Source organism: Spermophilus citellus (genome assembly GCF_964194105.1).
Source record: "Spermophilus citellus genome assembly, contig: SCAFFOLD_223, whole genome shotgun sequence".
Taxonomy (NCBI): Eukaryota; Metazoa; Chordata; class Mammalia; order Rodentia; family Sciuridae; genus Spermophilus; species Spermophilus citellus.
The window spans coordinates 252,785-324,873 of NW_027672867.1; the positions used below are offsets into that span (position 1 = coordinate 252,785).

The window sequence follows — 72,089 nt, forward strand, 5'->3', positions numbered from 1 at the left end:
CCATCCCCACCTTTTCATTTTATTTCAACAGAGGGTGTCACTGTTTGCAGGTGCTGACCTGACCTTGGGCTCCTCCAGCCTCAGCCTCCAGGAGAAGCTGTGCTTTGTTTTTGTGTTGAGGTTAAACCCAGGGCCTCGCCATGTTCGGAAAGTACTCTATGGCTGAAGCCTAGCTCAGCGGCCTGTGTCACCTCTGTCCCAGAGGCTAAGCCTGGATTAGTTCCCAGCACAGCCTGGAAGCTCCTCCTGAAATGGGCTGGGGCCAAGAATCTGTCACTCTACCCAATTTCAGCCTGTGATTGGATGATGTTAGCTGTCAGTCATGATCCAGAGGCGGGCCTGGAGGCCATCCATCCGGGTCGCTGGGGGGAACTGTCCAATCAGTGCGCAGAGGGAGGGGAAGGGCGGGCTTCCGCAAGCTTGCGGGCTTTTCTTCCTCACCAACAGGGCTACTCCTGCTCCAGGCCCCCGTGTTCTCTGCTCCAGGGACCCAGGTGACTGCGCTGCCAGTGTTCTCGGGGATCTCGGGTGCCCAGAGGTTCCTCCAGTGGACGCCAAGTCACCAGAGAAGCCAAAAATGGTGAGTTCGCTGAAGGTACGCGGTCAGCACCTGCCTTGGGGCCTGGCGGGCGGGTGAGCAGCTGAGTGGCGCGCGGAGTCGCTGCTGTCGGGTGGCTCTGGGCCCTGTCCCCTGGTTCCCAGGGTTAGGAAGGGAGGCTCAGGTCCCAGGTGTCCCCTTTGATCCCTACCTGTGGCCCACACTCACTTTTCCCAAAGTGTAGGAAGCAGGACCATAAATGCACCTTCCTTCTTTCAGTGGAGCTCCACCCAGTGGAGGTCCTCCATATTGCAGGCGCCTCCTGTCTTCTAAAAGGCCACCTGGCAGCTCAGCCAGACATTCCTTCTTCCCACTCGTTTCAAATAGACACAGTCTGCTAATTGTCATTATCGCTTAGTGAAATATTGGAAAGAATAAATCAATCTTCCTTCCCCCCTCCCTTCTCCCCTCCCTTCCTCCCTTCCCCTTGTGTTGGAATCTGGGCTGGCCTCCAATTTGTGATCCTCCCGCTTCAGCCTCCCACTTAACTGGGGTTACAGGCCTGTGCCAATGTCCCTGGCAAGAACAACACTTTTGAAAGCATTTGTTTTCTATTTGTGAATATTATCCTTGAGGAGAAAGAATAATCACTTAACACTTACTTGTGTTTGGTCAGAATAACTGCTTTAAAGGGAATAAGGGGGTTGTTTATAGATCCCAGGGATACGGAATCCTGGGCTACATCAATACAGTATAACTGCTCCCTTTTCTGAGAGTCCATGATGTAGAGTCACACCAGTCCTGTAGTTAGGTAAGCACACAGGGTAATAATGATGTAGGGACAAAGGAGGCAAGGCACTGAAGGTAGCTGTAAACAGTTTTATCTGGCTGCAGCCAGTCTCAGAGGGCACTGTTTTTGCTGTAATCAATCCATCCATCCCCTGAACCCCGAGTTCAGGTGGTTTCAGAATTTTATACCCAGCATGTATGGGGAGGGGCTCAGATTTCACATTGTAATTCCAGGACCCCCAAATAACTCTCAGACCACACAGTCTCATTCCAGTTAAGCCTTTATTGCTGGCCAGTGGCAGACACTCTGCTCTCGAAAGAATGAGATGGTCAGAGTGGTGCCCCTGCCTTCAGTTGGCTCCATATTTAAGCACAAAAACCACAAAAGGGAACTTTGGGGGTTCAGGCAACAGAAGCAAGCCTGAAAGTTGTGGTCAGTTAGTCTCCAGTTGGCCCCATAGGTCATTCTGTGTTCTTGGGGAATTTTCATGAACAAAAGATTACAAACTGCCCCAGTCATGAGCTTTTTGAGTGTCATGGCTGAGTTCACAAAGTGGAGTCACCATAGTCAAGTTGTCACATCACACACATAAAAGCAGCTTTTTCTTTCTCTGTTCTGGCCAAGTTGACCCTTCAAGGACAGCACCTGAGGAGGGGAGACCTTCTCCCCTTTCTTTCCTCCCCCACCAGCTGTTACAATGGAGCCCAGTTGGTGACTTCTCTGAAACCCAGCTCAAGGCCAGAGGCCTTGTTTGCACATTTCTACAAACTACTATACTGGATACAAGTGTGTAAAAAACTAGTAAGGGGGAGTCCAGCACCTGGAGTGCTGATTTCTTTCAGACTAACAGCCCAGTAAAATAGGGCAACACAAAAATAGGAAGTTTATCTACACTGAACTTTTTTGTGGACACTCTTTTGTTGACAGTCCTAAAATTAGCCATGGTGAAGATTTCTGGAGAAACCCAGTTGAAATTTTCTGTGAAAAAAGGGGATGCCACTATAATAATATCTGATTCCTTTACTCTCCTTCATCCCCAGCTCTTTTCAGTATGATTTTCAGAAAGGATCTGGCTATGGTGCCCAGCCTGGCCTGAAAGTTGTGATCCTCCTGCCTCAGCTTCCCAATATATTGGGTTTAAAGGCATCAACAACCCCAGCTACAGAAAATAGTTCATTTTAACCCAAATATTAATTATCATACTAAGGAACATGGATTCAAGTTACCCTGAATGATGTGTGTGTCCCTTTCTGGAAGAGATTACATCACTTTTTTTCTTTCTTTTTCTTCTTTATGTTCTTTCTTTCCTTCCTTCCTTCCTTCCTTCCTTCCTCCCTCCCTCCCTCCCTCCCTCCCTCCCTCCCTCCCTTCCTTCCTTCCTTCCTTCCTTCTTTCCTTCCTCACACCAGGGATTGAACACAGGGGCACTTAAACACTGAGCCACATCCCCAGCCCTTTTTATATTATATTTTCAGACATGATCTCACTCAGTTGTTGAGTCTGGCTTTGAATTTAGCAATCCTCCTATCTTAGCCATTCAAGCTGCTGGGATTACAGTTGTGTGCCAATGTGCCTGGCCTCCATGAACTTTTATAAAAGAAACTGTGTATCAGTGCATTAACCAATTGCATTTGTAGGAACATCAGATTGGTGGGGTACAGAAAAAACAAAGAAAATTTCTTCTGTATGTCTGTTACTGCATTGTGAGCTTTGGTAGATTTTGGAGACGTCTGGTAAGGTCAGTGATATATTCTGAGAAGTTTTGAGATTGTGGTCTGATACAGAAATTAAGATGATTGGCTATTAAAGATAATGTTTGCTCTCCATACAGAACCCTGCCTTTCCACCCTCATGGTGGTCTAGTTAGCCAAAGTCAAGTACTCTGAAGGTTCTTTGATGTAGATGCAACTGTATAGAGAACTTGAGTTCACAGCTGTAAAAATCTTGTGCTTTTTCTTTGATCTTCCTTAGGTGTAGACACCATGTCAGATTTCTTGGGCAGAGGTTTCCTTTGGACACCTCCCAAAGTCCCATGTCCTCAGCCACTGTCCTCTCCTGGAGCTGCCACAGAGTGCCCACAACTGCCCTGTGCCTTGCAGGGTGAACAGAATTTCAGGCCCTGGGTCAGCTCCCCCTAGAGGGCAGCCTGATGTGTGGGGGGCAGGCTCTCAGGGAAGCTGCTGGGGCCCCTGGGCTAAGGAATCTCCTGGAAAAGGCCTCATCTAAACAGCTACTTCCTTGGGACCTTGTTTTCCCCAAGCTCTGTTCCCATTATTTGGAGACAGGTGGACAGTCGGCCTGTGGATGCTGGTGCTGAGGGTCAAGGTGAGCAGTGACTCCTGCCCTTTTAGTCTCTCATGGTGTGAAGGAGCAAAACCTCTCCTGGAGCATAATGACCACCCACCCCAGTGCAGAGCTGTGCAAACCTGAAAAGCCTCATAGACTGGAGTCATGGTCCAGGTGCCTGGGAGGGTGATCCTGGATGCTTTCCATGAGCAAGACCAGGATGAAGCATGTCCCAGCTGTCAGAGACCTTCCCTGCCCCTTGAGCCTGACACATCTGTGCTCCCTCAGCACCAAAGCTTTCTGTGTATCACTTTGAAATGATATGCTCACTTATCTGAGGCCCTGGTTTATTTATTCAGAGACAAATGGGATGGACTATTATTAAAGAAGCAAGAGAGAGTTGGGTTAAAATCCACCTTTTTTTTTTTGTTAAAAATCCCAGCTTACAGCCAGATACAGTGGTGCACACCTGTGATCCTTCCTGATCCAGAGGCTGAGACAGGAGTGTTGCAAATTTGAGGACAGCCTTAGCAACTTATCGAGGCCTTATGCAACCTGGTGAGACTGCGTCTCAAAATAAAATATTAAAATGACTGGGGATGTGGCTCAGTAGTAATATCTCTGGGTTTAATCTCGGGGGCATCAAACAAAAAAGAAAAATAGAAAAAGAAAACATCTAATTGACTAATTTACCTTTTGCTACCCCTGAGCATGTGTAGAAAGTTTGTAAGATTCAGATTTGTCTTTTTATGGTTTCAAACTGAAATCCAACCCTCGATTCCAAAATACCACGTAAGATACAGAGAAACTCTGTCTTGCATTATTGCTGCAGAATTTGAGTCCAATTCTACAAAAATAGTGGTGGATAAATTTATGAATGTGATTTCATGGAAACTTGTATCTGTCCTTCACAAGGTGATGAATTTGACAAAGGATGACAGTTTTTCACTGTTGTTGTCTGAACTTGGCAGGTTCATGTTAACTGTGTGGTTTTTTTGTTATCAGGAATGGAACCCAGAGGTGCTTAACCACAAGCCCCTTTTAGATTCTTTGTTTTGAGACAGAGTCTTGCTACATCTTCTAGGGCCTCAGACTCCTGAACCGCTGGGGTTACAGGTATGCACCATCACACCCGTCTTCATTGTAAATTTTAAGAACAATTTTGGCAATAGCTTGAATACCCAACTGTAATCATTTAATCACTTAATATCAGTGAAAGAGTAAATGACACCTGTTTCCTGCAAAGGAGAGATCCATGTGTCTAAATAAGGGTGCTGATCCCCTCACCATGTCACCTAATTCCTGTTCCCTCCCAACTGCCTCCTCGTAGGGCCACCCCTTTGGGAGCTAGCCTTTTAGCTTACGAAATTTGGGAGTAACATAAATGCTGTCTCTGTTCTCTCTGTCTTGTACAACATTTTGGCTGGTCTTAGATACAGTTTACTATTTCCAATTTTTTGAAGAGTATTTTTTGTTGTGGCTGTAGTTGGACACCATACCTATTTATTTATTTTTATGTGGTGCTGAGGATCAAACCTAGGGCCTCTCATGTGCTAGGCAAGCAGTCTACTGCTGAGCCAGAATCCCAACCCAACTATTTAAATTTTTAGATGTAGTTTTTCTTAAGTTTACCTCCAAAATACAGTAAACCGTGCCCTAAATTTCACAGAATTTACTGAAACACTCAGTGTTTTTTCAGAGAGTTTAGATCATGGGAACATTCAGTCTTCTTTATGAGAAAGTGTGGTGTCTTTCCACTGATTTTGTTGTGTTTTTATGCCTCTAGTTGTGTGCCTTTTGTATTATAATCATTTTTATCTCTCATTACATGTATTTTACCAAGCACTACTCTCCAGCCCAAGAGAATTAGTATTGTAGACTGTTGTTTATTTATTTGCTTACTTATTGAGTGCTGGGAATTGATGCCATGGACTTGCTAATGCTTAGTTATCTCCCAGAAATGAATTTCAATTTCTGAGCAACGTTCTGGAGGTGGGCAGGTGTTTTACTGGGGAATAAACCTACAGGCACTTGACCACTGAGCACATCCTCTGCCCTTCTTATTTATTTATTTATTTATTTATTTATTTATTTATTTATTTTTATTTTGTATAGATGTAGATGGATAGAATACCTTTATTTTATTTATTTTTCTGTGGTGCTGAGGATCATACCCAGTGCCTCACACATGTTAGCAAGTGGTGTGCCACTCAGCTACAGTCCCAGATCCCCTTGTTATTTTTGATGAAGACCAGTCTCACTAAATTTCTGAGTGTCTTGCTATGTTGCTGAGACAGGCCTCAAACTTTTGCCATTTCCCTGCCTTGACCTCCCTAGAGGCTGAAATTACAGGTGCACACCACTACACCAGCAGTTGGAATGAGTTTTGAAGACTTATCATTCAATTTCTTTCCAGATGAAAATAGTATTGAAAATCAGTTTTCTTGCTTTTGTTCATACTTTTGAAATTTGTAACTATGACTCTTCATAAACTTTGTTTTTATGAGCAATTTTAGGCTTACATAGTTTTAGTCAGTGTTCTCTAGAGGAAAAGTATCAAGAGGAAGTATGATTATCAAAGGGGATTCATTAGATTGGCCTACTTGACCCGAAGGTGGATGTCCACAGTGGCCATCTGCAGGCTGGAGAGCATGAGAAATAGTAGCTGCAGAGTCCCAGAGGCTGAAGCCTCAGAACAAGGGGGATCAATGGTGCTGCCCTAGTCCAGACCAAAGATTCTGGAAACTCAGTAGAGAATCACTGCCAGAATCCACTTTGGGAGAGTGAAAAATTTTGTTCCACCCAAGACAGCGTCCTATTGGATGGTGCTGCCTAGCTTAAGGAGGTTCTCCAGTTTGGCTCACTATCCCATATGCCCATCATTTGTAGACACACCCTCATGGACACACCCAGAAGCTCATTAATCATCAGCATCCTTTAATCCAATCAAGGTGACAATTAAATGTGCCATTACACATAGTATCAAATACCCCTTCTCTCCAGCTGATAGTCTCCACTGTTTTCAACATATTGCATTGGTGTAGGGTGTTTGTTAGTTACTAAACCAGTGTTGAACATTTGATAAAGAGAATGGATGAAGCAACATCTCATGTTAAGCCAAAGTTCATCCTTTACTTTAGGGTTCCTCTTCCTTGTGATGTGATTGTGTGTGTCACGTCGTATACAAGATAATGCCATACAGAAGATTTTCACTGCTCTGGGAATCCTGTGTTCCACCTGTTCATCACTCCTCCTCATTCCTTCCTCCCTCTCTGCTCCCTAAGTCCCTGGCACCCATCAGTTCTGCTAGTGCATCTATAATGTTGTCTTTTGCAGAACGTTCTTGACTTGGACTCTTACTGCACTTGGCCATTTCAAACTGGCTTCTCTCACTTACCAGTCTGCCTTTAAGGGTGCTGTATCATTCCAGGCTGCAGAGCTCATTTTCTGGGTGATGCTCTTTGGTGTGGTTAAACTTCAGCTTGTCCATTCAGTATTGAAATGTGCATCTTCCTTGCATCTAGTTTTGGGCCGTTCTGGATATGGCTGCTGTAGTCACTGCAGTGAGGGTTCCTGTGCCCATAATTTTCACATCATTTGCATAGACATTTGGAGTGTGATGACTTAATTGTACAGTTTTTTTTTGCATTTATGATTAAATTTTGCATTTATGATTATGAGCATCATTCATAGTTTTCTTTTCTATTTAGTAATTTTCTTCATCCCTTTAATTTGGATAATATGGTAACTTATGCCTCAGGAAGACTTAGGAGGTGTTAACTCAGCTTCTATGTTCTGGAAACAAAGTAGAAAATTGGTAGCAGTTCTTATGTGTCTCATGGAAGCCTGTTTGAGATGTCAGAGCCTGGCCTTGCCTTTTTGGGAAGTAATTAGTTACTGAGTCTGTTTTTTTCAGCAGCCATGGGCTCATCTGTTTTGTGTATTTCCCCTTGTGTGTAAGTTGTAGGAGATTGTCTCGCTCAAAGAAGTGGTCCAGTTTCTGCAAGTTGTTTAGTTTGTGTCAAGCACGTTTATAATAATCTTGAAGTCCCAATGCATTGTTGACGATGACAGTTTTAAATCTGTTAGTAGGTTTTCAGTCCTCGTTGTTTTTTTTCTTTAATATTATTGTATATTTTACACTTTTAATTTCTTTCTTTTTATGTGGCAGTGAGGACTGAACCCAGTTTCTCCTAAGCACTAGGCAAGCTGTCTTCCACTGAGCCACAACCCCAGTCCCTGTCCTCTGTATTCTTAGCCTTTCGCTAGTTAATCAGTGATGCTGATGGTCATGAAGAACTTGATTTGCAGACTGTGGATTTCCTGAGTGTTGTTTCATCAGCACTTTCTCTGTTACCTACTGTTGAGAGCCACAGCCGAAGGGGCCCCAGCAAACTTTCAGACTGCTAGCTGATGATTGGCTCACAGCGGCCCCAGCAACTTCTAGCTGATTGGTTCCTCTGCGTTGATGCTCATTGGGCTGTTTGCCCGCCCTTTCAGCCTACGGAGCTGCTCATTCAGGGACTTTTTGGCTCCGCCAATGTGACCCAGCCAATCAGCCTCAAGAGCAGGAGGAGTGGGGGAGGTTGAGAGGCTTGTGGGAAGCCGGTGGAGGCAGTTGGACTGTGAAGGTTTTTCCTGAGGAGCTTTTTTGTTTGTCCTTTGTGGTTCTAAAAATAAAGTTTGTTTCTTTAGACAAGTGTCTCCTGAATTGTGCCCAGCCAGACTGCGGCATTTGGTGGGCTGCACGGGGAATGACTGAGGGTAAGTGATAAGGTAAACTGCTTGCCCCTGAGGGCAGGGTGAGAGGATGGGTAGCCATTTTAAGATTCTTCTTTTGTTTTGCTTCACTTTTGTTTTAAGTTGCCTGTCCCTGGAGATGAGTGAGACGAAAGAAAAACTGCTCACATATGAGGAAAAACTATTTACGTCTGAGAAAGGGAGAAAGGACGGATGCACATGTCATGAGGATAGAAAGGCTATAATGATTTGTTGTTGTTCCATTTTTATTTCATTCTATCTCGGTTTTGTTTGGCGTCATCTTGTTGGGTTGTATTATAGTAGAAATATGGGATCAGACATTAGTAAAAAACAAACCAAAAGAGTGTTAAGTAAATTGTTAGAGGAAGGAGGCATCCCAGTAAAATCAAGAGCAGTCAGGGCATACATTGATACAATACAAAAATGTAGCCCATGGCTTTTTAAGGAGGAGTTGTTGAATATATCACAATGGAACCATCATGGTAAAGATTTAAAAAAGAATAGAAAAAAAAAGCCCAGGGACTCTGCCAGTTGGCACATTGCCATTGTGGATGTTCGTATCTTGTTTGCTTAGTCCAAAGGCCTCTTAAGCTAGTCAGAGAAAGAAAGTGTAAAGCAGAAAAAGCCATCAGGGGAAAGTTACAACAGGAGACTGCTACTAACACCTTTCTATCACCAGAGGGTGTAAGTGTCCAACCAACAGCACCACCTCTACAGGAGACTGCTACTAACACCTTTCTATCACCAGAGGACATAAGTGACCAACCAACAAGGCCACCTCCATATGCTGGGAGGCCCCCAACCCCCACAGTAGATAGTTGGGATCCTGAGACAGGATCTCAAATATTAACATGCTCTGTATTTGAGGCAGGAGGGCAGCGAATTCACCATGCTTTAAATTTCAAAAAAGTGAATCAGCTAAAAGAGGCTGTAACAACCTGTGGTCCTCAAGCACCCTTCACTGTAAGCATGGTCGAATCTATTACCAACTTGAACATGACGCCAGCAGATTGGGCCAATATTTGTAAAGCTGTGCTAAATGGAGGACAATACCTGTTATGGAAGGTTGCCAATGAGGAATTTTGCAAGGAGACAGCTAGGCAAAATGCAACAGCTGGTTATCCTCAGAGAAATCTAGGTATGTTGTTAGGAAAGGGACCTTATGAGGATCAGCAGCAACAAATTGCATATGATCCTGGTGTATATGCACAAATTGCTGCAGATGTGGTTAGGGCATGGAAGACATTACCAGGGCATGGAGGTTTACAAGGTCAATTATCTAAGGTAATACAAGGAGCTAATAACCTTATGCTGAATTTGTAGATAGGCTTATTCAAACAGCTACCAGAGTTTTTGGGAATACAGAACAAGCAATGCCATTAATAAAACAACTGGCTTATGAGCAAGCAAATCATTGGTGCAGAGAAGTCATTAGACCATGGAAACATGAAGATTTAAACACATATATTAAATTATGTAGAGACATTAATGAACAAGAGCAAGTCGTGGCAGCTGCAGTAAAACAGGCTTTAGATGCCAGAGACATTAATGAACAAGGGCAAGTTATGGCAGCTGCAGTAAAACAGGCTTTAGATGCCAGAGACATTAATGAACAAGGGCAAATCGTGGCAGCTGCAGTAAAACAGGCTTTAGATGTCAGGCCAAGAACATGCTACAATTGTGAACAAACAGGACATTTTAAAAGGAATTGCCCCATAGGAGGAGGGTTTAACAAAACTTGGTATCAAAGGAGTAGAATACCGGGTATTTGCCCATGATGCTGTAGAGGGAAACATTGAGCTAATAAATGCCATTCTCAAACCACCATAGAGGGTACTCCATTATCAAAAAATGAACAAGGACCAGGTGTTTATCCACGATATCATGGAGAAAGGCATCGGGCTCCATTGCCAAAAAATGGACAGGGCTTCCCTAATGTTCCGGGGCTCCAAACCACAAATATATGGAGCACTGGAGGAACCCAGCAACCCCATCAGGGTAGTGCCCAGGACACATTGTCCATCAGATCCCTCATCAGACAAACCAGAGGGAGTGCAGGGTTGGACATCTGCGCCTCCTCCAGATCAGTACTAACTCCAGAGATGGGAGTTCAAATCATTCCCACAGGGGTAAAAGGACCTCTTCCCAAAGGAACAATAGGCTTATTATTGGGACGCAGCTCTTCTACTCTAAAAGGACTTAGGATAAGTCCTGGGGTAATTGATCCCAGTTATGAAGGTGCAATAAAAATTATAGCCAGTTCTCCAAAAGGTATATCAGTAATTTCACCAGGAGATGGAATAGCACAGTTACTAATAATACCCATCCTACATGATAAATTTTCCAGTTGTACTATAGAAAGAGGTTCCAAGGGATTAGGCTCCACAGGTGTAGACTGGGCTATGCTTTCTTTAAATTTAGATTCTCGCCCCATGCTAAAACTAAATATTCAAGGACATGAATTTAATGGGCTACTGGATACAGGTGCAGACCTTAGCATCATGTCTCGTCCAGAATGGCGAAAACATTGGCCATTACAACAAGCCACTCAAACGCTTCGAGGCCTAGGAGTGGCGACTAATCCCCATAGAAGTGCAATGGTATTAGATTGGAAGGATCCTGAAGGATGTGAAGGAACTATACAGCCATATGTATTGGATCATCTTCATGTAAATTTATGGGGACGAGATGTCCTAGATCAATTAGGTTTGACATTAACAAATAACATCAACCAAAATGCACCCATTATTATGACTAGACAAGGTTTTAGGAAAGGAAAAAGATTAGAAAAACAAGAACAAGGTATAGCAGCACCAATACAAATAGATCAAGGAATGGACATACATGGGTTGGATTTTCAGAAAGGGCCACTAAGACAATAAAAATTACTTGGAAATCAGAAAGACCAGTATGGGTTCTTCAGTGGCCCCTGACTAAAGAAAAGATACAAGCAGCCCATGACCTGGTCAAACAACAATTAGCGGAAGGACATATACAACCTTCTGTATCTCTGCATAATACTCCCATTTTTGTCATCAGAAAGAAATCTGGTAAATGGAGATTATTGCAAGATTTAAGAGCCATTAATAATGAGATGGTTATTATGGAACCTGCTCAATCGGAGATTCCTGAATTGTCTGCTTTGCCAAAAACTTGGTATGTTTTAGTTATAGATATTAAAGATTGTTTTTTTTTAATTCCAATTCATCTTGAGGATAGTCCAAGTTTTGCATTTACTATCCCTGCACTGAATCATGAAGGTCCTGATCAGAGATATAAGTGGAAAGTACTCCCTCAAGGGATGGCTAACAGCCCAAGTATGTTTCAAATTTATGTTAACAAAGTAATCTAGGCACTTAGAAATCAAAATCCTGAACTAGAAATATTTCACTATATGGATGATGTATTATCGGCACACAAAAATAAAAACACATTGCTAGAATGTTATGCCACACTCACAAACTTATTAAAAAATTATAATCTAGAGGTAGCAATAGATAAAGTACAATTAAATTTCCAATTAATTATTTAGGAGTTCTATTATCCTCAACCATGGTCCGTCCACCAAAAATTCAAATACGAGTAGATCAACTGAAATCACTTAACGGCTTTCAAAAGTTATTAGGAGACATAAATTGGATAAGGCCTTATCTAGGTATACCAACAGGAGAGTTGGGACCTTTATTTGATATCCTAAAAGTTCCATCAGATCCAAATTCACCCCGAATGCTAATGCCTGAAGCAAGAAAGGCATTAAAAGTCATTGAAACATATATGGAAAATATGCATTTGGATAGAATTGATATAAGCTTGCCTTTATTATTTATTGTAGTACCAACAAAATATATTCCTACAGGAGTATTTTGGTAAGAAGGTCCATTATTATGGGTACATTTATCTTATTCTCCTAACACTATTCTTACTAGGTATCCTGAGGCTGTAGGACAATTAATACTCAAAGGAATAAAAGCAGCAAAGGGAGTGTTTGGAATTTCTCCCAATAAAATTATTACTCCATATACTATGGGTCAAATTGATGAGTTAGCTAATGAGTTAAATACTTGGGCAATAATCATGTGCAAATCTAATGTTTCATTTGATAACCACTTACCATCGAATCCTTTATTGACTTTTTGGTCATTGCATCCTGTAATTTTTCCAAAAATGACAAGAAAAACCCCTATCATGAATGCTCCAAATATATTCACTGATGGGTCAAATAATGGTACAACAGCAATAGTTACCCCTGATCAAACTTTTACATTTTTAGTACCCAAACAATCAGCTCAAAAGGTAGAGCTTGTTTTCCTTAAAACAATGATAGGGCTGGGGATGTGGCTCAAGCGGTAGCGTGCTCGCCTGGCATGCGTGCGGCCCGGGTCCGATCCTCAGCACCACATACAAATAAAGTTGTTGTGTCCACCGAAAACTAAAAAATAAATATTAAAAAATAATGATTAAAAAAAAGGTAGAGCTCAATGCAGTATTACAAGCTTTTGTGATATTTAAAGATTCTGTATTTAATTTATTTTTTGATAGTCAATATGTAGTTAATGCTATAGTATCCCTTGAAGCTGCTGGTAGGATTTCCCCTTCCTCTACTGTTTTCTCTTTTCTTTCCACTATACAAAGTCTAATCTGGGACAGAAAAGATCCATTCTTTATAAGACATATCAGGGCACATACACGATTGCCTGGAGCCCTTAGTTTGGGCAATTATTTAGCAGATAAAACTACACATGACATACATATTTTCTCTACACTAGAAGAAGCTATAAATTTTCATAAAAGGTTCCATGTCAATGCTAATACTTTACAAAAGCGTCTTAAAATAACTAAGGAACAAGCTAGACAAATAATAAAACAATGTCAAAATTGTGTGACCTTTTTACCACAAGTTAATCTTGGAGTCAATCCTAGAGGAATGATACCTAACCATATTTGGCAGATGGATGTCACACACTTGCCAGAATTTGAAAAATTAAAATATTTGCATGTTACAGTTGATACTTCTTCTGGATTTTTGATGGGCTCCCTTCATGCCGGAGAAAAAAACTAAAGATATTATAGCTCATTGCTTACAAAATGTTGCCACTGTGGGCATTCCAAAACAGATTATGCCCCTGGTTACACTTCTACCTCTTTTAAACAATTTTGCTCAACATTTGGCATTACTCATATAACAAGAATCCCATACAATCCACAGGGACAAGGCATAGTTGAAAGAGCTCATCAAACTATTAAAATGTACTTATTAAAGCAAAAAGAAGGAATTGGGAAGGGGTATATATTCCCCAAAGTTAAACTTGAAATAACCCTTTTTACTCTAAACTTTTAAAATTTGGATTCATCAGGGCTTAGTGCTGCAGAAAGGCATATGTGTCCAAAAAATGTACATAAGCCCAAGGTACTTTGGAAGGATATTCTAACAGGATAATGGAAAGGTCCTGACCCAGTAATTGTCTGGAGTCAGGGAGTCTGTTTATGTGTTTCCACAGGGAGAACAGCAGCCGATTTGGATTCCAGAGAGATTAACTAAAGCAATTTCTTTTTTTTTTTTTTGAGAGAGAGGGAGAGAATTTTTTAATATTTATTTTTTAGTTCTTGGCAGACATAACATCTTTTGTTTTTGTATGTGGTGCTGAGGATCGAACCCGGGCCGCACGCATGCCAGGCGATCGCGCTACCGCTTGAGCCACATCCCCAGCCCTAACTAAAGCGATTTCTACAGACCAAAAAGAAGATGATTTGGCTCAAATCCATAACAGCTGATATCCAGAACTCCAGTTTGGCTACCCTTACATCATCGACAGAACCAGGATGCTTTTTTCAATATCTATTATTGCCCTTCCACATCATGAAGTTCTATTTTGTTTTTTGAGCTCATACAGACCTAGGTTAATGTTTTGCTGATCAGTTATATTTTTTGACTATAGAGTTTTTAAACATTGCAATCGAGATTTCACCTGTAAAAAGTTATCAGGCCTTTACTATTATGTTATGTGTTGTGTGCACACTTGTCTTTTATGTTGTATGTTTGTATGTACATATGTCCATATATCATATATGATGAGCGCTCATGAAAAAATGGATCCAAATATTTTTTTTTCATGTGATTTAAATGGTTTCTTTTCTTTTCTTTTTTTTTATTGGTTGTTCACAACATTACAAAGCTCTTGACATATCATATTTCATACATTAGATTGAAGTGGGTTATGAACCCCCAATTTTACGCCAAATGCAGATTGCAGAATCACGTCGGTTACACATCCACAATTTTACATAATGCCCTATTAGTAATTGTTGTATTCTGCTACCTTTCCTATCCCCTACTATCCCCCCTCCCCTCCCCTCCCATCTTCTCTCTCTACCCCATCTACTGTAATTCATTTCTCTCCTTGTTTATTTTCCCATTCCCCTAACAACCTCTTTTATGTAATTTAAAAGAAGAAGTTAAGCATCTTTATCAGGAGATAGAGATTATAAAAAATAATCAAACAATAATTCTAGAAATGAAGGAAACGGTAAACCAAATTAAAAACTCAATCGAGAGTATCACTAACAGAGTGGAGCAAGTAGAAGCCAGAACGTCAGATAATGAAGACAAAATATATCATCTTGAAAAGAGTCTAGCCAACTCAGAAAGGCTGGTAAAAAATCATGAGAAAAACATCCAAGAGTTATGGGATAACATAAAAAAACCAAACTTTTGAATCATCGGGATAGAAGAAGGTACAGAGATTCAAACCAAGGGAATGAGTAACCTGCTGAATGAAATAATTACAGAAAACTTTCCAGAAATAAAAAAGGAAACAGATATACAAATTGAAGATGCATACAGGACACCGAGCACACAAAATCACAGTAGACCAACGCCAAGACACATTGTTATGAAGATATCCAATATACAGAACAAAGAGAAAATATTAAAAGCTACAAGAGAAAGGAGACAGATTACATTCAGGGGTAAACCAATAAAGTTAACCATGGATTTTTCATCACAGACACTGAAAGCAAGAAGGTCATGGAACAATGTATTTCAAACACTGAAAGACAATGGATGCCAACCAAGAATTCTGTATCCAGCAAAATTAAGCTTCAGATATGACAATGAAATAAAAATCTTTCATGATAAGCAAAAGTTAAAAGAATTTGAGCCAGAAAACCAGCATTGCAAAACATTTTGAGCAAAACACTACACAAGGAAGAAATGAAAAACAATAACCAAAACCATCAGTGGGAAGTGCCTCAGTAAAGGTAGAAGTCGAGGGGAAAGATAATCATGGAGAAACAAACTAAATTTTTTTAAAAAAAGGATAAACAATCAAACATGGATGGAAGTACAAACCATATATCAATAGTAACTCTGAATGTTAATGGCTTAAACTCTCCAATAAAGCGACATAGGCTGGTATCATGCATTAAAAAAACAAATCCAACAATATGCTGCCTCCAGGAGAAACATCTATTGGAAAAGACATACACAGGCTGAAGGTGAAAGGATGGGAAAAAATGTACCACGCGCACGGTCCTCGTAAGCAAGCAGGGGTGGCCATCCTCATATCGAATAAAATCGACTTCAAGACTAAGTTAATCAAAAGGGATAAAGAAGGTCATTATATACTGTTAAAAGGAACCATTCACCAACAAGACATAACAATTATCAATATTTATGCACCAAATAATGGTGCTGTGACATTCATAAAACAAATTCTCGTCAAGTTCAAGAATCAAATAGACCACAACACAGTAATTATGGGTGACTTCAACACACCTTTCTCACCATTGGACAGATCTTCCAAACAAAAGTTGAATAAAGAAATTATAGAACTCAATATCACAATCAATAACCTAGACTTAACTGACATATATAGAATATATCAACCATCATCAAATGGATATACTTTTTTCTCAGCAGCACATGGATCCTTCTCAAAAATAGACCATATATTATGCCATAGGGCAACCCTCAGTAAATATAAAGGGGTGGAGATAATACCATGCATTTTATCTGATCATAATGGAATGAAACTGGAAATCAATGATAAAAGAAGGAAGGAAAAATCCTACATCACATGGAAAATGAACAATATGTTACTGAATGATCAATGGGTTACAGAAGACATAAAGGAGGAAATCAAAAAATTCTTAGAGATAAATGAAAATACAGACACAACATATCGGAATCTATGGGATACAATGAAAGCAGTTTTAAGAGGAAAATTCATCACCTGGTGGTCATTCCTCAAAAAAAGAAAAAACCAACAAATAAATGAGCTCACACTTCATCTCAAAGCCCTAGAAAAGGAAGAGCAAAACAACAGCAAATGTAGCAGAAGGCAAGAGATAATTAAAATCAGAGCGGAAATCAATGAAATTGAAACAAAAGAAACTATTGAAAAAATTAACAAAACTAAAAGTTGGTTCTTCGAAAAAATAAATAAATGGTTTATTTTAAATTGGGTAAACAACTGTTGAGGATTGTTTTAATATGTGAACAATAAAAGGAGCTTAACAGATTTGTTTGTTTACTTTCACCTTTCCTTTTCATTATATTTAATAATTCTCTTCAAGATAATGTAAATTGTTAAGAACATTGTTTTCTTTTAGTGCCTTCTGGAATGTTACATAATTTTTTCTTTAGCCATTATTGCCAGAATTCCTATCTTCATCCCAGTGCTGGTGAAGACAAAGATAAAACCAATCTACAGCTTCTGCAATAGCCATCACTGAGCTGGTTGCAGAAGTTGCCTGGACTATGTATCACTTGTATGCATTGTGAACTCACCTGTATGCATTGTGAACTATCTGTTGGTGCAGTGACTTGTGGTAGCCTTGGGGTATTTTTGCTGATGATGTGTTCGGTGGTACAATTTTTCCAAAAGGAGCCGTCAATTGGCTTGGTGTATCTTCCTCCCTTCTGCTTGTCATGATCATTCAGCTAAAATTTGGGGGCCAACAGAGGTGAGGCAAAGAACCTCACCCCCCCCCGCTGGTACAAAGACCTATCCACAGGTGTGGCTGTATATTGGACCGGTAGACAGTGACAGGTAAGATCCAATTGCAATGGTACCACCCTAAGATAACGGGTAAGGACCATATGTACTATTGGACAACCTAAGGCAGGCACGGTCCCTAAGCCACATGCTTGTTGTTTAAACAGAGAGGGGGAGATGTTGAGAGCCACAGCTGAAGGGGCCCCAGCAAACTTTCAGACTGCCAACTGATGATTGGCTCACAGCTGATTGGCTCCTCTGCGGTGATGCTCATTGGGCTGTTTCCCTGCCCTTTCAGAATATGGAGCTGCTCATTGGGGGACTTTCTTGGCTCTGCCCACATGACCCCGCCAATCGGCCTCAAGAGCAGGAGGAGTGGGGGAGGTTGAGAGGCTTGTGGGAAGCCGGTGGTGGCAGTTGGGCTCTGAAGGTTTTTATTGAGGAGCTTTTTTTTTGTCGTGTGTGGTTCTAAAAATGAGGTTTGTTTTCTTTGACAAGTGGCTCCTGAATAGTGCCCAGCCAGACTGTGGCAACCTACCTGTGGTTAATTAGGTTTACCTTGCTCTTCTTTCTCTGGTTTTCTGAAGCGGCAGTTTCATTGGTTGCTTTTAGCTCTTCTTTTCTGAAATGTGTGTTGGATGACTTAGATACCAATACAGCGCCACCTCTGGTGTTCTCTATGAATTTCCTATGATGGACTTTTATATTTTTTTTTCTTTCAAAATGGTCACCTTTTCTCTTGAGTCACCTCTTTGTCCTGTGTCTGTTCAGAGCCCTGTGTTTCATGTCCCCTTCCCTGGAGGCCTTTCAGCTTTTTCTGATCTGATTTCTGCTTTAGCTCTCATGTTCTTTGAGGATACATGGGATTTCACTGGTGGTGCACTTGTAGGGGTGTGGTTTATGTCCTGTGGAGTGTTGCTGTGACCCTGAGACCTCAGTGTGCTTCCCGTTTGGTTGAAGGTCCATGAAGCCCTCCTGTCTGCATCATTGCCCTGACAGAGTTGGGCTGATGTCTCTGAGGGTAATTGTGGATTCTTCATTGTTTGGGGTGGTTCTGTATGGTTTCAGTCCTTGAGTATGCTTCTGTGTAAGTGGCAGGGACATTTTCTTTTTGTCTGTTCCTTCACTGTGCAGACATCATAGCATGCGTACAGATGTGAATGGTGGCCTCTTTCACACGCAGACTGTGTGGGATAGTTCAGAATTCTGGGCTACAAACTTGTTGCTTTACCACACTCTGGAAGAACTTCTGCCTTAGGTTTGTTTGCACCACCATTGCTACAGGCACGATGAATCTCTTTCACCACAGACAACCGTTGCAAATGTGGCCCACACTTGATCAAAATGTCCTTGAGCACAACATTGGTATGTGTCTCATGAATGTATATTATGGTAGTGAACCGGCTGCTGTTAAGAAGAGTTTGACAATCATTGGACATTCATCGTTGCTGTGAGACTTAGAAAAGTAGTGCCTGCTGTTTATTAAGAAGATTGTTTTGAGAGTTATAAAACTTTGTAAGGCTGTTGCTTGGACAAGGTGATATTTTTGGGTTTTTTTTTTTAAGAGAGAGAGAAGAGAATTTTTTTTAATATTTATTTTTTAGTATTCGGCAGACACAACATCTTTGTTTGTATGTGGTGCTGAGGATTGAATCCGGGCCGCACGCATGCCAGTCGAGCGTGCTACCGCTTGAGCCACATCTCCAGCCCATGGTGACATTTTTAGGTCATTGAGTTCTTTCTTTCTTTTTTTTTCTCATTTTTTTAATTGGTTGTTCAAAACATTACAAAGCTCTTGATATATCGTATTTTATACATTAGATTCCAGTGGGTTATGAACTCCCATTTTTATCCCAATTATAGATTGCAGAATCACATCGGTTACACATCCACGTTTTTACATGGTGCCATATTAGTGACTGCTGTATTCTGCTACCTTTCCTATCCTCTACTATCCCCCCTCCCATGCCCTCCCGTCTTCTCTCTCTACCCCATCTACTACAATTCATTTCTCTCCTTGTTTTTTTCCCCATTCCCGTCACAACCTTTTTTTAAAATATTTTTTTAAAGAGAGAGAGAGAGAGACAATTTTATTTACTTTTTAGTTTTTTCGGTGGACACAACATCTTTGTTTGTATGTGGTGCTGAGGATCGAACCCGGGCCGCACGCATGCCAGGCGAGCACACTACCACTTGAGCCACATCTCCAGCCCCAACCGTCACAACCTCTTATATATAATTTTGTGTAACAATGATGGTCTCCTTCCATTTCCATGCAATTTCCCTTTTCTCTCCCTTTCCCTCCCATCTCATGTCTCTGATTAATGTTAGTCTTCTCCTCCTGCTCTTCCTCCCTGCTCTGTTCTTAGTTGCTCTCTTTATATCTCTTTATATCAAAGAAGACATTTGGCATTTGTTTTTTAGGGATTGGCTAGCTTCACTTAGCATAATCTGCTCTAATGCCATCCATTTCCCTGCAAATTCCATGCTTTTGTCATTTTTTAGTGCTGCTTAATACTCCATTGTCTATAAATGCCACATTTTTTTAATCCATTCATCTATTGAAGGTCATCTGGGTTGATTCCAAAGTCTAGCTATTGTGAATTGTGCTGCTATGAACATCGATGTGGGAGTATCCCTGTAGTACGCACTTTTAAGGTCTTCAGGGAATAGTCGGAGACGGGCAATATCTGGGTCAATTGGTGGTTCCATTCCCAGCTTACCCAGGAATCTCCATATAGCTTTCCATATTGGCCACACCAATTTGCAGTCCCACCTGCAATGTATAAGAGTAGCCCTTTCCCCACATCTTCGCCAGCACTTGTTGTTGTTTGACTTCCTAATGGCTGCCAATCTTACTGGAGAGATGGTATCTTAGGGCGATTTTGATTTGCATTTCTCTGACTGCTAGAGATGGTGAGCATTTTTTCATGTACTTGTTGATTGATTGTATGTCCTCCTCCGAGAAGTGTCTGTTCAAGTCTTTGGCCCATTTGTTGATTGGGTTATTATTTTTTTTGAGAGAGAGAAAGAGAAGAGTTTTGAGAGAGAGAGAGAGAGAGAGAGAGGAGAAAGAGAGAGAGAGAGAGAGAGAGAGAGAGAGAATGAGAATTTTATTTTAATATTTTACTTTTTTTAGTTTTTGGCGGACACAACATCTTTCTTTGTATGTGGAGCTGAGGATCGAACCCAGACCGCACCCACGCCAAGTGAGCGTGCTACCACTTGAGCCACATCCCCAGCCCTTGTTTGTTTTCTTATTGTTATTTTTTTTGAGTTTCCCAGCACCATTTGTTGAAGATGCTATCCTTCCTCCATTGCATGCTTTTAGCCCCTTTATCAAATATAAGATAGTTGTAATTTTCTGGATTGGTCTCTGTGTTCTCTATTGTGTACCATTCGTCCACTCGCCTGTTTTGGTACCAGTACCATCCTGTTTTTGTTACTATTGCTCTGGAGTATAGTTCGAACTCTGGTATTGCTATACCACGTGACTCACACTGCCTGCTTAGAATTGCTTTTGCTATTCTGGGTCTTTTGTTTTTCCATATGAATTTCATAATTGCTTTATCTATTTCTACAAGAAATGCCCTTGGGATTTTGATTGGCATTGCATTGAACCTATAGAGAAATTTGGGTAATATTTCCATTTTGATGATGTTAGTTCTTCATATCCATGAACGGGGTACATTTTTTCCATCTTCTAAGGTCTTCTTCTACTTCTCTCTTTAGGGTTCTGTAGTTCTCATTGTATAACTCTTTCACCTCTTTTCTTAGGTTGATTCCCAAGTATTTTATTTTTTTTTGAGGATATTGTGAATGGGGTGGTTGTCCTCATTTCCATTTCAGAAGGTTTGGCGCTGATATACAGGAATGGTTGTATTTATGCGTGTTGATTTTATATTTGCTGAATTCATTTATTAACTCTAGTAGTTTCTTTGTAGATCCTTTTGGGTCTGTTAGATATATTATCATATCATCCACAAATAGTGATAATATAAGTTCTTCTTTTCCTATTTTTATGGCTTTAATTTCTTTCGTCTGTCTAATTGCTCTGGCCAGTCTAGGTTATTAATTGTGTTATTGAGTTCTACAGTTTCTTTATTCAGCTGTTGTCTGGTGGATCTGTCCAAAGGAGAGAGCGGTGTGTTGAAGTCACTGATAATTATTGTGTTGTGGTCCATTTGACTCTTGAACTTGAGGAGAGGTTGTTTTATGAACGTTGCAGCACCATTGTTTGGTGCATACTTATTTATAATTGTTATGTCTTGTTGGTGGATGGTTCCTTTTAACAGTATATAGTGGCCTTCTTTATCCCATTTGATTAACTTAGGTTTGAAGTTGATTTTATTTGATATGAGTATGGCCAGTCCTGCTTGCTTCCGAGGACCATGTGAGTGGTATGATTTTTCCCAGCCTTTCACTTTCAACCTGTGTATGTCTTTTCCTATCATATGAGTCTCCTGAAGGCAGCATATTGTTGGATTCGTTTTTTTTAATCCAGGTTACTAGCCTTTGTCTCTTGATTGGTGAATTTAAGCCATTAACGTTTAAGGTTACTATTGATATATTGTTTGTACTTCCAGACATGCTTATTTATGTATTTATTTTAATATGGCTCGTATTTCCTTTTTGGTTATATTTTTTGTACTTCCCTTTACTGGTTTACCTCCCAATGTTAGTTTTGGGTGCTGTTTTTCAATTCCTCTTCTTGTAGTGTTTTGCTCAGAATGACTTGCAGTGCTGGTTTTCTGGCTGCAAATTCTTTTAACTTTTGTTTATTGTGAAATATTTTAATTTCATTGTCAAATCTGAAGCTTAATTTTGCTGGATACAGTATTGTTGGTTGGAATTGATTATTTTTCAGCTTTTGAAATACGTTGTTCCAGGATCTTCTTGCATTCAACGTCTGTGATGAAAAATCAGCCGTTAACCTAATTGGTTTAACCCTGAATGTAATCTGCCTTCTTTCTCTCGTAGCTTTTAATATTCTCTCCTTGTTCTGTATGTTGGATATCTTCATGATTATGTGTCTTGGATTTGTATATACATTTGTGGTATATTTCAGATCTCAGTGACCTTTGAGGATGTGGCTGTGAACTTCACCAAGGAGGAGTGGGCTTTTCTGGATGCCTCTCAGAAGAACCTTTACAGAGATGTGATGTGGGAAGTCCTCAGAAACTTGGCTTCTATAGGTAACAATGATGGTTTTAAAATTAATCAAATCGAGAACTCATGTTTATTTTGGTCATTTATGTAGAAGGTGCAAAGGAAATCAGTTGATGAATTATTGAAGCATAAATGGCACCTAAAATTTGGCAAAGCATTTCTAGCTCCTAAATATTCATCAAGATTGTTATGTTGTCTCATTTTAGGAAACAATTGGGAAGACAAGACCACTGAAGATCAGATTGAAAACTGTGGAAGCAACCTAAGGTAACTCTACTCACAAGAGGAATTCGTGAGGGAATCTGAGAACTGTCATATAATTTTTAAAGCAAACCAACCGAAGAAGTATGCATAATTGGAAATGTATTTATTCTTATAATATTTTTTACCAGAAATACATACTTATCTGTAACAGGTATTCAGTCTTTTCAAAGTATTTGACATGCAAAAAGTAGTTTGAAATTGCATATGTGTATATGACTATGTGAATAATAGCCATAGAGAAGCTGTGTTGCAAAGGATTGTTTCCTTTCAATCTCTTTATTTTCAGGGAACTTTAACAAGTCAGAAAATCTTTACCTGATGTTGGTAGAAATGTAAAGACCTATAAATAAATAGAAAACTGTGAATGAGTTAGGTATCAATTATGTGCTGGTCACTTCTTCAAAGAAGTCCTATGGTAAACTTGAAACTTTGCCCACAGAATAGTGTGGGGAAACCTTCAAATTGATTCCAATTCTTAATCAAACAAAGACAAATTTTAATAGATTAAATCCATGTGACTTCATTATGTGTACAAAAGATTTCATATGCCCTTCATTCCTTCATAGGCACATCACATCTCACTCTGGACACAAATACTATAAGCATGAAGAATGTGAAGAGAAGCCATGTGCATTTAAACAATATAGGAAATCTCTGGTTTCTTTCAAAAGTGTTCACACACAAATGTTGTTACAAACTGGAGATAGACCATGTGAAAGTACAGTATGTGGGAAAGTCATCAGTTGTTCCAATGACATTCAAACACATGAAGAAACTCATACTGGGGGGCAACCCTATGAATGTCAACAATGTGGTGAAGCCTCTTCTTCTCACCCAGGTGTTCAAAGACACATGATAACACACAGTGGAGGTAAACCTTTGCAATGTGAGGTACGAGGGAAAGCCTTTCATTTCTCCTCTTTATTTAGAAGACATGAAAGAACTCATTCTGGAGAGAAACTCTATGAATGTAAACAAGATGGTCAAACCGTTATTTCACACACAAGTCTTCAAAAGCACAGGATCACACACACAGGGAATGCACATTTCAAATGTAAGGTATGTGGGAAAGACTTTGCTTATCCCAGATTACTTAGAATACATCAGAAAACTCACACTGGAGAGAAGCCCTATGAATGTAAGCAGTGTGGCAAAGCCTTTGCTACATCCCATCAGCTTCATAAACATGGAAGAATACATACTGGAGAGAAGCCCTATGAATGCAAACAATGTGGAAAAGCCTTTGCTAGATCCAGTGAACTTCAAATACATGGAAGAGTGCATACTGGAGAGAAGCCCTATGAATGTAAGCAGTGTGGCAAAGCCTTTGCTAGATCTGGTGACCTTCACATACATGAAATAACTCACACTGGAGAGAAGCCCTATGAATGTAAGCAGTGTAGCAAAGCCTTTGCTACATCCCGTCAGCTTCATAAACATGGAAGAATACATACTGGAGAGAAGCCCTATGAATGCAAACAATGTGGAAAAGCCTTTGCTGCATCCTATAAGCTTAAGAGCCATGAAAGAACACACACTGGAGAGAAGCCCTATGAATGTCAACAATGTGGAAAAGCCTTTGCTAGATCTGGTGACCTTCACACACATGGAAGAACTCATACGGGAGAAAAGCCCTATGTATGTAAGCAGTGTGGAAAAGCCTTTCCTACATTCCGTCAGCTTCATGCACATGGAAGGACACATACTGGAGAGAAGCCTTATGAATGCAAACAATGTGGAAAAGCCTTTGTGACATCCTCTCAGCTTCGTGCACATGGAAGAACACATACTGGAGAGAAGCCTTATGAATGCAAACAATGTGGTAAAGCCTTTGCTATGTCCCATCAGCTTAACAGACATGGAAGAACACACACTGGAGAGAAGCCCTATGAATGTAAGTAGTGTGGAAAAGCCTTTGCTAGATCTAGTTACCTTCAGACTCATGGAAGAACACATACTAGAAAGAAACCCTTTGGATGTCAACAATGTGGAAAATCATTTGCTTCATCCCGTCATCTTCACATACATGGAAGAATGCATACCGTAGAAAAGCCCAATGAATGTGAACAATGTGGAAAAGCCTTTACTGCTTCCTCTTACCTTCAGATACGTGAACGAACTCATACTGGAGAGAAGCCCTATGATTGTAAGCAGTGTGGCAAAGCCTTTGCTATATCTAGTAAACTTCAAATACATGGAAGAGTGCATACTGGAGAGAAGCCCTATGAATGTAAGCAGTGTGGCAAAGCCTTTGCTAGATCTGGTGACCTTCACATACATGAAAGAACTCATACTGGAGAGAAGCCCTATGAATGTAAGCGGTGTGGGAAAGCCTTCACTCAGTCCTCTCACCTTCACTCACATGAACAAACTCATACTGGAGAGAAGCCCTATGAATGTAAGCAGTGTGGCAAAGCCTTTGCTAGATCCAGTCAACTTCAAATACATGGAAGAGTGCATACTGGAGAGAAGCCCTATGAATGTAAGCAGTGTGGCAAAGCCTTTGCTAGATCTTGTGACCTTCACATACATGAAATAACTCATAGTGGAGAGAAGCCCTATTTATGTAAGCTGTGTGGCAAAGCTTTTGCTACATCCCGTCAGCTTCATAAACATGGAGGAACACATACTGGAGAGAAGCCTTATGAATGTAAGCAGTGTGCAAAAGCCTTTGCTGCATCCTATAAGCTTAAGAGCCATGAAAGAACACACACTGGAGAGAAGCCCTATGAATGTAAGCAGTGTGGAAAAGCCTTTGCTAGATCTAGTTACCTTCAGATTCATGGAAGAACACACATTGGAGAGAAGCCCTATGAATGTAAGCAGTGTGGAAAAGCCTTTGATAGAACTAGTCACCTTCAGATTCATGGAAGAACACACACTGGAGAGAAGCCCTATGAATGTAAGCAGTGTGGAAAAGCCTTTGCTACATCTAATTGCCTTCAGATTCATGGAAGAACACATACTAGAAAGAAACCCTTTGGATGTCAACAATGGGGAAAAACATTTGCTTCATCCCGTCATCTTCGCATACATGGAAGAATGCATACCGGAGAAAAGCCCTATGAATGTGAACAATGTGGAAAAGCCTTTATTGCTGCCTATAACCTTCAGATACATAAACGAACTCATACTGGAGAGAGGCCCTATGAATGTAAGCAGTGTGGGAAAGCCTTCATTCAGTCCTCTCACCTTCACTCACATGAACAAACTCATACTGGAGAGAATCCCTAAGAATGTAAGCAGTGACATTCACAGACCCGGAAGAATGTATACTGGAGAAAAGCCCAATGAATGTCAACAATGTGGAGAAGCCTTTGCCACATCTTGTGTGCTTCACACATGTGAAAGAACACATACTGCATAGAAATCATAAGCATGAAAACAATTGGTAAACTCTTCTGTTATTACTGTTTCAGTCATATACATGTAGGAAGTTTACTGGAGAAAAATCCTTTGAATGTGAAATATGGTAAATCAATATTTCATGTCATCCTCAAAGACAAGAGAGGCTCACACTGCTGAAAATGTGTGTGTGTGTGTGTGTGTGTGTGTGTGTGTGTGTGTGTGTGTATTTGTGTATGTGTGTGTGAGAGAGAGATCGATCAATCAATCGATCCACTGGGGATTTAGTCTGGTGGTGCTCTACCACTGAGCTACATTCCAGTTCCTTTTTACTTTTTATTTTGAGACAGGGACTTGCTGAGTTTCTTAGGGTCTTCCTAAGGTGCTGAGGCTAGCCTCCAACATTGATTCTTCAGAATCAGCCTCTCGAGTCTCAGGAATTAAAGGCATACACCACCACATCCAGCTGAATAACTCTTTAAATGTGAAAAATATCAAATCATTACATTTTCCCTGTTGCCTTCAAAGCCATTTCACTCATGTTGAAAAACAAAACCTCTGAATTTGGGGGATTTGTTACATTCTGTCAGCTTCGTTTCCTTTCTTATATATAAAAACACGCATGCAGAGAAGCCCTGTGAATTTGAGAAATGTGGGAAATCTTCTAGTTTTCTAATTTTTTTTTCCCTAAGGACTGGGAATATTGTTTTGGAATAAAAAGAATAAATCCTATGCAAGTAAGAAATATAAAGGGTTCAGCTGTTCTAGTTTTGTTCAGTTGTATGAAAGGACTCATACTGTAGAAAATCTGAGGATAAGCCATGTGGGGCAGTACTCAGCTTTCAGAGTTTTCTCCAAAGGCATAAAAGAATTCACATCTGTGAAAATCCTTTTTCTATCTTTAAAAATTGCAGTAACACTTTAAACTTTGCAGGTCCCTTTGAATAGCATTTAAGAAATCACACTGGAGAAGAGCCTTGTATGTAGAAATGTGGTGAGAACTTTGCTTGTTTGAGATCCATTTGAACTTGTTCAGACTTGAGGAAAATTTATTTTATTTCATTTTTATTTATTTTGAGATAACCACTGTAGGTGTGTGAAAATGGTGTGTGCCTTCATTTCTTTTCTTTCTTTTCTTTTTTTTTTTTTATGTATTCAGAGGTAACAAAACTGCACCCTGGGTTGGAGAGGAGCATTGCATCAGCATGAAGATTTGAAAACAACATGTTTTTCTGGGTTAAATTTCTCTTATTGTTAGATTCTATTTTCCTGTATTTTAAGTTTTTGTGTCTAATGTTTCATTACATATTATGTATGTTAGTTTAGGCCTCTCTACTCCAGCCTTTGGTACAGATTGGTGAAATGGCTCTTCTGAATTTTTTCCTTTCTTTCTTTGTTCAGATTTCACCCAGGAGTGCTCTACCACTGAGTTTCTCCACAGTCCTTTTAATTGTTATTTTTTGAGATGGGGTGAGGCTGGCAGCTGGGACCATAGGGATGTGTCTGTGTACCCTGCAGCTGGCCTCTTCCTTTTCCTTGATTGCTTATTGATCTGTTGATGACTCTGGGACCACCACTCTTGTCACTTATGCTTGTTCTAAGGCTCATGTATTGTGCTGTATGTAGGCACATTAAAGAGAATTATAAAATAATGTCATTTGTGTATATTGTTTAGAGAGGCACTTTCTCAAAATATATTTTGCCCTCTACTTGAGTTGGTTTCTCTTTTCTTTTCCCAGTTCTGGGGACCGAATCCTGCCTTGTGCATGCTAGGCAGGCATTCTAGCACTGAACGATCCATAGCTCAGGTGGTGAGTTTGCTGCAGCTGTGAGTGTGGACCCCACTGATAACCACATCAGCAGATGTAGTTCTGCAGGTGTTTCCTCCACAATTGCAGCTGATCTCTTCCTTCTTAAAGGTCTTTTATACCAGTGAATTTTTTAAAAAAAAACTACATCCAACTTAGGTTTTCTCCCCATGAATAATACTTAGTTGGAATATGCCAGAAAACCCAGGCTTGATTTCTCTCTGTGTTTTAGAGTACCTCAGTAGCCCTGGAAAAATTTGTGTGATGGTTTTCTTAATACACACTACATGACCAAAGGCTTTGTAAGGAGTATCCCATTCTGATGTCCTAATATAGTGGCACTCCTTTCTCCACTAAATAATCTTAAATAAGCTTCTCAAGAGATCTTCACTATAATTTTCTTTCAATAGAATGTCAGGAAAAGATTTTGCAAAGATCTCAATGTGGGTTATAACACAGACTTCTGCTTTTGTGGCAAAGCTTGGAAGACCTCTGACCAATATTACAATTGGTACACAAAGCACTTTCTGTGAACTAATCAAAACAACAACAAAAACACCTTTATGTATACCCCTACAAAGAATATAAACCTCCATCTCTGTCCCACTGGATGTAAATAAAGATCAATGAAATTCCAAGCAGTGATCCAAAAAATTTTAAGTGATACCCCTCAGAACCCTGCAGCTAATCAATGTGCTCCTGGAACATTCCTTGGGTGTCTAGCCTCATGTGCCCTACATCAGTAATAAAGCTACAGCCTCCAACCAGATGATATTGTGCAGTACTTGCTGTGGAGAGGGCTGTTTCTGCTCAGGCTGAAGGATTCAGTTACTTGTCCTAAGTATTCAAACCTCCTGAGCAAAACCTCACCCACAAGCTATTCAGGTGTCATGGATCTTGTGTGATCATTGGTAAGAGTTGCTTACATACTTGTGTCCAAATATTGAAGTTTGCCAACATGCCAAAGATGGGTTGATTGTCACTGCTATCTCTGTTCCAGCCTTTTGCTGTGTCTCGGTGTTCATTTGGAGAGCAAGGCCAAAAGAGTGTGCTGTGGCCCTTCTGTTTTTGATAAATACAGCATAAGCCATCCAGTAAAACTTCATCTTTAAAAGATAGTTTTGAACGCTTCCCAGGATTTCCAAAAACTTTCTTTGCAGCCAATGAGTCAGTGTGGCAATTTCCTAGTTTTACATCTTTGATTTAGAAGAAATATTGAATAGAGGTGTGTGTGCACTTGACGCAGTCTGGACTTCTTTGTAAGAAATCCATTTGCCAAAGGCAGTAGTTGCAGGCTTGTTCCTTGGCAGTGTGAGGGACTGGAGTGAATGCAGCTGTCCTGGGGTGTGGGCATTGTTTCTAGGAGTTCAGTCTTGGTGAGTACATCAGTGTAGGAATCAGACTCCTAGGAGGGCTACAGAATCTCCTGACAGCACCTGCCTGTCCCTTTTGGACAGTAGTGTTGTCATGTGAGCTGGCAGGTGGATGGCTACCTTCTGATGTATTTGGGTTTGTAGCCGAGCAAATAGTGAGAACGTACAATGATTAAATGAGAATTAAAATATTCTTTGTCATACCAAAGACATAATTTGGGGGCCAAACATAATAACAAGTAACCTTTTGGACCTTGAACCACATATTTTCCTTTGTGTATGCATTTTCTCACAAACTTTTGTAGTGTGATGCTTACGTGGAACAAACTGAGATAAACATGGAGAGGTTTATTTAATGGTACAGTGTACTAGAAATTTTAAAGGCTTGCAGCAGGCTTAGATTCCACTATTGTTGAAATTCTATGAAAGACTGAAATTCTCAAAATTCTTGAGAATCCCCAGGTGCCCTGGCATACACCTGAAATACCAGTGGGTCAAGATTCTGAGGCAGGAGGATTGTGACTTTTTTTTTCACTTTTTTTAAAGAGAAAGATTTTTTAATATTTATTTTTTAGTTTTCAGTGGACACAACATCTTTATTTTATTTTTTTGTGGTGCTGAGGATTGAACCTAGCACCCCACGCATGCCAGGTGAGCATGCTACCATTCGAGCCACATCCCCAGCCCATCTTTTCATTTTTTTAAAAAAATTATATATATACTAATTTTTTTTGTCCTAAGAATGAAACCCTGTGCCTCCCACATGCTAGGCACATTGTCAACCACTGAGCCACAACCTTAGCTCAAGGGTTGTGATTTGAAAGGTGGCGTCCCTGGATAACAAGGAGTAAAGAACTCAGTGAGACCCTGTCTCTAAGAAGTAACTCAAATAATAAATAAAAAAAGAAGACTGGGAGGTGGCTGATTGGTTGAGTGCCACTGAATTCAATTCCCAGTACCCCAAGAAAAATGCATTAGGAACCAAGTTTTAATAAACCGTATGATGGGTGGATGGGCTTGTCCATTATATTGTTTTCTTCTTTGGCATGGTTTATTAATTCAGGAACTCTGTAAGATTCACCAATTCAATAAAAATCAAGTGTATGATTTTAAAAAGTAATAATATAGCAAGGTCCATGAGGAGCAGCTTCCTGCTCTGGGAACCCTCTGTAATTGGTAGTCATCACAAGTGGCCATAATGTCCTTATCATAAAGAGTTTGTTAAAGCTTTTATTGTGCAGGAGTCTATGAAGGTGCTAAACGTGCCTGTGTTTTCAGAGCCTTTTGTGGAGGAATTCCATATCGAGGTCTCTGATTTATAGATGATGTCATTGGGGAGCTCCAGTGAAACTGATAAGTGAAGAACACATTGCCACATGGTCCAGGGCAGCCTAAAAGGTGTCAGATTTTCTTGTCTTCAAGGAGTGTGTCAAGCAACCTTGGAGGAGGATGTCAGCAATTTACAATGTGCTTCTGCAAAAACCTGATGCTGTGATTCTCTGCTCAGGTCATTTGTGAAAAGCTCATGAGTAGTCTAAAAATTTATTTGGTCCTTTAGTGATAAGAACAATTTGCATTAGAATGCTATTGAAATAAAGAAAACAGAACATATTAGCCAATTCTGAGGCCAAAATATATACCAGTTGTTGATCACATAGGATTAGTAATTTTCAGTGTATTTGGTATTGGGTATGGACACTTACAGACTGGACCAGATCATCAAAGTAGCAGTAATCTACCCAAGGCAAATGCTGAGATAGAGAATATCTGCGTTTCTGTAGTTGGTGTTTTATTTTTTCCTCTGTGTTTATCAGTGACTGTGTTTAAACATTTCAGGATGCCCAGTTAGAACTCTGATTTTTCCATATTTCATGAATTAGAAAATGTTAGACTATTAAATATTCTGAGGAGCACATCAGATTTTATAGGAATTTTTAGTTTCCATATACCTTGTTTTAACATATCAAAAAACATCAAGTGATTTAATTAGAGATTGATGGTGTTTATGTATTTTTGCTACTGGGGATTTCTGTGACAAGTGGCCAAACTAGGAGGTTCTGGCAAGGTTTGATGGGACATTGGAAGAAATATAGAGTCACACATGCAGAAGATAGAACATCTGGGATCGGGTGGAGAACTGCTCTATGATGGAGCAGCAGGTCTAAAGAATTATGCCAGGGGGGCTGGGGATGTGGCTCAAGTGGTAGCCCGCTCACCTCACATTCGTGGGGCCCTAGGTTTGATCCTCAGCACCACATGTAAATAAAATACAAGATGTTGTATCCACCAAAACCTAAAAATATAAATGGACAAATGTTGAAAATTATCTCTCTAAAAGAAAAGAAAAAAAGAATTACCCCAGCAATCTTTATTGTATATCTTTAATTGATCATATTAAAGACTATGCAAGCATTATTCTTTGTATTTATGAAAGTTACACAGTTAGGAACAGTATGCAGCTATTTCCTCCGTTACATTCTATAGTTGGAATGTGCAATGTTATACCACTGTGCAGCTCTCAAGAAAGTCCATCCTTTAAAGTTACTTTAAAGCATCCTTTAAAGCAGCGGAACTGGTGAAACATTGTGGTTGATTTAGCAAGGAACTTTGTGCCTGAGAATGAGGTCAAAGCTGAAAAGTCTCCCACAACAGAGTCTCCCCCATGGAAAGCATTGCCATAGCAACCAGGCATCCTATACTTTTGCATAGAAACTTTTCCAGTCATCCAGCATGTCCCTGCCATGATGTCATTAGAGACCTCCATCTCAGACACTTGTCTCCCAATCACTGTCACTGGTCTCCACAGGGGATTGAACCCAAGGCTGCTTTACCACTGAGCTACACCCTCACCAAGGCCCCCCCTCTTTTTTCTTTCTTGAGACAGTGGTGGACTCTGTTGTTCAGGCTGCTCTTACACTCATCTAAAACTGGAGCAATGTGGTCTCTGAACCATTACCCCAATGGCAGTCCCATTTGCTGGGAACTCAGCTGAAGTGGTTCAATTAAAGTGACAACTTTGGAATTCTATAGGATGTGACTACTGTTTCCAACCCATTCTACCAGGCCTGGTAGAAATTTGCAACACCATTTCTATGTCTCCAGATCATAAGAAAAAATATATTTTTTTCAAATTTTCACAGATGGACCAATACCACACAGACCCTAAGTACTTGGTAATGAGGGTAGGGATTATGGGAAACTTGTTGGAATTGTGTGGATCCATCCTGCCTTCTGATTTGTCTTCCCTATTTTCTCTCTCACTCATTATAGTACAAGGGGTTCTTAACCACTAAGCCACATCCCCAGACCCTCTTTCATCCCCATGACAGTAGAATGCACATATATACACTTTGGTATATCATACTTGGATGGGATATCATTTCTCATTTTTCTGAGTGTCCATGTTGCAGAATCATATTAGTCATGTAGTCAAATATATACATACAGTAATGATGTCTGTTTCAATCTACTACTGTCTTTCCTATTCCCACATCCCTCTCCCCTCCCTCCTGTCACTTCCCTCAAACTCATGTAAAGTAAAGAGATTCTTCCCCAGTGCCCCCTCCCTCCTGAATTTGCATCAGCATAATAGAGAAAACATTTGTCTTTGGTTTTGCGAGACTGGCTTATTTCACTTAGCATGATATTCTCCAACTCCAACCATTTAAAGAAAATGCCATAATTTTAGCCTACTTTCAACCTGTCTAATATTCCATTGATTATATATACCACATTTTCTTTATCCATTCATCTTTCAAGAACCACCTAGGTTGGTCCATAGTCTAGCTATTGCAAATTGAGCTGCTATGAACATTGATGTGGCTGCTGAGGAGGTCATACATGTGAAAATATTTTTTGAAAAAAGCAAGTTGCTGAGCAGGAGAAAATATTTTACATTACATATTTAATTATCTATAGTATTCAGAGTATAAAAGGAACTCTAGTGACTCCATAATAAAATGATCAACAAATTAAAAAATGAATTCCGAATTGTGAACCCCTCATATATTTCTGCTACTCTTTATGGTGTTTTCTGAGAATGATTTTCAAAATGCTAATTGTTACTTTTTGCTCCCAGTCATCTGGAAGTTTCTAGAGAAAGTTTCTAGTCATCTGCACTAGGCCTAAGTTCCAGTAGTTTTGATAACTTCTGTTGCTGGAAGAATTGCTTCTCTCTCAACTCAATTATAGGTACCAAAGGGGAAAATTAAACAAACTACCGATAGACTCAATCATATTTGAGCACTTTCTGAGCCCTGACCTACCCTTGTTCACCCCAGTAATAATTCCAGGCCTTCCAGTTGTTTTCAGAAGTAGTTTCTCTATGTACTGAGCATCTAAAATTAGTGACTTCTGTTCCAGGGAGTATATCCTAAACATCCAATTTCTATAAGCAACAGAGACTGAGCATGTGCAAATATTCATACATTACAAATAGTTGGATTTGCATTGTTTGTAACTACTTCCAAAAACTAAAATGTGCAGCAGTCCTGTTACAAATGTGTTGGAAACCACAGATTCTTGTTTCACCACAGAAAATACAGTACACTCTTCTTCTAGCTACTTGAGAGCCTGGAATATAACACACTTGCCTCAGAAATTTAATGCATCAGTCAAATGAAAACTTTCCTTCACCCTATGCAGTCTTGTCAGAATGCCTATGATAAAAATCTGAAAGATAGAGGCTGGGGTTCTGGCTCAGTTGTAGAGTGCTTCCCTAGCACATGGGAGGCAGTGTGTTCAAGCATCAGAAGCACATAAAAACAAATAAATAAAATAAAAGTTATTTATCTATCTATGACTAGTAAATAAATAAGTAAAATATTTAGAAGTAAAAAATAAAAATCTGAAATATAGTAGGTACTCCAGAGCATATGAGCATGGATATAAAGATTCACCTGTAAAAATGCTGGTCAGAATATAAATTGAATAAAGCTATTTTTGAAAATGGTATTAAGGTTCTTCAATAAGTGAAAATAAAAATGTCATATGATTCAGTAGTAGTAATTCTGGGTATGTATCTAAAAAAATTGGAGTCATTAGATCACAGAAGACTACATTTATATTTTCATTGTAGTAATTTTCACAGAACCTGGTAAAAGAACTGAAGTACTTTTAAGGTAAATGGTAGGTTGGGCATAGTGCCACATACCTGTATTCCCAGCAGCTTCGGAGGGTGAGACAGGAGAATCATGAATTTAGAGGCAATCTCAGCAACATATCAGCCAGGCACTAAGCAAATCAATGAGATCTTGTGTGTAAATAAAATATAAAATAGGAGCTGGTGATGTAGCTCAGTGGTCGACTAGCTCTGATTTCAACACACAGCATAATAAATAAATAAATAGGCTCAACACATTGACCCTATGCTTTATCTTCCAAGAAGCAATTTACTTGCACCCTTTCTGGATTAACTGGACAGGATGTGTTACATTCTTTAACAAACTATCATCTGCATGAGAAATGCAGTTTCAAAATAATGTTTGTAAGAGGAACACAAGTTACACTAAAAGGGGGGGATTTTGTGATCTTGTTAAGGACCAGATTCTGGAACTCAGGGAAATAAAGATAATTCCTACTAACCATAAACTCTGAAAGAGCTTATGAGTAAGAATTCAATTATAAATCATGAACATGAGGCTAATTAACCTCAAGTTTTCATGGCACTGGATACTTGAGAGTTTTATATTATCCTGCTTTCAGTCCAAAGTCAAGAAGTGTACCTGGACAGGATTCCTTAGAATCTCTTTTTAGATCTCTAATAAAATTGGAGAGAAAGAGAGCCATCCTCTTCTCTTTACAGAGAGGACACATTCTCTCTCTTTAAAGTGTCACCTTTTTCTTTCTTCACATCACATCATTGTGTCTGCTTTTTTGTCATGTGAAATGCTCACAAAGAGAAAGCAAAATCTATAAACTGTCATCCAGTTCTGGGAGAAAAAAATTAGAAATACTTCATCTATTAGAAATATAGCATAAAAATAGTTGATAAGGCAAAGAAGGAATGCTGGCATTAAAATTGTGAGCAGAGCTGAGTGCAGTGGTGCACTCCTGTAATCCCAGGGTCCTGGAAGGCTGAAGCAGAAGGATCATGAGTTCCATGCCAGCTTCAGCAAGGGAGAAGTGCTAAGCAAATCAGTGAAACCTCTTTCTTTAAATAAAATACAAAATACTGCTGGGGATTTGGCTCAGGGGTTGAGTGAGCCAATAAGTTCTAGAATGACTTGTTATCCAGTGACAATTAATTGACCCACCATAGGCTGGAACTCAAGATTCAATCACAAGTTCCACAGAAGTCATATGGAAAATATCTGGTGTCTTATAGATAATGTGGTTAAGTTGTTTTTGCACCCTCTGTCTGACAGGGTCACAGCATGGGGGATGCCATGGCAGAGCTACACCATTTCGAAACTGAAACCATGGGGAAGGTTAAATGTATTGTTTATGATACTCATGATATGGATAATAGGGTATACATCAATCAATAATAAAAGTACATGTTGATGGAAATGGCAGGAAAATTCCCAAACTGAGACTGAAGGTACACTTAAGACATGCCTGGAGATGTGTTTTAATATCTGTCAGGACATAAACAGTAGCGTTATTCCTCAAAAATTTATGAAGAAAATATTACAAATCTAAAGATTCTTAAGAAAAACTTAACAATTTGCACTAAGCCCCACATTCTAAATCTACAATCTGTGCAACATACATTTCCCCCCACTAACAGGCCCTCCTTTGTCTTACACAGAAATTCATGATAAAAATGGGAAACACATTGTTAATATTAATGGTAAGTGGGCTGTGTTGAAGAGCCTGCTCTTTTGTTAAAGATTACAAAAAATATAAAAATAGTTGTATTTTGGAAAAGTATCAAAGAAACTCTTAAAGAAAGCAGTTAAATAGGTCATATGAAAAAGAAAATTACCTTTGGAATTAAAAATAGAATAATATAAAATTAATATACATACATTTTAGAAGCACTTCAGAAAAGTGCTTTTAAGTAATAGGCTTTAGCTACTTTAAGTGTTTTATTGGGACTTTACAAGTAAGAAACCTTACCAATAATCATAGGTATGCTTTAAAGTTAAAGGTTAATGATATAATTATACATGTACTTTAAAGTTAAAAGTTAATAATAGGTCAAGATACATGTAGTCGAGTTGTGTAGTCTAGCACTTATTGATTGAGGTGAAAATGTAAAAGCTTAATCGTGATTGCCAATCATGATTGGCAATGCACTCAATATCTTATGTAATTAATATATATCTGAAAATATTGTAACTCTTAAAAATTATGTAAATCAAAGAAATTTTGAGCTTTGAAGCTATCCATGAACTACATGAAAAAACACTTGTAAAAAATGTTTAAAAATAAAGGCCCCTCTAGGGTCAGTGGGTACTTCTGAAGGCTGCTCATAACTTGCAGCTATAATCCTGTCTTCTCTTCTTTCACCTAAGCCACTCATCCTTCAGGATCCCTGGATCTCTGGTACCTAGGGCTTGACATAAACAATGGAGATTTAATTTTTTTTTCTTTTAAATTTAATGTTGAGTTTGTTGATGGGCTGTATTGAAATATATATAAAATCTGTGATTTGTGCTCATATTCTCATAGTACCCCATACCAATGGGGGGGGGGTAGACATCATAATCCTACCACTATGCTCCAGGCAAAATTGCACATAAGTCTGTTTTTAATTGCTTATACTCCAGAGTCTAGAGATCTGACACCCTCCGTCTCTTTTTCATTTTTATCGTTAATACTAGAAACTTTAAATTTTATTTGTACTTTTCAAGTACAGCATAAGGTGTGTAGAAATGGTGGGTATATTTTGGACTGGTCTCCTAAAATTGACAAAAGGCAGTTATGCATGGGTAATGCCCTGAATCCTGGAGGATTTGTTAGTAGCATCCTTACCTTCAGGGAAGGTGGCATTCAGAAAGATGTTTGGTGCTTAATTGCTGCCTCAGAATTCTTACATTTTACTGTCAAAGCTTTACCAGACTTTGTAGGCAAGAACTGTAACAGGAAGGTTCTTGCTACAGCTTATGGGCCTGTGTTCAATCTCCTTATGTTTTAATTACAGGAAATGTAAAAGTTAAAAGGGAAGATGATAGATATCTTGTAACATATGATAAATGTAATTTAACTAATTGTATCACCAGAAATAATAGAGAAAAAGGAACAATGATGCTCCATCAGCCCTATTTTGTCTTATTACCAGGAAATATTTCAGAGCCATGGTAGGCTGATGCTGCTTTTCAAGTCTTACAACAAATACACGTCCAGCTAGCGAGACCTAAGTGTGCTCTTGGACTCATAATAGTGAGAGTTGTTCGATTGGTTTCTTTAATTGCTTCCATGGTGACAGCTTTGGTGGCCATATCTCAAATATTCAACATGCAAATTTTCTTAATTATTTGGCTCAGAATACTTCCAAGGCTCTTCACAATCAAATAAATGTTGATGAAAGGAATGCGACCAAGCTAAATGCGTTAGAGACTGCTGTCATGAATATAAATAATGAACTTTCCACTTTGAAATTCAAGGAAAGTCCTAAATGTCATGCTATAAGTAAGTGTGTGATACTGCTGCCAAATGCAATTCTTCTTAATGGTATTGGAAGAAGCTTCAAAACCATTTGTTGGATATTTGGCAGAACAATGCTTGGATCTTTTGGAGCTGCATCATCAGATTCAAGATACAAAATTTAAGATTCATTTTTCAGATGCTACTTCTTTAGCTGATCAAACACTTAAAGAATTAAACAGCTTTAACCCTGGAAACATTCTTAAACACTCTGCATGGTATATTCTTGTATTGTTCTCATTGCTACTTATTCTCTGTTGTGTTGTAATTGTAGGATGTTGTGCCCCTAGAAGAAGAATTCAGGAACTCAAAATAATGACCCATCACATGCTTTTTCAAAGAAAGAAGGACAGATATGTGGGAAGCCCTTCTGAATGACCCATGCCTTCCAGTCCTGAAGCAGGAGGCTCTGACCAGTCACTACATTTGTGGTGACTTGGGTGTTGTCCCAGCTTAGATAGAGAGATGGGTCTTCAGATGTAGGCATTATTCATGAGGATTGACTTACCCTCATATATCCCTTGTAACTCTGACCCCTCTGGCCTTTTTTAAATAGAACTTTCTAAGAACAAGAGTACCCCCAATAAAAGCTCTCTTCTGAATGTGGTCACTTTCTCACAAGCCTCTCATGATTTTCTCTTGCCCTCCCTTTTGGGGAGCCTGAGGCCAAGAGCAGAGAAGAACTCCTGAAGCTTGTGTAAAGGTAAAGTATGTGTATGTTTTATTTGGTGTCCCTGGAAATTCACAGGAGTGCCCTTAAGTTCAGCTGACTTTGCAGGTCAGGGGCAGCAATTTGTAACTGTGTGGGCAGCAATTTTCCTGACCTGCATGGGCAGAAATTTGTAACTGGTGTTCAGAGCGATTACATACACACACACACACACACACACATACACACACACACACAAACACACACACACATAGTGCTTATATTTTTCAAGAGTGAAAGCTAAAGCAAAAATGCCCCTGAGATGACTAGATATCCACAAGAAGAAAAAATGTATTTGGATATGTACATCACATCATGTACAAAAATAAAATTTAAAAAAGGATCAAAGTCCTTTGTGTAATAGCTAGAAGCATAAAAGTCAAAAAACAGTTGAGGAAATTTTCATTACTTTGGATGTGGTTATGACTATATAATATTTGTATTTATTTTAATCATGCCACTCAGATAGAATAATCCCTGTTTAAAAGTGGTATGATTTCATGTCAAAATAAACCTTAATGTTACGTGTAACTGAAATTCACTAATAAAAAAATAAGATGTAAAAATGAACAAAGGCACTGGAGATGTAGCTCAGTGGTAAAGCACCCCAGAGTTCAATTTTCTGTACCAACAAATAATTATTAAAGGAACAAAGACATTTCTGAATGTAATAGGCTTAATCTTGACTCCGTTGATACTTCTGTGTGTTCGGTGAAAATGAGAACCATTTTCATGATAATTCATAACTTGCTAAAATATGCCCACAAAATTATTATATTTCTCTTTTTTGTGACTCAACAATGCATTCATGACTACATGAAGAAGCGACAAGTATACAGATGTTATTTGGGGTCAGAAGTTAATTAGTTAATATTATTTCTTTTACAGCCCTTCAGCTAATATGATTCCACACAATGCTATGGATCATTTGGCTCCAGAGGAATAATCTTTACTCTTGAGAAATTTCAATTTTATTTAAGTCTATAGATTAAGAAAAATGGATGTGCAGGTTTGACTTATACAAGGTAAACGTGGTTGAAGTTTTTCAGATAGAAGTCCCCATTGGGGACAGTGAAATTTCAAATAGTATATACGGAAGCCTAGATGAAGTCTATAGTTTAAAAAAAAACATATTGGCTAAATTATAAATATATTTTTCTTTACCCTTCACAAAATTTATTATGCCACATCATAAACCTCATATCTAAAATCCTGTAGAAACTTTCTAAATATGTGGCACTATAAGCAGTATCTTTTGGCACATGCGTATAATCCTAGCAGTTTGGGAGGCTGAGGCAGGAGGATCACAGGTTCAAAGCCAGACTTAGCAATTGGTCTCTAAGTAAAATTTTTAAAAGGGCTGGGAATGTTGCTCAGTAATTAAGCTTCCCTGTGTTCAATCCCTGGTACCAAAAAGAAACAAAGAAAATTTGTCTTTTCTAGGAATCATTGTTCAATGCAGGGTTATGAGATTTTTACATGTTTTCTGCCAAGAATCTTGTAGTCCCAATTCTCATATTTACACTTTTCTTCCACTTAAAATTAATTGTGTAACGTGTGAGATAGTGTTTGAGATCATGTTCCAAGTTTTATATGGATAGTTGTTCCAGATGATTTGAAAACATTTTTCTTATAATGTCTTGGCATTCTCCTTGAAAAATAATCGACCATAAATATAAGGATCTATTTCTAAATTATATTTCATTTACTTATTTCTTTTTGCAGTAATGAATTTGAATCTAGGAACACTCTACCACTGAGATTTATCCCCAGTTCATTATTTCTTTGGTTTTGAGACAATATCTTGCTATATTCCCAAGGGTGACCTCAAATTGTCAATTCTCCTTCCTCAGTCCCCTGAGTTGCTGGTACTATAGGCATCCACAACCATGCCTGGAATATTATTCCATTTAATCATTTTGTAAGTGTGACTCAGTACTGATTACAGTAACATTTTCAAAATAGCTTTGATGAAGATGTACTATATATACACAATAAAGGGTCTCTGCATGGTATTTTAACATATATGCCACATCCACTGATGAAATCCCTTTCTCATTTCCCACCTTCACTCTTTAACCTTTAAAAATCAGCAACCTAAATTCAGGTTTAGCCTCCCCCACATGAGGGACAGCATGCAGTGTTTGTATTTATGTGTCTGGTTTTGTTTCATTTTACCACCCTGCCCTCCAATTTTACCCAATTGGTTGCAGGTGGCAGGATTTGATTTTTATGGATGTATGCATACATATATGCCATATTTTCTTTATCCATCTGCCCCAGAATTCCTAGGTGATTCTATATATTTTCAACTGGAATGTGCCTCAATAAACATGGGCATCCAGGTATCAGATGAAGGTTTCATTCTTGTTCATTACATACTCCCAAGTGGGATAACTGAATCACAAGGTAATTCTATTTTAGTATTATTTAGTTGAGATATAAAAGACTTAACCAAAGCCTCATGTGCTTGGCAAACATTTGACCATTAGACTACATCACAGTGCCTTATTTTTTATTATTATTATTATTATTATTATTATTATTATTATTATTTATTTATTTTGAGGGAGCATTACATTAAGTTTCCTATCCTTGCAGCAAATTCAGGATCCTCCTCCTGTGGTCTCCCAAGTTGCCTACTTTACAGGCATTTATCACCATTCCTGGCCTTCAGCATATTTCTTTTTTATTGGAGACAGGGTTTTGCACTGTTTGAACTTGAACTTGCACAAGCTGGCCTTAAACTTGTAATCCTCCTTCTTTAGCTTCTTAAATATATGGGATTAGTCATGTGCCATGATCCCAGCTATTGTTAGTTTTCTGAGTAATATGCAGTTTTTCATATCAGCTACCCAATTTACTTGCACACACCCGTGCCTATGTGTTGATTTTTATCTACATCCACATCGTGTTTGTCACTTTGCTAATTTATCCATTCTTACTGGGATGTGATGATACCTCATGTATTTTTTTTTCTTGTGATGCTGGGGACTGAACCCAGGGCCTTGCACGTGCAAGGCAAGCACTCTACCTACTGAGTTATTTCCCCAGTCTTCCTCATTGTATTTTTTATTTGCATTTTCCTGAAGGCTACTTATATTGAATATTTTTCTTCATGTTTGCTGGAACTTTTTGTTTCTTTTTAAAAAACTGTCTACTTCATTTGGCCACTTGAATGGCATTACTTAGTTTTTGATTGTTTGTTTGGTGTTATGATTTTTTTTGTTCTTTATATATTCTAAATATGAAGATTGTATCAAACACATACTGGGCAAAGATTTTCTCCCATTTTATAAGGATTCCCTTCCCCCTTTTTTTCTTTGCTGTTCGTCAACTTTTTAGTTTAATGGAATTTTTAATTTTTACTTTTTTGTGATTTCAAAATTCTGTACAAAACATTTGCTGTCCTTATAAGAGTCTTAAATTGCTTTCCCTTGTTTATTTTGTAGTTTCACAGTCAGGTCTTTTACCACTTTTGAATTGATTTTGAACAGGGTGTGGAATAGGGATCCAGTTTCTTTGAGTACTGAAACTTTATAATAAGCTTTAAACTTGGGATGTATGAGTCTACCAATTTTGTTCTTTATATTTTTATTGAAAACAAACAAACAAAAAACTGTATTTGGTATTTGAGGTTGACTGAAATTCCATATTCACTTTAGGCTTATTATTACATCTTTTTCAAAAATGGCATGTGGGAATCTTGTTAAGGTTTACATTGATATGTAAATCAATTTGCATTTTACCATTTCAGCAACATTAATCTTATCAATAAATAGTCAATGCCTATTTATTCTTTTAAACATTTTCTATAGTATTTTCTGCTTACAAGACATATTTGTTTGTTAATTTTTTGCTCTGTATTTAATATTTGATACTACCATAAATGGAATTTTTTAAAGTAATTTTGCTTTTAGTATTTATTGTTCAGCTACAAAAATTGTATTGATTGGTGCTATATCCTGCAAAAATGCTGAACTTATTTTATTTAAATCATTCTTTTGTAGAGACCTTAGTATTTAATTCACACAAAGCTATCTATCTGTTTTTAGAGTTAGATATAGCTTGATAGTTTCACTTCACATTTCTAATATGGAATTTTGTTGTTGTTGGGTACCAGGGATTGAACTCCAGGGCCCTTGACTCCCGAGCCACATCCCCAGCCCTATTTTGTATTTTATTTAGAGACAGGGTCTCACTGAGTTGGTCAGCACCTTGGTTTTGCTGAGGCAGGCTTTGAACTCATGATCTTCCTGCCTCAGCCTCCCAAGTCACTGGGATACAGGTTTACCCCAACCATGCTCAGCTCTGATATGGATATTACTATTGTGTTTTTTTTTACTGATTCAATCTCTTATTAAGTCTTTTGAGATTTTCTATGTCTAAGTCAGTTTTGATGGATGTTATGTAAAAATTTGTTCACATTCAGTTGTTCTTAATATGCCCTTAAATTTTTCTAATTTTTTTTTTGTGTAGTCTGTTTTTGTGGTCTCACTTTTTTTTTTTAATATTTATTAACTTGAGTACTCTCTCTCTCTCTTTTTGCTTGGTTAATTGAACAATCAATTTTGTAAATCTTTTGAACAATCAAGTTTGTTTTCTTAATTCTTTTGTCTATTTGTTTTATGTTTCCTCTATTCTTTATTAAAATTTATCCTCTGTGCAATTTGATTACAGCTTGCTTCTCTTTGTCTAGTACTATGTAAATTTAGGTTTTTGTTTGGGCAGTTTTTCTTTTAAAATGTAGGCCTTTGTGGTTATGAATTTTCTTCTGAGGTTTACTTTAGCTGCATCTCATCAGTTTTGGCATGGTTACTTTCATTTTCGTGTTTGATTTTCACTTTTATCCATTTAAACTAGTTTCTATTTTTTTTCTTTTTCTTCTTCCTAAAGAGTTCACTGTCTAATTGCTACATGTTTTTTAAATTTTTAAATTTTCTGTTTTATTAACTATAGTTCATTGTATTTACAAAAGATACTTGTCCTAAATTCAGTGCTTTAAAATTCATTGACATTTTTATAGCTTTAAAATGGCAAGTTCTGCATAATGTTTCCTACACACTGGAGTAAAATGTGCACATTTTACTGCAGCCACAATGTTTGTGGCCACGTTAGCTCTGTTGAGCTGTCCAGTAAATGGGTTCCAGGGAGAAACAAATTGGACATATTTCCAGACCCACCTTTGGTACACCCAGTGGTGTGGACCGGAGAATCCATCCCAGATTTTATGAATGATACTCATGTACTGTGTGGTTTTACAGATAACTTGGATTACACCCAACCCCATGACTGGATTTAGTTATACTGATTACAGTGGACAACTACGTATATATTGGTCCCATGATAAGCATGCTGGGTATCTAGGGGTATCTTCTGAAGAAAATACAGCATATTGGGCATCTAGACCAGCCAATCGTACTGGACCCTGGGACTGTAAGCAATATGTCCAAACAGTTATTAAAATGGGACTTTCTCATAAAAAGCTAGTCATTGTCACAGAACGTCTGCCAATACCTTACTGTCCTAATCATTCTGCAATAGAATTTGGCACCTTTCCTAAATGGATAGACTGTGCAGATGTCTTGCCAGTACAACAAAAAGGTTCTAGAAATAGTGGATTTATTTTAGGCTGGTCTCCAAGACTTGACAAAATCAAGCACATAAGGATGTCATGATTCCTGGAGGTTTTGTTGGTAATATCCAGATCTTCAGTGAATGCAGTATCAAAAAAGATGTTTGGTGCTTAATTGCAGCCTCAGATTTCCTATATTACACTGTCAACCGTATGCCTGACTTTGTAGGCAGGGAGTGTAAAGAGGGTTCCTGGTATGGCCTGCCAGCTGTGTTCAATCTCCTTATGTTTTAATTACTGGAAATGTGAGAGTTAAAAGAAAGAATGATAAATATCTTGTATCCTATAAAAAGTGCAATTTACCTAATTGCATCACTGGATATAACAGAGGGGAAAGGAACATTAATCCTTCACCAGTCTTCCTTCGTCTTACTACCAGTCAACATCTTAGAGCCATGGCATGCTGATGCTGGCGTTGAGGTTTTACAATAGATGCATGCTCAGGTGGCCAGACTTAAGCGAGCTCTTGGACTAATAATTCTTGGTTATAATTTGTATAATTTAATTTAATTCATCACTTCTATGGTTACAGCCTCAGTGACTATATCTCAGAACATTCAACATCAAATTTTCTTAATAATTTGCTCAAAACACTTCCAAAATACTACCTATATGTCTTTGGTTCAAAAAGCCCTCAATAATCATAAATATTAATGAAAATATAAAAACTAAATTGAATGCCTTAGAAACTACTGTCATAAATATTGGTAATGAGCTTTCTGCTCTGCACTTTAAGGAAAGGCTTAAATTCCATCTGATTATGAAGATCTGTGTTACTACAGCCAAATATAAGCCTTCCTAATGGGATGGGAAAAGTTTAAATCATCTAATGGGTATTTGGTATAGCAAATAATAATAGCCTGGATCTTATGGAGTTACAACACAACATCCAGGATATTAAAAAAGCAAAATTGAGCTTATGGATCCTACCTCTCAAACTGGAAATACTTCAAGAATGGAATGGCTTTAACCCTGGAAACACGCTGAAACACTCTGCATGGTATATTATTGGAATGAGGTGTTTGCTCCTAGTTCTTTTTTGTATTGTGATAATAGGTTGTCACACTATCAGAAAAAAAATCCAGGAACTTGAAATAACAGCTCATCATTTTCTTTTGCAGAGTAAAAAGGGGGAATATGCAGGGTGCCACCCATGAATTACTTGATGGTCTTCTCTGGGTATGGAGCCATGGAGAATTAGGTCTTACCTTGGGAACTATCCACATCCCCCCAGAGTGCACTAGATTGCCCAAAGCACATGACCCTCTTGTAGCTCCAGAGTTGGGCATAACCCATTGGGAACTGCAAAGCCCACCTTCTACCTTACTTGGCAAAGAACATTCTATGGAAAACCTTTGATATTCCCTGATATAAATAAAGCAAACAGGGGCTCCACTTTGCTCTTTTGAGTGTGGAAGCTTCCTCGCTAAGATCAGCTAGCCCACCCCATCCCCGCTTTTAAAATTACTTTCTGTATCCTGTGGGTTATTCCCCTGGCTTTACCTTTCTTAGCTTTTAGTTTGCAGCCAGACCATTCCACCAAGGGGAACTCTATTTATACCACCTGCAGTTTTGAATTCATGATCCTCTTGCCTCAGCTTCCCGAGTCACTGAACTACTGTGGTGGGCTCTTGATTGCTATTTTTATATTTTTTTATATTTATTTTTATTCTCATCATGTCTTTGTCTTGGAATCTAAAGTGAATCTGATGTATTCAGCAGAATAATTTTATTTGGTTCCAGGTTTTATGCCCAAGTGTGTAACACTGGGCTACATTCCCAGCCAATTTTTAATATTATTATATTTTATTTTCAGACACTGTTACACTAAGTTGCTGAAGCCAGCATCTAACTTGTGATACCCCAGCCTCAGTCTCACAAGTAGGTTAGCGACAGCATTGCACCACTGTGCCCAGATGATGATGAGTTAGACAGGCTCTCCATAAGTCATCAAATTTGCCCTCAAACTTGCAATCCTCTTACCTCAGCCTCCTGAGTTTCTAGAGTCACAGATGTGTGCTGCATGCCCAACTTGATCAATATGTTTTCTAAAATTGGAACAAATTGGATCTATATGCAGTAATAGTAATGAAAAAAGTAATAGTAATGAACCAAATGCTTCTTCTCTGTTGCCACTTGTTTTCTACTTATATGTTTTTGGTTCATCAATTTTTCCGTTATTGCCTATTAATGACTCATTTTTCTTCTGTACCATTTTTATTTTATTTTCTTCTTTTGGCACATGGTTTAGTTTTTCCTTAGTGATTGTGCAGGGAACTCTAACATCTTAAATTTATGACAATCAGTTTTTATGCATGACAAATTAGCTTCAATAGTATAGGTAATTTTTGCTGTTCTTACAGATTTGTCCCTCAGAATTGGTTTCTATCTTTGTTATAGACTATAACTTCATGCATTGTGTGTCTTCTATGGCTTGGATATCATTTGTCCACAAACAAGCTTAGGTTTTGGATACTTGATCCTCCTTATGGTAGCACTGAGGCAGGGGAACCTTAAAAATGTGCTGTCTACTGGGTGTTAATTCAGTCATTGGGGACACCACCCTCAGGTGGAATGGACACTAGTCCCTTGGAATAAGTTTCTGAGAAAATGAGTTTGTATGAAAACTCAAGACTGCCCCTCTCTGCTCTGTGGCTTGTATTGGTCCATATGATTTTCCCTCTTCCACTTGTCCCCACTTTGATGACAGCCACCATGCTGGAATAGAGCAAAGTGGGTACTCACCAGAAGCCAAGTGGATGGCATGCCTTTATCTTGGACTCTAAAATTCTGACCTAAATGACTTTTTATTCACAAACTACTCATCCTTAAGTATTTCCTGATAGCAATGAAAATGGAGTCTTGTAATCATTCAACATCAATGTTTGTTTGGTTCTAAGTGTTATTTTTATGTTGTGTTATTTTTTGTGTTCTAAGTGTTACTTTTACACTCATTTATTCTTAATTTTTTTTAATTTTATCTTTTTAAATACATGACAGTGGAATGCATTGCAATTCTTAGTACACATATGGAGTACAATTTTTTACACTTATATTTTTAAAACACATAGAAAAGAGTTAGAAACTAAATACTCCATGACACTAGCTACCATATTGAGCTACTGAGCTATATCTACCACTATTTCTCATTTTATGTTGGCTCAAGGTTCTGTCTTTTTTCATTTCCTTTATCCTTGATGGCTCTATTGGCATTTCTGGAAGAGTTGTTTACTCACTGCAAACCTTTACTTGTACAAATCTCCCCTTATCTTTTGAAGCACAGTATTGCAAGATATAAAATTATTGATTGTTTATAAAAACAAGTTCCATCATGTTGTCCCACTGCCTTCCAGCTTCTTAGATTCTCTAGGGAAACCCACTAATGCTATCTTGTACCTGAACAACTGTTTCTCTCTGACCACTCACGAGATTGCCTCTTGGTATTTGTTTTACAGAAATTGGACTATCATAGTTCCACTTATCTATGGTATCCCTTTCTGTAAGCTATAGACAATTCCAGAATGAGCAACTCATGAGTTTTAAATTGCAAAGTGTTCTGAGGAGCATGATGCAATCTCACCCCGCCCCACCCCAGCACTCCAGGGGCAGGAGCCTCTGCCTTCTCCAGCAGTTTCACAGTTGATATACTGTTTTTGGATACCTTCCTGTTAGTTTCTAGTTGCCATCTTTGTTGAGAGACTGACTGTCATGACAGTTCTCCACTTGTGTAGAAGAGAACATCTCTCCAATTACTCATGCACCACATTCTGTTTGTGCCCATGTTGTATGTTAGCACTTGGAACCTGAGAATAGAAGACACACCTTGACCCTCTCCTAATGGAAAACATGATTTCCCATGAGATTCTGATCCAAGAAGTTGAGATGTGTTTAATAAGTTTAGAACGAACCCCTTTCACAAATAACCCCAAGAAAAAGTGCCAGTGACTAGGAAATCAATTCTACTTCGTTGCAATGCTAAAATGTCCCACCAGGAAGGAAGTTGAACCTCGTTTCCATAGTATATGGTTGTATGCCAAAGTGTCCTTTAAGAATGGCTCATGTGTCAACAAGGCAGTCTGGTGTATGCTTAACGCCCAGGATTGAACCTAATTTCATCTGACAACACAAGGTAACCCCTCCCCCCAGTGCCACTATGATCTGAGGGATGAGGTATAAGTCCCTGGGCATAACAAGGAGCCGGTGGAGGTCCTTGTTCTCTCCAAAAGGAAAATGCTGTAGTAGTCATCCATGGAAGAATTTAAGCCTCATTCTCATACTATGTAATGTATGCAGAAGCACATATTTTTCGTGATCCTGGGCTAACATTTTGCAACCTCTACTGAATACTAGGCTGTGAGAGTTTGAAAGTTTCTTAGAAGGAATTTTAGTGGTCAGTTCTGCTCATTATTTATTTAATTATTTTTGGCACCAGGGATTGAATCCAGGGCTGCTTAACCACTGAGGCCCATCCCCAGCCCCCCCTTTTAAAAATATATACTTTATTTAGAGACAGGGTCTCACTGGGTTGCTTAGTGGTGATTAAGTTCTGAGGCTGACTTTGAACTCATAATCCTACTGCCTCCGCCTCCCAAGTTGCTGGGATCATGGGCATGCAATGTTCTGCCTGGCTGAGTTAATTTTCTTTAATGATAAAAATAATGATTGTTTCAATGATTAGGGTTGAAGTCAAGAAGTGAGAGAGAAGTTGTTTTTGATTTGTTTTTTTTTCCCCACCAGTTTAAGCAAGAGCCAGTAAGGGTCCGTACCAGTGCTGGATGAGAAGAGAGTTGCAGAAAAACTTCCATGTGAGTGATTGCAAGTAATAGAATAGATAGCTGACCAAGGACAAGGAGTCAAAGCCACTTCAAAGTTCTTGGTGACAAAATGTGAGAACCCAGATTTAAAAAAAATGTTTGTGGGAGGAGAAAAGTGAAGACTGATTTCAGCAGTGGAGATGTCTTGCAGTTTTCATTAATCATAGGTGGGTGACTTGTTCCAGGCCAGCAATCCCCAAAGCATTGCAAAGTGCATCAATTTATGTATACAGCTTGCAGACAGCCTGCTCACATCCTCCTATAATTTAAATGATCTCTGGGTTACTAGTACAATTTGCTACAGGGCTGGCGCTGGGGCTCAGTGGCAGAGCACTCACCTACCACTTGTGAGGCACTGGGTTTGATCCTCAGCAACACCTGGAAATAAATAAATAGAAAAAAGTTATTCTGTCCATCTACAACTAAAAATATTTTTTAAAAAAACTGCTACAAAGTAACCACTATGTAAGTAGCCATTATGCCATTGTCGTTACTTGGGAGAAAATCTGTACATTTACTTGGTACACGAGCAAGTCATGTTCACATCCTTCTCATCCACGAGGGTTTGAGACCTTGGGTGCAGAATCCATGCATATGGCCACAGGTATGGATGGGCAGATTGTCGAAAAAGGCTTAGAAATATGTTATAACAATTCCAATAACATCTGGACCAGAGAGAGAGAGGCAAGTAGAGGGTCAGAGATGACACCTGGGAAAGCAGGGGGTGACAGGTGGAGCCATGAGTGGCGAGGTGGCAAAGAGGACAGGCAGAACCTCTGGGGACACAGGGGCATGGACGGATGTTGAGACCTGGAAACACTGAATGCTTGGGGAGGCAGACAGAGAAAAAAGATGTCACCATTAATAAAATAAAAAATGGGGACAGAATAGATTTAGAAGCTCAGAAAGTTTTGACCTTCAAACTCCTCCTCCATTCCAGAAGATTGCATTCCCCTTTCTGAGCAGAATGCCCAGTGGGGTTATTTGTTTTGTTTTTGTTTTTATGTTTGTTTTAGAAAACTGATAAAATGTTCACTGGTTTTGAAAGATGATTTATGGCCCATGAATAAAAGTTTTCTTGAGTTTCTGGTCACACAATATTGGTCTCTACTTTTTTCCATTTTTGATGAATATCTAACACCTGGCCTACCAGTGGATACTAAATTTTATAAGCCAATAATTGTATTTTTAAAATGCAAAATTATTAGGGAACTCTATGGGGTGATACATAATTGGTTTTCAAAGATGCAGCTCATCCCTGCCTTGATCTATGTATCTATCTATCTATCTATATCTATCTATCTATCTATCTATCTATCTATCTATCTATCTATCTATCTATTTTCAGTGCTCGTGGTAGCTCTACCACTCAGCTACATACTGATAGAGACAGGTAGCATGCAGACGTGATTGATGGGATCATGGAGATCAGTGAGTCATTTTATAAACCTGCCCTCTGTGCAGACCCCCACTTTTCTTTTAGAAACGTAATTTACCTAGAGCCCTGCCTGGGTCACGTCCCTGTGCTAGATTCCATTCCTCAGCCAACAACCTGTCATTTATGTGAGCAATACAGGTATCTCTACCAGTGAGAACACAAATTACACTGGTGGGGACAAGTTCTGGGACACTTTCACAGACCAGATTCCAGAATTCAAGGAGATAGGATGATTGCACCTAACCATCAAATATGTAAGAACCATTCCAGACCAGCGTGGTCCAAAGTGACCTAGAGTTGTCCTGGATCTTTGGCATGCCAACTTCCTGTTCCTGTCACTAGTGTGCATCTGCTAACTACTATTTCAGACACATCCCTCACTCTATCTGGTATTAGTTTATTTAAAGACACAGGGAAGGGAAGGAAGGACACTCTCAAGCTGGAGTGTCCTTTCTGATAGTATGCTGTGCCCTATTTTCCTACTGGTCCCAGAAAAGGTCAAATTAGAACTTGTCAGTGCAGAGCAAGGTGACTAGAGAGTTGCATTTATATATTTAGAATATCATCTTAAACTTTTCATAGTAAGTTTTTTTTCTATTGATTTTAAAAAACTAAATGACAGCAGCATGCATTACAATTTTTATTACACATATACAGCACAATTATTCATACCTTTGTTTATATATAATGTATGTTGACACCAATTTGTGTCTTCATACATGTACTTTGGATAATGATGTCCATCACATTCCACCATCCTTGCTAATCCCCTGCCCCCTCCCGTTCCCTCCCACCCCTCTGCTCTATCTAGAATTCATCTATTCCTCCCATGCTTCCCCTCCATACCTCACTATAGTCAGTCTCCTTATATCAGAGAAAGTATTTGGAATTTGTTTTTAGGGATTGGCTAACTTCACTTAGTATTATCTTCTCCAATGCCATCCATTTACCTGCAAATGCCATGATTTTATTCTCTTTTGTTGCTGAGTAAAATTCCATTGTGTATATATAATGCATATTTTTTATCCATGCATCCACTAAAAGGCATCTAGGTTGGCTCCACAGTTTAGCTATTATGAATTGTGCTGCTATAAACATCAATGTGGCTGTGTCCCTGTAGTGTGCTGATTTTAAGTCCTTTGGGGTCAAATGGTGGTTCCATTCTCAGATTTCCCAGGAATCTCCATACTGCTTTCCATATTGGCTGCACCAATTTGCAGTCCCACCAGAAATGTATGAGTGTACCTTTTCTCCACATCCTCACCAGCACTTATTGTGTTTGTCTTCATAAGAGCTGCCATAATAAAGTTTTATTACAGTAAATTCACACACACACACACACACACACACACACACTGTTTCCTTTGGTGTCTCTGGACAAGACCATGTGGAGTAGAAACCTACAAATATGATGCAATCCTACTCCCAGTTAAGAAGTAGGACTTGGTCCATGGGCAGGCCTCTGGTATCACCCACAGCATCTCCCATAACCTTGAGGAGCAAATCGGGTGTGAGGCCTAGAGATGTCAGAGAAGCCTCACTGTTTCCTCCCTCCATCTTTCTAGTGATTTCTGGGCCAATAAACTTTGCCCTACTTTGATTATATTTTATGTATTATCTAAAATCATCTCTGGCTTTTTAAAAATTTTTATTTTTAAATCTGATCTTTATTTTTAAAAATAGTTTTTAGTTGGACAGTATACCTTTATTTTATATATTTCTTTTTAATGTGGTGCTGAGGATTGAACCCAGTGCCTCACAGGTGCTAGACAGATGCTCTGTCACTGAGCCAGAACCCCAGTCCCTTGTTTTTAATTTCAAATTTTGTGGGCATTCCTGCATTCTGGTGATTTATGAACCTTCTCCTTTGAGGTTCAGTGTAACTTTCTTCTTGGTATCCAGCATTTCTGCCCCAACCAGACATGTTCCTGGGTTCTTTATGACCTCAAGTTTTGCTAGAGTAATTATTGAAAGCAAATAGGGCAGTGTTTTCAGGAAGGAAGTCTTAAGAGAATGCTCGTTATTCGATTTCTATTTTTACTTATGTATTTAGCCATGGACTCATATGGTTTTTGTTGTTATCCTCAAATGTGGTCCACAAATCAGCAGATTTCAGAAACTTTTCATGTTGACAGTTATTTTCAAATGGTGGCATTCTGATTGAGGCCCATTCGACTGAGGGTAAACATTAAGATGCTTTTAAAGTGCTTATGAATTTTCCTGGCTAGAATACTGCAGAGGGTTTTGCCAGTTTTCTCGCCACTCTGCTTATCTCATTTGTGTCAAAAAACCTCTCAGATGCAAGGAATGCACCCCAGAGGGCAGCTCCTGCAGTTGGCCATCCATAGATCCCCACACCCACCAATTCAATTCTCCATCCCCCTTTAATTGCGTGTCAGGTGCTATTGGATTGTTAATTATTGGATAAAACCCAGTGTTTTATTCTCAAGAAGCCCAATGTCTAGCTTGTTAGTTTTGTATTTTTGTCATAACAAGACAAAAACCACTGGATTGGTTATTCACTTTTCCTTGCCTCTCAAGACAAATCTGAGCTTCATCTAGGGACCTATATCTATTGGCACTGGTAGCTTAGGAAAATTTCCAATTTTCTTCAAGAAAACTAACAAAAGAATAATTTCCCTCATGGGGGATGGAGGGGTTCTGGCCCCAAGGTGTCCCCAGCTCTTTCCTTCTTCTCACCCACATAATCACCTCATCATGGGCAAGACAACCATGTACTGCTCATCCCTGGAATCCTGGGCATGTGGCTTTACGTTGTCAGTCTTCCTTCTAGAGAAATGTTCCCATTTCACAAATGCAGCAAAACTGATCCCCCAAATACCTGGGCTGCTGTTACTGAGAAGCAAAAGAAAAAATACTGAAGATGGGGACTGGGGCTGGGGCTCAGCTGTAGAGCACTCCCGTAGCACGTGCGAGGCCCTGGGTTCCATCCTCAGCATCACAGAAAAATAAATGGATAGAATAAAGGTATTGGGTCCGACTCCAACTAGAAAAAAATATTTTAAAAAAATACTGAAATGGCAATGGATCTAGCACGTTGGGAAATGCAAATTAGAAGTGCATTGAGCTTCTCTTTCACTCCAGTCAGAATGGCAATTATCAAGAATACAGTAACAATAAATTGGTGAGGATGTGGGGGACAGGGAATGCTCACACCTTGTTGGAGAAACTGCATATTGGTGCAACCCCTCTGGAAAGCAGGATGGAGATTCCTCAAGAAACTAGGACTGGAAACACCTTCTGACTCAGTTATCCCACTCCTCAGCATAAAGAGCATAAAATCAGCATACTACAAGGACACAGCAACATCAATATTTATGGGAGAATAACTCACAATAACTAAGCTATGGAGCCAGCCTAAATGCCCATCAACAGATGAATAGATAAAGAAATTGTGGTGTGTATACATGGTGGAATATTACTCAGCTTTAAAAAAAGGATGACTTCATAACTTTGGCCAGTAAGTGAATGGATCTGGACATTATCATGGCTAAAGTAAAATAAGGCAATCCCCCAAAACCAAAGGTCACATGTTTTCCATGACATGCATTATCTATATCACAAGGAAGGTGGGGGGCAAGAAGAGAAGTTCTGTAGATGAGACAAAGGGGAGCAACAGGAAGGGAGGGGAGATAAGAACAGGAAAGACAGTAGCATGAAGTGACCATAATGTTTCTATTTAATTATATGAAAATACCTAAGTGAATCTACCCATCCTGCCCACTCACAAGAATGGGGTCCTAAGGAGAATAAGGTATATTTTATGTTTGGATAAGGTCACCACAATGATTTCTATGGCCATGTATAACTAAGGAGAAACAATATAATAGAAAAAGTTTTAAAAGTACTGAAAAGGACCATGGGTCCAAATTGATAGCATCCTAGCCGGATCAGGAATGTCTTTAGGTACATTCCAGAATTTTCTAAACTGCTCCCCAATTGGATGCTGCCAAAGGTGTTGGAGCCTGTGGGAATGTGGAGGTTCACGGCCCTGCATGAAGTACAAAGGACCCCCCCCCCGCATTCATCTGCAGGTGCAGAGGTCCCAGGGGGCAGGTAACCTCGAGGCCTCCACTGTTAACTAAGGCAGAGAGGATCAGGGTGCATTGAGTCTATGGAGTTATTTACCAAATTAGGAAAACCTGGAATTGGCTTTCCTGGACTCCCAATCAAATGCAAATTGTTTTTCCTTAAAGAGAGAGACTCTTGAGCCCCTCTTAAGGAGAAGTCTTCTCTGTATTATGTGACTTTTTGCACCACTGAACTGGTGGGACAAGACCAGAGCTCTCTTTGGAAACACATTGACTTCGTTTGCATCAAGACAAGCAGGTAGGGTCTGTCTTTTTTGTTCTTTTTTCTAGTCAAGTGTAGAGTATTCAGCTGATATTAAGGATGCACACCTGGGCAGGGGGTCTCTGGTTTTTGGAGGAGGCAGGATCCCATTGCCTGGGATACAGGGGGACTGGCGGGAACCAGGGAGAGCACCCAGGGTGGCCTTGATCTCTGCAAGGATGTTATCCTGTGGCCACCGAGGGTATTTCTCTCAAAAAGAAAGAAAGAAAAAAAAGTGGTATACGCCTGTCATTGCAGTGGCTGGGGAGGCTGAGGCAGGAGGATGGGGAATTCAATGACAGCCTCAGTAAAAGCAAGGTGCTAAGCAACTCAGTGAGACCCTGTCTCTAAACTTCAAGCTAGGGCTGGGGAAGGGGCTCATATGTCAAGTCCTCTGAATTCAACCCCCAGTGGCCAGAGAGTGACCCGGGTGCAGCTGGGGTTTACCCAGGTCTGTGCTCCTAGGGTCTCTTCTGTGCTGATCTCCTTACTCTGCCTCCAGCTCAATGTGGGCTCTAGATACAGAGTCAGCTCAGGTGCAGGAAAATCAGCTCTCATGCTGCCAAGCGGGTGGGAGCCTCCTCCAAGGAGCCTTCCAGGCCCCTCTTGAGCCTCCACCAGCGCAAGCCATGACCCACTGGGCAGTTCCCAAGGGGTGAAAGGGGACTTCTGCTTGTAGAATTTTGCACAGATAAACAGAGGACAAGTCAGCCTCCCTAGGACGCTCTGGGAGGTCTTATTATAGGAGGAGGCCCAGGTGGTGAAACTTTCAAGAAATGACTTCAATTTCCTAACATCAAAACCCAACAGAACTTAGAATTCTGGTCACCCTGACCCTAACCCAATGCCCAGACCTCAAAAGGAAAAGAAAAAAGAAAAAAAGCCATACCCAACCCTGCCATTCTGGCCTCCTCCTTGCCTGGAGCATTTATCACCCCACTGTCACTCAATAAGAAGGCACCTGTGTTTGGGTTTGGGGGGGGGAGCAGAGACTGACTGACGCCCTGTCCAATCAGAAGCCCCCGTGCTGAGCTCTGTCCAATCCTGAGCACAGCCAGCGAGCAGGGGGCGGGCCTCCGCGCTTGGGCTGAGATTTATTTCTCCGAGGTCCATGCTTCTAGGATTCCTGCAGTTGGAATCCAGGCTTCGCTCCGTGCCCGGGATCCCGCGTGGGCCTGCCATGCACGGGCTGAAGTTCTCCAGGGCAGTCTTGGCTGCTGGGCACCAGGAAATGGTGAGTGTGCAGTGGCATCTGGTGCCCAGACAGGGAGGCTCAGGAGGAAGATGGGGCAGGGAGGCTGTCTGGCCGGACACACTGTGGCAGGAACCCAGTTGGACAACCGCAATTCTGGCCGCTCTCTGCATCCGCAGGCCTGAGCCCCTCCGGGACAGCGCCCCTCAGTCCCCCTAGCCCCCCATGTGGGGAGCGTGACAGTGGCGGAGACCCCTCGCAGCCTCCCAATCCCCTGGGGGGCAGCCTCAGCCCCTGCTCCAGTCCTTATCTGGCAGGTGAGCGCTGCTGCCTGGCACCTTCCCGGGCTGTGGTGATTGACAGGTGGGACCACTAGAAGAATCCACTCTCCTAGCCCTGCGATGGCACACACCTGTCATCCCAGAGGCTGGGGAGCGGGGGAGAGGCTGTTGCAGGAAGATTGCGAGGTCAAGGCCAGCCTTGGCAACTTGGCGAGGCACTTAGAGACCAGCTAGATGAGACCCTGCCTCTAAATAAAATGCAAAATTCTTCAAACACTTTTTTCCTGTAGGAGGGGAGCTGCAGTGTACAGGGACCCTGCTTATTCCTGAGCTAGTTTTGTGGAGTTTATTTGTTTTGTGTTTTGGTAATTAACAGAAGAGTGCTTTACCACTCAGCTCTGACCCCGGAAGTTTTTAGTTTTTATTCTGAGCACAGGTCTAGCTACATTGCTGAGGGTGGCCTGGTTAGGGTTGGATTGATAATAACTTTTCCATTGCAATTAAGTGTATGATTATTACATCCACGTGGGTCTGTGGGTGGACTCTGTTGACGCCATGATTCCTTGATGATAATTGTAAGTTATTCCAAATTATACCAGGAGCCTCCTATTCTGGTATAATTTTGAAACATAATCCTACTCAGTATGTGCTTCTTTGGGATGCTGGAGTATAATCCAGTAGCACGCATGTCCTGCCCCCAAGCCCTACCAGTGCTCTGCGCCTCCAGTTCCCACACCTCCCTTCACGTTGGGTTGTCTTGTTCATCCACATCAAATCCTCTGCTGGAGATGGTTGCACTTATCTAGGCCTTTTCAGTGCAATTAACAATAAAAATGAAATTTACATACATGTGGAGTCATCCATGAAATTGCTGCATTGTGATTTTCTTGGTCCTCAAATCAGTGTATTAAGATAATTTTATAATATGCATTAGTGCCTGGTAATGATAGCTCCTGCTTTTGCTCTTAGAGTTCAGAATTCTTGTCTAATTTCATATCAATTTAGTCTTCCAGGAGAATTTTCAAACTTTTTGGTTTGTTCCCTTCTTCAATGAAAAGGAAATCATGGTGAAATTTTGATGGGTGTTGTCATAGATGAACCTGAGGGAAGCTGTCCTCTTTATAATGAGGAGTCCTATCATCTATCCCCAGGGTGTGTAATTCAGTCTGTTATGTGCTTATCTGAATTTGTATTTTTTTCAAATTCTGCAGATGTACTATTTAAGTATGCTTATATGTGAAATGTGACATTTATGTGACAGCTATATAAAACTGACATGGTGTTTCATAGTATTTGTCAAACTGTATGCAATGTGGCAAACAAAATGTGGCTCATTGCCAGAAATGGTTATTTTCCATAGTTTATTATTTATCTATTACCAAATGGACATTCTCTGTCACCAGGCCCTGGGTCTCCACTCTGGAGAAGCGTGCTGTGTCCCCATATGAACAGGTGCTATGCTCCCCCTCCCTAACCCACTATGAGTCAGCCTCCTTATATCAGAGAAAACATTCGGCATTTATTTTTTTGGGGGGAGGTATAGGCTGACTTCACCTAGATTTATCTTCTCCAACTCCATCCATTTACGTGCAAGTGCCATGATTTTGTTCTTTTTAATGAGTAATATTCCATTGTGTATATAAGCCACATTTTTTTTTATCCAGTCATCCACTGAAGGGCATCTAGGTTGACTCCACAATTTAGCTATTGTGAATTGTTCTGCTATAAACATTGACCTAGCTGTGTCCTTGTAGTGTGCTGTTTTTGGTATAGTCCGAGAAGAGAAATAGTTGGGTCAAATGGTGGTTCCATTCCCAGATGTTCAAGGAATCTCCATACTGGCTGCACCAATTTGCAGTCCAACCAGCAGTATATGAGTGTACCTTTTCCCCACATCCTCTGCAACAATTATTGTTGTTTGTCTTCATAATAGCTGCCCTAATGACTGGAGTGAGATGGAATCTTAGAGTGGTTTTAATTTGAATTTCTCTGACTGCTAGAGATGATGAGCATTTTTTCATATAATTGTTGATTGATTGTGTATCCTCTTCTGAGAAGTGTCTGTTCGGGTTTATTGATTGGATTATTTGTTTTCTTTTTGTTTGTTTTTTTGGTGTTAAGATGTTTGAGTTCTTTATATACCCTAGAGATTAGTGCTCTAACTGATGTGTGATGGGGTAAAGATTTGCTCCTAGAAAGTAGGCTCTCTATTCTATTGTTTTTTTTTTAATAAATATCTTTAGTTTAAATTGATCCCATGTGTTGATTCATGGTTTTAATTCCTGTGCTATAGGAGTGTTATTAAGGACGTTGTGTCCTAATCCCACATGATGGAGATTAGGGCCTACTTTTTCTTCTATTTGGAGAGTCCCTGGTTTAATTCCTAGACCCTTGATCCATTTTAAGTTAACTTTTATGCATGGTGAGAGAGAGGGATTCAATTTTGTTTTGCTGCCTATAGATTTCCAGTTTTCCCATCACCATTTGTTGAAGATGCTATCTTTTTTACAGTGCATATTTTTAGCGCCTTTGTCTAATATAAGATAATTGTAGTTTTGTGGGTTGGTCTCTGTGTCCTCTATTCTGGGCTATTGGTCTACCAGCCTGTTTTGATGCCAGTACCATGCTGTTTTTGTTACTATGTCTCTGAAGTATAGTTTAAGGTCTGGTATAGCAATACCAATCGCCTCACTTTCCCAGCTAAGAATTGCTTTATCTATTCTGGGTCTCTTATTTTTCCAGATGTATTTCATGATTGCTTTTTCTATTTCTATGAGGAATGCCATTGGGATTTTGATCAGAATTGCATTAAATCTGTAGAGTGCTTTTGGTAGTATGGTCATTTTGATAATATTAATTCTGCCTATTCAAGATCAAGTTAAATCTTCCCATCTTCTAAGGTCTTTGATTTCTCTTTAGTGTTTCATAGTTTTCATTGTATAGATCCTTAACTTCTTGTTGATTCCCAAGTATCTTTTTTATTGAGGATATTGTGAATGGGGTAGTTTTCCTCATTTCTCTCTCAGAGGATTTGTCACTGATATACAGAAATGCCTTTGATTTATGGGTGTTGATTTTATATCCTGCTACTTTGCTGAATTCTACTTCTAGAAGTTTTCTAGTGGAGTTTTTTGAGTCTTCTAGGTACAGAATCATATCATCAGCAAATAGTGCTAGTTTAAGTTCTTCTTTTCCTATACTTATTCGTTTAACTTCTTTCATCTGTCTAATTGCTCTGGCCAGTGTTTCAAAATTATATTGAATAGAAGTGTGAGAGAAGGCATCCCTGTCTTGTTTCCAATTATAGAGGGAATGTCTTCAGTTGTTCTCCATTTAGAATGATGTTGGCCTGAGGCTTGGCATAGAGAGCCTTTAAAATGTTGAGTGAAGTTTCTGTTATCCCTAGTTTTTCTAGTGTTTTGAACATGAAGGGGTGCTGTATTTTGTCAAATGCTTTTTCTGCATTTGTTGAGATGATCATAAGGTTCTTATCTTTAAATCTACTGATGTGATGAATTACATTTATTGATATCTGTATGTTGAACCAACCTTGCATCCCTGCGATGAATCCCACTTCATCATGATGAACCATCTTTTTGGTATGTTTTTGTATTTGATTTGCCAGAATTTTATTCAGAATCTTTGCTTCTGCTTTTTAGAGGTATTGGTCTGAAGTACACTTTTTTTCTGTGTTTGTCTGATTTTAGAATGAAGGAGATATTGGCCTTATAGAGTGAGTTTGGAAGTGCTCCCTCTTTTTATATTTCATAGAATAATTTGAGGAGTGTTGGTGTTAGTTCTTCTTTGAAGGTCTTGTATCCATTGAGTCCTGGGATTTATTTATTTATTTATTGGTTGGTAGGCTTTTGATGGTGTCTTCTATTTCATTGCTTGAAAATGATCTGTTTAACTTACTCAGTTTGTGTAAGTCACATGATTCTAGAATTTGTTGATGACTTCAATATTTTCTGTTTTATTGCAGTACAAATTTTCAAAATAATTTCTAATTATCTTCTGTATTTCTCTAATGTTCATGGTGATATTTCCTTTTTCATCATGGATTTTAGTAATTGGAGTATTTCTCTCCTTCTCTACAGTAGCATGGATAAGGTTTTATCAAATATATTTGTTTTTCAAAGAGCCAACTTTTCATTTTGAAAATTAAAAAAAAATTAAAAATATATGGCAGCACAATATATTACAATTCTTATTACACATATACAGCACAAGTTTTCATATCTCTGTATATAAAGTAGGTTGACATCAATTCGTGTGTTCATACGTGTACTTTGGATAATGATGTCTATTATATTCCACCATCCTTGCTAATCCCTTTCCCCTCCCTATTCCTCCCACCACTCTGCCCTAAATAGAATTCATCTATTCCTCCCATGCTCCATCTCCCTACCCCAGTATGAGTCAGCCTCCTTATATCAGAGAAAACATTCAGCGTTTGTTATTTTTAGTTTGGCTAACTTCATTTAGCATTATCTTCTTCAATGCCATCCATTTACCTGCAAATGCCATGATTTTATTTTCTTTCATTGCTGAGTAATATTCCATTGTGTACAAATGCCACGTTTTCTTTATCCATTCATCCACTGAAGGGCATCTATGTTGGCTCCACAGTTTAACTCTTGTGAATTGCGCTGCTAAAAACATTGTGACTGTGTCCCTGTAGTATGCTGTTTTTAAGTCCTTTGGTTATACACCAGGGAGTGGGATAGCTGGGTCAAATGGTGGTTCCATTCCCAGTCACTTTGTCAATTTTTATTTGCTTCTTTTGTTCCAATTTCATTGATCTCAGCCCTGATTTTAATTATTTTCTGTCCTTTACTGCTTTCGGTGTTGATTAATTGTTTTTCCTAGGGCTTTGAGATGTAATTTTAGGTCATTTATTTGACTTTTTCTTTTTTTAAGTGATAAACTCCATGCAATGAACTTTCCTCTTAGTAATGCCTTCATAGTGTTCCAGATATTTTGATATGTTGTATCTGTGTACTCATTCACCTCTAAGAATTTTTAAATCTCCTCTTTTATGTTTTCTACAACCCATTGTTCATTTCCTGGCATATTATTTAGTCTCCAGGTATAGGAGTAGCTTCTATTTTTATCATTGATTTCCAATTTCATTCCATTATGATCTGATAGTATGCAGGGTAGTATCATTACTTTTCTATATTTGCTTAGAGTTCCTTTTTGGCATGACATATGGTCTATTTTAGAGAAGGATCTATTTGCTGCTGAGAAGAAAGTGTCTTCTCCTGTTGAAGGAAGAAATAGTCTATGTATGTCAGTTAAATCTGAGTTATTGATTGTATTATTGTGTTCTATAGTTTCTGTCTGGATATTGTTTGGAAGATCTATCCAGTGGTAAAAGAGGTGTGTTAAATTTACCCAGAATTATTGTCTTGTGGTCTACTTGGCCCTTAAACTTGAGAAGAGTCTGTTTGAACATAGATGCTCCATTGTTTTGGGGATGTGTATATTTATAATTGTTCTGTCTTGTTGGTGTATGGTTCCTTTAAGCAGTATGTGGTGTCCTTCTTTATCCCTTTTGATTAACTTTCACTTGAAGTCCACATTATTTGATATAAGAATGGAAACCCCTGCTTGCCTCCACAGTCCATGTGAGTGGTAGGTTTTTTAATGTTTATTTTTTGTATATGGACACAATACCTTTATTATTTAGTTTTATGTGGTGCTGAGCATCGAATACAGGGCCTCATATGTGCTAGGTGAGTGCTCTACCACTGAGCCCCAGCCCCAGCCAGAGTGATATATTTTTTTCCAACCTGTCACCTTCTGTCTGTGGGTGTCGTTTCCTATGAGATGAGTCTCTTGGAGGCAGCATATTTTTGGTCTTCTTTTAAATCCAATCTGCCTGTCTTTTGATTGCTGAGTTGGAACTAAACTTACAGGGTTATTATTGAGACAACATTTGTATTCCCAGTTATTTTTGTTTATTTTTGGTATTTAACTAAGTCAGTTTCTTATTGATAGGTTTTCCCTTTAGAGTGATACTACCATTTTCTGATTTTTTATTGTTGTTCATTTCCTCCTCATGGAATATTTTGCCAAGGGTGTTCTGTAGTGCAGGTTTCTGGTTGTAAATTCTTTTAATTTTGTGTATGATGGAAGGTTTTTATTTTGTCATAAAATAACATCTGAATTGAAATCTAATTGCTAATCAAAATTTAATTTTGCAGGGTATGATTCTTGGTTGGCATCCATTTCTTTCAGAGCCTGGTTTATACTGTTGCAGGATCTTGTAGATTTCAGGGTCTCAGTTCAGAAATCAGAGATCATGATTGGTTTTCCCCATATGTAATTTGATTCCTTTCTCTTCTGGCTTTTGAAATGCTCTGCTTCTCCTGTATGCTAGGTGTTTTCATTATGATGTGCATTGGTGTAGACCTGTAGTGATCTTGTTCATTTGGTGTCCTATTTGATCCTTGTATTTGATTTCCCAATTCACTCTACATGTTTGGAAATTTTTCTGGTATTATTTCATTGAATAGATTGTCCATTACTGTAGTTTAGACCTCTATGCCTTCATCTATCCCAATAGTTGTTAAATTCGGTCTTTTCATATTATCTCACAATTCTTGAATCTTCTGCTCATGGTTTCTTACCATCTTCACTGGGGTCAACTTTATTTTTTCAAGATTATATATTTTGCCTTCCATGTCAGAGGTTCTGTCTTCCAAGTGATCTATTCTGTTGGAGATGCTGCCTATTGAGTTCTTAATTTGGTTTACTGTTTCCTTCATTTCAAGGATCTCTGATTTTTGATTTTTGTTTTTTGTTTTTTGTTTTCAAAATATCTATCTCCTCATTGAGGGAAACTTTTGCTTTCTGTATTTGCTTATGTAACTCTTTATCAAAATAATCCTTTGCTGCCTGTATTTGCTCTCATATCATCCTTTAATTCACAGAAAATTATGTACCTTCTCTTATTTATCCTGCTATTCTGACCATGGATTCTAATAATGTAGCATCTTTGTTTGGGGCACATTCTTTCTTGGTTTCTCATGTTGTTCATGCATCTGCCCTTCCAACTCTGTGTTTTTAAGATATATAGCCATGTAGGCTTATAGTGTCCCCAATGGGTTTCAATACATTTCTTTTTAAAACATTTATTTATTTTTTAAATACATGACAACAGTGGAATGCATTACAATTCTTATTACACACATACAGCACAATTTTTTGTATCTCTGTATAGAAAGTATATTCATGCTAATTTATGCCATTATATATGTACCCATTTCTTTCTGCAATACAACTCTTAATACACACATATATCACATTTTTCATATCTCTGGTTGTATATAAGGTATGTTGGCACCAATTTCGGTCTTCATACATGTACTTTAGATAATGGTGTCATCACATTCCACAAGCACTGGTAATCCCCTGCCTCCTCCCCTCCCCTCCAACCCCACTACCTTATGTAGAATTCATCTATTCCTCCCATGCTCCCCCTCCCTACCCCACTATAATCATCCCTCTTATATCAGAGAAACCATTCAACATTTATTTTTGGGGATTTGCCTAACTTCACTTCTCCAATAATTCCATTTTTGTGCAATTGCCATGATTTTATTATTGCTGAGTAAAATTGCATTGTGTATATATGCCCCATATTTTTATTCATTCATCCACTGAAGGGCATCTGGGTTGGCTTCACAGTTTGCTATTCTGCATTGTGCTGCCATTAACATTGACATGGCTGAGACCCTGTAGTATGCTGTTTTCAAGTTCTTTGAGAATAGTCCGAGGAGAGGAATAGTGGGGTCAAATGATGTTTTCATTCCCAAATTTCGAAGGAATGTCTATACATTTTTCCATGTTGTTTGGACCAATGTGCAGTCCCACCAGCAGTGTATGAGTGTGCCTTTTCCCCCACATCCTTGCCAACACTTGTTCTTTGTCTTTATGATAGCTGCCATTCTGACTGGAGTGAGATGACATCTTAGACTGGTTGTGATTTGCATTTCTCTAATTGCAAGAGATGATGAACTTTAAAAAAAAATTGTTGATTGATTCTACATCATTTTCTGAAAAGTGTGTTTTCAGGTCCTTGGCCAATTTGTTGATTGGATTACTGGGTTTTTTGCTGCTTAGCATTTTTGAGTTCTTTATATACTTGATATTAGTTCTCTATCTGATGTGTGAGGGGTAAAAATCTACTCCCAGGATGTAGGATCTCTGTTCACCTCAGATTTTTTTTCTGTGAAGAAACTTTTTAGTTTGAATCCATCCCGTTTGTTGATTCTTGGTTTTAATTCTTGTGCTATAAGCATCTTATTAAGGAAGTTGGGGCAGCCTAGCCCCATGTGATGAAGATTATGGCCTACTTTTTCTTCTATTAGATGTAGATTCTCTGGTTTAAATCCAAGGTCCTTGATCCACATTGAGTTGAGTTTTGTGCATGGTGAGAGATAGGGTTTTAATTTCATTTTTTTGAAAATGGATGTCCAGTTTTCGTAGCACCGTTTGTTGAAGAGGCTATCTTTTCTCCAATGCATGTTCTTGGCACCTTTGTCTAATGTAAGATAATTGTAATTTTGTGAGTTAGTCTATGTGTCCTCTCTTCTGTACCATTGGTCTACCAGCCTGTTTTTGTGCCAATACCATGCTGTTTTTGTTTCTATTGCTCTGTAGTATAGTTTAAGGTCTGGTATAGTGATACCACCCACCTGCTTTGCTCTTCCTGCTTATAATTGCTTTAGCTATTCTGGGATTCTTATTTTTCCAGATGAATTTTATGCTTGCTTTTTCTATTTCTATGAGAAATGTCATTGGGGTTTTGATCAGAATTGCATTAAATCAGTATAGTGTTTTTGGTTCTATGGTCGTTTTGATAATATTAATTCTGCCTATGCAAGAGTAAGGTAGATCTTTCCATCTTCTAAGGTCTTCTTTGATTTCATTCTTTAGGGTTCTGTAGGTTTCCTTGTATAGATCTTTCACCTCTTTCGTTAAGTTGATTCCCAAGTATCTTATGTTTTCTTTTGTTGAAATTACTGTAAATGGCGTAGATTTTCTTATTTCCTTCTTGAGGCTTTGTCACTGATATACAGAAATGCCTTTTTTAATGTGTGTTAATTTTATATCCTGCTGCTTTGCTGAATTCACTTTTAGTTCTAGAAGTTTTCTGGTGGTGCTTTTGGGGTCTTCTAGGTATAGAATCGTATTTTCAGCAAATAGTGCTAATTTAAGTTATTTTCCTGTAGTTATTCCTTTAATTTCTTTCATCTGTCTAATTGCTCTGGACAGTGTTTTAAGAAAAATAGAAATGGTGAGAGAGAGCACCCCTGTCTTGTTCCAGTTTTTAGAGGGAATGCCTTTAGTTTTTCTCCCTTTAGAATGATGTTGGCCTTAGGTTTAATGTAGAGAGCCAGTATGATGTTGAGGTATGTTCCTGTTTTCTCAAGTTTTTCTAATGTTTTGAACATGAAAGGGTGCTGTATTTTGTCAAATGTTTTTTCTGTGTCTCTTGAGATGATCATATGATTCTTATTTCTAAGTCTATTGATGTGATGAATTACCTTTATTGATTTCTATATGTTGAGCCAACCCTGTATTCCTGGACAAACCCCACTTGATCTTGGTGCACGACCTTTTTAATATGTTTTTGTATTTAATTTGCCAAATTTCATTCAGATTTTTTGCATCTGTGTTCATTAGATATATTGGCCTGAAGTTTTCTTTCTTTAATTTGTCATTGCCTGGTTTGGGGATCAGGGTGATATTGGCCTCATTGAATGCGTTTGGAAGTGCTGCTTCTTTCTGTATTTTCTGAAATAAATTGAAGAATATTGGTATTTTGAATTTCTTCTTTAAAGGTCTTGTTTAACTCGGCAGTGTATCCATCTGGGCCTGGGCTTTTCTTGGTTGATAAGCTTCTGATGGCATCTTGTATTTCATCATTTAATATTGGTCTGTTTAAATTGTGTATGTTTCCTGATTCAATCTGGGCATATCATATGACTTAAGAAATTTGTAAATGCCTTCAATGTCTTATATTTTATTGGGGTATACATTTTCAAGATAATTTCTAAATATCTTCGCTATTTCTGTAGTGTCTGTTGGGATATTTCCTTTTTCATCATGTATGCTGGTAATTTGAATTTTCTCTCTCCTTCTTTTCATTAGCATAGCTAGGGATCTGTCAGAGAACCAACTTTTGGTCAAGGTTTAATTTTGTTTCTTTTAATTCTATTTCAGTTCTAATTTCAATTACTTCTTGCCTTCTACTGCTTTTGCTGTTGATTTGTTCTTCTAGGGCTTTGAGATGAAGTATGAGATCAATTATTGACTTTTTCTTCTTTTAAGGAATGAACTCCATGCAATGAAGTTTCCTCCTAGTACTGCTTTCATAGTGTCCAAGAGATTTTGATATGTTGTGTCTATGTTCTTGTTTACCTCTAAGAATTTTTTAATCCCCTCCTTGAAGTCTTCTGTGACCCATTGTTCATTCTATTATACCAAATTGATTCACTCATTGAACTGCATATAGAACTTGAAATATTTCAAGTTTTTCTTTTCATAAGGTAGAAGTGTCACTTTACATGTCTCCAAACATTAATATTTTATGAATATTTTACACATTGGGAATGTGTCATGGATGATACTTGAAACTAATTGTATTGGAGATCTCAGTCTATCTCATGGATAGAAAGCAGAGAGAATAGGAACCAGACCGTTTTCAAAAGCTTTTTTACCAGTTTTTTGTCTCTCTTGTGCACAATCTCCTTATGAGAATATTGTTGACAAGTATGATTTGCATCTGGAATGTCCACCAAATTTCACATTCACTGATGGCACAAAAGTTAGGAGTTGGGCTTTTATTTGGTGCTTGGGTTATGGTATATATCCTTCACTTCACTCTGATATGAAATATATATACTGTTTTTGGACTTATGTATTTTCCTCTGAATTAGATAATGGAAAATATCTTATTACATAATTAAACTCACTCTCCTACATGACAATCAGTTGACTAACTCTTAATTCAAATTAAAAACGGAATAATGGTTTGGTCCATGTTCTTTTGATCTAACAATTTTTATTTCAGGAGCCATTGACATTTGGGGATGTGGCTATTGATTTTTCTGAGGAGGAATGGGAATGACAGGATCCTGCTCAGCAGAATTTATATAGAGAAGTGATGTTGGAGAACTACAGCAACCTAGTCTTTGTGGGTGAGCATATCTTTCCTTCAAAATTCCTAATTATCATTATTTAGTTTTCTTCCCTTGAAGTATATCGTTTTGGAACTTCTCCACAAGAATGTGTTGCAGATTTTTGCTTTTAATAAGGAAGATGGTGTATTTCTTGGTGCTGACAAGACAATGTTAATGATGTTTATTTTCATCCTTAATGTTTTCCTTTGGTGGCATGATATATATCTTCCACTTGACATATGGTTGACTTAGAGGAATGCAGTGATGTCAAATCCTGTGGCCCACATATAGCAGAGGACATAGTTGAGGTAGAGGAGGAAGCCTAAATTCAAAAAGGTTCATTGAGACATTATCCAGAAGAAAATATTTTTGAGAAGCTTTGAATTGTTTCTCTTGTTATTGTAGCAAAACCTGTCCTGTGTTTTGTGCTTTAAAATTATATAGTATCCTGCTTTTCCTCCATACATTCAAATTAACAACAAAACACTCCATTTGCCTTGTGAGTGTCAATATTATCTCACAGCTCTTCCATAATTTAAAAAAAATATTTTTAGTTGTTAATGAATTTCTTATTTATCCATATATGGTGCTGATAATTGAACCCAGGGCCCCACCCATTCTAGGCAAGCTCTCTAAAACTACTCTACAACTCCAGACGTTCTTCCATTATTTGCAGGAAAATTTTCCACATTTCTGGAGACCTCTAGGTCCATCCATTGTAATACATTACTATCATAAGTCAGTTTCTCTAATCTTATTTGTACATTTTTTTCACTAAAATTTCCTTATCAGTGTTCTTTCTGATATGTGTAATGGATTTTCTGTGAAATTATCTGCCATGGAATGAATGTCAAGTTGGACAAAGACTGCTATTTTGAGAGATGGTGTAAGTTTTATTTGAGTTAGACGATTTGTAAAATAATACATTGGGAGATATTTACAGTTTGCTTGTTTTTTTTTTTCTTTTTTTTAATTGTATACAGTAGGTTCCCTGTTAAGGACTGGGTTTCCTCATATCAGTTAAATGCTTCACAAACTAAGATATGTATGATTCTTGTTTGTATTGCCAATAATATTATATGTGCTTTTGCTTGTAAAAATATTAAGCCTCTTTTGTCCATGACTTTTGTATTTTATCTTGATTGGCTTTTCATTCTGCCCATGTACTTCGAAATTGAAGTTTTCTATGTATAAGTGTAATGGGGATTGATGGCAGTGATATTCTCATGCTGAACTACACCCCAAGCTCCTTTTCACTCATATTTGGAGAGAGGGTTATTGAAGATGTCTTGAATTTGCAATTCACTTGCCTCAGACTTCCTAGTAGTTGAGATTCCATGCATGCTCATCATTTGTATATTGATGAGCTTGTTTATTTATAGGATAAAGACCACATTATTTGAAATGTAGCTTTGAGAAATGTTGCAATTCTCTTTCTTTCAATTTTCATTGTAATCAAAACCCCTAAATAAAACTTACTGTCTCCAAAATTTTAAATATACAGTTCAGTAACAGTAATTCAAATTGTTACGCAATATATGTCCACAAAGTTTACATCTCAAAAAAAAAATGCCTAGGAAGCAAGGGCTCATTTCTGTCTCCTCATCACAAAACTATTCTCTTTTGTTCAGAAAGCTACTTTTTTAGTTTAGAGATGTCATGTTCATAGAATTCTGGAGTATTCTTTCTGTGACTTTTCAGTTAACCTAGTGTACATACATTTTGTAAAATATATAATTAGAATAAATTCTTTGACTTCAAAGTTCTATAGTTTCTATATTCCAATATGGCTCATTGTTCTTTTCAAGGGATATTTGGTTTGCGTCTCCCAAGATGGCTCTGTTGAATAACAATGTAACTACACTGGTGTGCAATGTTTTTAATTTGCTATTGATTTGAGGGCTTATTGCCACACTCACTAAGAACTCCATCTACCTGACTCCATGTCTGCATTTACAATTGAATGCTGTAACTTTTAGTATATTTTTTTTTTAGCAGGGAAATAGTCTTATTTGTATTTTCGGGGATACTCATACAATTTAAAGGATAGATTTCTCTGCAAAGAATTTTTTTTAACAATGGGAGGTTGATGAATACTACATGGAGCCTCTAGTTAACTTTAAGGAGTATAAACATCTTTAAATTTAATCTTTCAATTTTGAACAACAACATGCCCAAGAGTGTTCAATCAAGTGACACATATTTAGGGATTTTTGAAAATCCCTACCACTTTTGACTTCAAATATTTATTCCATGTTTGTTACAAAATAACTATCACTTAAATATTTATTAACCTTTGTTTTTATATATAGAATTGATCTAACCAGCATAATATCCCACTTGTGATTAAGAACAGGGATTCTATAATTCTATAGTAGTTTCAAAATATTTTCAAATTCTTATGCTTTGCAATCACCATTTTGCTTCACTGTATTTCCCTTTTCAGTAAGTGGGATTGATGTCTCTTAGTATGACAGTGATTCTTTGTTTTCATTCAACCCTCTCAGTGTTTTCTTTGTGTGTTTGGGAAGTATGAAGTACGTAGCGAATGTATTTACTCTTAATTCAGAACCTAGGGAAAGGGTACTTTTCTCTCTTTTGTCTTTTTTCAAAGTTTTTTTTTTTAATTTACAATGCTTTCTATGTCCTATAACTGTTTTAAACTATGTTTTGTGTACTATAATTTAGACAGCCCAGTTTTTGTTTGATCACTTTTGTATGTGTCATTATTATATCCTTTTGCTTTCAGTATGTGTGTGTTCTTAGACTTAGATTTACCTGTAGACTACCTACACTTGCAATATTTAGAGTTAATTCAGATATCCAAGTTTTGTTTTGATCAGAATTTTATAATCTTTCATTTGCCAACAAAAAACTCTAAAAATGAAGAATCTGCTACTCATTCTTTGTATGAGTATCAACTTGATATCACTTTATTAAAAAACTGAATATATTTATGTGTTCTTTTAAAATTATATTATTGTTACAGGTATATATGCCTTTTGACAGTATTGTTGTTATGCTTTTTTATTTCAAATTCTATTGCAAAATTACATGTTTTATGACCCATCATTACAATAAAATAGAATTGTTTTGCCAAGACATGTTTAAAATTTCATATGACTTATGATGCTGTGCACTTACATTTTATTATGAAAGATTACCTTTAGTACTTTTTGGAGAACAGATCCAGTGTTGATGAATAGTGAGTGTTTTTATGTTTAAAGTCTTCATTTTTCTTCTCTTTTGAAAGGTAGTAGCTGTGAATATAATGTCTTGGTTGATAATTTTATTCTTTCATCCCTTGAATATAGATAGACTCTAATTCCTTCCTGTGTTGTGAAGATTCTACTAAGGATTTCACAATTATATAGTTACACATTTCTTGGTGACCCATCTTTTTCTCTTGGATGCTCTCAGTATTCTGAGATTAAAAACTTGGATTAAAGCCTACTTTGAGTCTTTACAACTTGGAGAAAACTGAGCTGCTTGGATGTTTCATTTTTTTTCTATTTTCCGAGATGTGTTTATTAGTACTGGAAAGAGAACTAAAGGGCGATTTAACACTTTGCATTTTTTACTTTGGCCTTCAAATTTTGATCCTCTAGCTCAACCTCCTATGTTGCTACATACAACCACCCCTGACTCTTTCAGACGTTTTCTAAAGAGAGTCTTTAAACATACATTTTCTGCTTATTACTGTTAACAATTCTTGACTAATTTTTATTCTGTTTTTTTGTATGTTGGTTTAGTTCAGTAAACTTCTTTTAAATGATAATTGACTATTCCTTTTGAGTGATTCATAACTTTGCTTACAGTTGATTTAGCCATGTTTTTTTTTCTGTTGGTAAGTAGCAACCCCTTTTTGAACAGTCCCCAAATATTCACATGTTTCATACTTTTATCTTTAATGAAACAGAAGAAAGTTGGTAGATTTTGAAAATATATTCAGAAGGAGGAAAATCTTTGTGTAACACAATGTATTTTTCTCTACTATATTACTCTCCACAGTAATGTACTCATCTTGGATACTGTGAACACATAGATGATTAGGAAAATCTTCAAAGTAATTTCTGTGTATATTTTTATTTGATTTATATATTTCTACAGTAATCCACTCCCCTGCTGATGTTTTTTTTTTTTTTGCTGTAATTTCTTAGGTTTGCAAAATATACTCAGCCCAGTACAGTAAGTAAAAATATTTGTTATTTTTATTTATTACAGCCATGACTTCTCATCATCCTCGACAAATTTTACCAGAGCAGGGAATAAAAGATAGAGAATAAAGATATGGAAAGTGTGACTTTTACTATTTACGACAAAGGAAACAATTGGAAAATATAGGTGAGAGTAAAGTTCAAAAATTGTATTATAATAGACAAAATCAATCAGTAGTCCCTATTTATGATAAAAATTTTATGGTCAAAAGACACCAGTGCAATTAATATCTGAATCAAAAATTCAATGTATTCCAATTATTTTGAGGAGTTTTATATGTCTTTAAGAATAAATACACAGCCCTTTTTGAACTGAAAGGCAATGTGGAAAAT

The 72,089-nt window shown here is 38.4% G+C and overlaps 1 protein-coding gene across 1 annotated transcript; it reads left to right on the forward strand.

The window, feature by feature from the left end:
* Window positions 1-322: 322 nt before the first annotated feature.
* Window positions 323-56,439, forward strand: LOC308640507 (uncharacterized protein; the record flags this gene model as incomplete). Its single annotated transcript, XM_081312391.1, has 6 exons — window positions 323-580; window positions 22,440-22,566; window positions 22,747-22,807; window positions 23,371-23,618; window positions 56,004-56,105; window positions 56,243-56,439. 6 exons carry the CDS (start codon window positions 323-325, stop codon window positions 56,437-56,439), a joined length of 993 nt encoding a protein of 330 aa, XP_081168517.1.
* Between the last annotated feature and the right edge of the window lie 15,650 nt (window positions 56,440-72,089).